Source organism: Biomphalaria glabrata, chromosome 6 (genome assembly GCF_947242115.1).
Source record: "Biomphalaria glabrata chromosome 6, xgBioGlab47.1, whole genome shotgun sequence".
NCBI lineage: Eukaryota > Metazoa > Mollusca > Gastropoda > Planorbidae > Biomphalaria > Biomphalaria glabrata.
Genome location: NC_074716.1, coordinates 16,472,588 through 16,534,931, shown reverse-complemented (window position 1 = coordinate 16,534,931; position 62,344 = coordinate 16,472,588). Strand labels below are relative to the sequence as shown.

General features: G+C 38.3%; 2 protein-coding genes across 2 annotated transcripts; one reads left to right on the top strand and one right to left on the bottom strand.

The window, feature by feature from the left end:
• Positions 1 to 6,846: 6,846 nt before the first annotated feature.
• On the bottom strand, positions 6,847 to 21,154 carry LOC129926570 (uncharacterized). Its single transcript, XM_056031401.1, has 2 exons — positions 21,057 to 21,154; positions 6,847 to 8,689 (listed from the first exon to the last, which is right to left on the bottom strand). The coding sequence occupies exon 2, from the start codon at positions 8,663 to 8,665 to the stop codon at positions 6,953 to 6,955; it is 1,713 nt and encodes a 570-aa protein (XP_055887376.1). The 5' UTR covers positions 8,666 to 8,689; positions 21,057 to 21,154; the 3' UTR covers positions 6,847 to 6,952.
• A 6,768-nt stretch (positions 21,155 to 27,922) lies between these two features.
• On the top strand, positions 27,923 to 40,351 carry LOC106079839 (uncharacterized). Its single transcript, XM_056033906.1, has 2 exons — positions 27,923 to 27,942; positions 38,423 to 40,351. Exon 2 carries the CDS (start codon positions 38,446 to 38,448, stop codon positions 40,156 to 40,158), a length of 1,713 nt encoding a protein of 570 aa, XP_055889881.1. The 5' UTR covers positions 27,923 to 27,942; positions 38,423 to 38,445; the 3' UTR covers positions 40,159 to 40,351.
• Positions 40,352 to 62,344: the final 21,993 nt, after the last annotated feature.

Sequence of the window (62,344 nt, the reverse complement as noted above, 5' to 3'; positions counted from 1 at the left end):
TACATAATATAATCAGATCAATGTCATATTACTTCTACCTAAGATTAAGGTGAAGGTCATTGAAGCAAAACTGAAACTGAAGGTTAAAGTTAGATACAATTATGTTGGTCTCGCGTGCAGCATAACTTATTACTACTGTTGTTGAAATATCTATTCCTTTTTTTAATGTTTCATTTTTGGTCAGACGATGGAACAACTGAAAGAAACAAAATGATTTCTTTGATTGCACACTTTGTACAAAGTTTCATGTTAGAGAGAACAAAAATTATCTAGACGTCTCTCTGCCTCTACTGTACACTAGAGAAGAGCAGCCACCCCGACAATTATTTGGAATGTTTCCCCATTCGGTTGTAAGCACTCATTTTGAGAACCACCGGAGTTTAAAGACTTTTTTATGTATTGAGATGTAAATGCGAATGTGTGTGTATGTGGGAGAGCAGCTATGTGTAAGTGGACGAGAGATGAGAGTAACTTTGTCAGCGGCGTATCCTGGCCAATCACCTTTCAAATCTTACCTTCTATTCTAACCTTCACGTCCCAAGCACAAGTTTGGCCATTTACTTTTTTTCTGATGTATTTTTTTTTATTTGGAAAAAGTGAGAGGAACGTAGGATGTTGGCGCCTTTTTTTTTTAACTTATCTTTTTTTTCCTGAAGGCGCGGTGGCTGAGCGGTAAAGCGCTTGGCTTCCGAAACGTTGTCGAATCCCGTTGAAGACTGGGATTTTAAGTTTTGAGATCTCTATGGCGTCTCCGAGTCCAGCCCAGCACTAATGGGTATCTGACATTAGTTAGGGAAAGTAAAGGCGGTTGGTTGTTGTGCTAGCCACATGACACTCTTGTTAACCGTGTGCAGTGGAAACCGATGACCTTTACATTATCTGCCCCATAGACTGCAATGTCTGAAAGAGAAGCTTCCCTTTTTAATTTACCCCAGTTTCTTTTAAATATTAAAAACATCTACGCCCATGTGTGCTGAAGTCGGTGGTGCATAAAATCTACTCACTGTAATTGAGAACAAATTTAGTCAATGAGTTAGCTGTCCAACGAAGTTCATTGTCTCGTAACAAGGTCAATAAGTTACGTAAACTTCACGCCATTAAGACCTGGGCCATATCATACTCCCCCCTCCCCAACGCCTGTAAGCTTAGACCTAACTTATTCATAGTGTCCGATCCTGCTTGCAGTCAGTCAGCGTTGTCGTTGTTTTTTTTTTGTTTGTTCTTGTTACATTCAACTCACAAGGGACTCAGGGGAAACAATTAACAACGGAACCCAGTTGAAGGTATTAAGTTTCCCTGCATCGGCCGACAACCGCAACTAGAGGCTCCCATCAATAATAGAATGACATTTGTGTTTAGTGATTCCTGGTGTTGGTATGTTAAAGTCTGTTCGATTCAATCAACATTTCCTATATACCCACTCCAGGATCTCCACGGTCCCAGCTCAGCATAGGAATCAAAAGTAAACTAACTGTTTCAGACCTTGTGATCTATTGGGCAGATGATGTTAAGCTTGCTCACCTGTTTCTTTGGCCAACGATTAATGAGCAGGGTGTCATGTGGCCAATACAACAAACCACCGCCTTTACTTTCCCCAACGAAAGTCAGGAACTATAAGAGGTGAGCGCCTTGAAAATACCGAAATTCAAAATCCAAGTCTTCATCGAGATTCAAGCCCAGGACCTCAGGCTCGAAAGCCAAGCACTTAACCGAACTCAGCCACCTTTATCCCCTTTCCAAGCTCCTCCACGGCCCTTTAAAATCTCCTCCAGTTGATTATCGCCCTTTATTAGCTAAATAATTACAAAGCTTATATTAACTTACTCTGAATGTCTGATAGACGTTTAGTAGACGTTATTTCTCTCACAATTCCCCTCGGACCAAGTCCAAATAATGCACACAGTTATTTTTTGAGCCTGACAAAACAAGAAACACATATTCACCCACTATTTGATTCATTATTGGAAACTAAATATTTGTTTGGTATTGAATAAGGGAAATAAATTGTACTTGACAGATGTGGCGGTATAAGTTGAAATAGGCTCATATATACTTTGTATAGAGAAATAGGTCGTCGCTTAAACGTTTGAAACTAACAAACGATAGCTATGGAACCTTCAATTTTTTAATAAGCTTTTCGCTGGTACAGTGGTTAGTGTATTGGCTTAAGGAGGTTTAAGCCATTGAGTTCGAATTTAAGTCGTTCATTTTTTAAATACATTACACTTAACAAGCCTTCACGGTAAACTTTACCAATATATGTCATTTTAAAAAAAAGATCCTTAAGTCAGAGAGTTATCCTTCAGTCTTCCAATTTTAGAATCAGTTTGTCTGAATTTATTTACACTAAGAGTCTGTTCGTTAAGAGCTGTCAAATCAGCCTTTGAAGTTACTTGATTTTAAAGACGATCTAATACTGATTAGTTTGATTTATTTTAAAATGACTGGGAGTTTGACTATAGACTTCAAATTAAACGAAAAGAAATATTTACACTACAATAGAAACTTAAAAATGTTTAAGCTTTTGAAATAAAGATTTAAAAAAAAAAAGAATGACCATAGGAAGAGAAATGGGGTAGAGTGGTTAAAGAGTCTGTTGGTTTGATACTACAATTAATGTTTGATATTTTTCACATCACGTAAAGTGCTGCACTCTTCATTAATATGTGGACCCGAAGACAAGCTTTTATATTATTATATTTCACATAAATGACTATTTTCAAGAATTTGAACAGGACTCTGAAAAAAATAAACCAAATCTAAAATACTTTGTTTTTAATTAATAAAAAGCCTATATTAGGGAAAGAAGACCACATTTGCTGTAATAGATCTCATTACAACAGGATTTATTTCCCTTCTATAAAAAACGAAGTACTTATAACTAGTAAATTAAATTATTGGTTAATGTTTGGAATGATTCTTATGTTATCATAAAAAAGATGAATAATTATGCAAAGTTTCAACTTAAATCGAGAATTGGAAATTCTAGAAAAAAAATAGGCAGTCGGAGTCAATATAAATTGTGTAAATGTTCTGTTGTCACAGAGAAAGAAATGAATTACTGCAAACATTAATAATAATAATTAATGAGGAGAGATTTTGTGTTGATATAAGTAGACATGGAAGACTATCATCTTTATTACGTCACATCCTTTTGAGTACTTTCTCACAAAAACATTCACAACAAACAATGACGCAATATAAACGTATTAGCACATCCTTCCTTGTAAAGCTGTAATCACATCCTTCCTTTTAAAGTTCATAAGAATGATATCTACTATACGAACTCTCATTATCTCTCCGATAGAGTAATCTTTAGGTAATCTTGCATAAGCATCGTATTTACCTTGTCGTTCTTTGAGTAATGTCTGTGCATTTTCAGCTACCGATGGTTTTAATAGCTTAGGATCAGTTGGAATGATGTCCATGCGTCTTTTACCCATCAGCAGTTGTGATGGTGAATAAGGCAGTCAGCTTATCGGAGTATAGCTGCTTTACGATACCAACATACACCTCACTTTGACCATTTGATTGAGAGTAACTGAGGCTAAATGTGGTTATCTTGAAACCCCATTCAGAAGCAAACTTTTTATATTGATAGCTGTTGAATGGCATATTGTCGCTCACTATTTGTTCTGATATGCCATGACTAGCTAAAATACCTTTCAGTGCCCTGATGACACATTCTGCTATTTCCTCTCAAACCGTTTTATTACATGGTATTTGGAGAAATAATCCACTACTAGCACTACTTCACTATTTCTTTTTTTTTGCACATGTTGAGCATTTTATTATTGTAAAAAAAATATCTTTGGACAATCCTGGCCAAAACACCCTCTGTCTTGCCTTCCATCTGATTTTCTTAAGACCAAAATGACCTGTGTGCAACTTGTCTAGAATGTCTTTTCATTTGTTTTTTATAGGTGTGATTTTAATACTAACCTATCACTTACGCCAGCACAGCCAAGGAGGTTTTGAGTTTAAAACTCCCTACCAGGTGTTATATCCCCCTTTTATGTAGAACAAAACAAATAAAATGCAAATTCCAAGAGCACAGCTATGGAAAATTTACGATAAAACCTCCTCTACAATATAAAAAAAAGCAAATTACACAATCAAAATTCTATGAGCGTAGCCAAAAGAGGTTTTAAGTTTAACACCCCAAACACCTTCAGCGGGGTTTGAAGCTAAAAAAAAACACCTCATAATAGTAAAAAAGCAAATTACAATCTCTAAAATCTATGAGCGTAACCAAAGGGGTATGAGTTTTACCCCCCCCCCCCGCCTTTGATGCTAAAAAAAAACCCACCTCTTTAATATAAAAAAAAAAGAAAATTACAAAATAAAATTCTTTGAGCTTAGCCAATCCATTGGGGGTATTAAGTATAGACCCTCCTCCTCCAAAAAAAACTAACTGTCGCCTTTTTTTTTTTTTGCTTCGTTATATCAATTTTGACAGATGTCTTCCATGTCTCACATGCATATGTAGCAGTTGGAATGACGATTGTGTTGAGAAAGTGTATTTTTGTCTCAAATCCAATTGCTTGGCTAGCCCAAAAAGGCTGCAGCCTTTGGAAAATGCTCCCTTCCTTTCCTATTCGGCACGCTACATCATGGTAGGCATCTCCATCATTTGTTATGAAGCTGCCAAGGTACGTGAAATTGTCCAACTCTTCAAGCTTTGACACGCCAAGTCTGACGGGGGCACCGTTTGCCTTATATCCAATTGGCAAAATTTAAGTCATATCCATGTTAATGCGCATGCCAATTTTGAGAAAATTGAGAAAAGACTAAATGTGGCTCAACAAAAATGGCTGAGACGGATTTTGAGAGTCAGTTACACAGATTGGGTCTCAATCAAGGAAATCCTATGCCGAACTGGGAGTCGAACACATAGTGAGGTTGTGACAGAGCGTCGCATGAGGTTTGCGGGACATGTTCTACGACAAAATGAATTACGCACACCAAGAGTTGCGATAACATGGAAGCCGATACGAGGAAAGCGCAAACAGGGACGTCCTCGTATTACATGGCGACACATATTCATGCAGGACCTCAGAACAGTGGAAACCAGGTGGGAGGAGGCTTCAGACATTGCCAATGAAAGATCTTTATGGAAACAGCTTGCGGCCCAATGCGCCGAACGGCGTTGGGGGACCTAAGTCTAAGTAAGTAAGTTATATCAATGTTTTCTAACTAAACTTCTCTCATCCCTCTTTTTCGGTAACATTGTCAATAGAACCATCAAAAGACGGGGGAGATAAGGAGTTAAAACAAATGGTAGTGCCATCAAACGCACATGCCGACCAGCAAAATGATCCAACCAAACACAACCTCGAAGACATCAAAGCAGTGTTGAAGCATGCTCGTACATAGCAAAAAGCACGTTCTAACGTTTTGCAAATAATAATAATTACATGTTGTATAGTGCATAGTGTAATGGTTTTGGTATTGTTGTTGAATTTCAAACCAACATAATTGTAATTAAAAAACAAGAAGAAATCGTGTTCGGGCATCAGTGTCTTGCTGCTGGAACTTTTTAAAATTGCCTACATAAAAAAAATAATTTTTAGTCGCGGACACACCAGCCCATTTCGTGCAGTTCCACCGGCCATTTGGTGAAGGTGGACCGGCCATTTTGTTCAGGTCCACCGGCCATTTGGTGCAGGTGGACCGGCCATTTGGTGCAGGTCCACCGGCCATTAGGTGCAGGTCCACCGGCCATTTGGTGCAGGTCCACCAGCACATTTGGTGCAGGTCCACCGGCCATTTGGTGCAGGTCAACCGGCCATTTGCCCATATAGCCAGCCTGTCCCTGTATATGTATATAGAGGTTACACATTTCTACAGTGGCTGGGCTCCATTTTCTAAAGCGCAATGAATAGTCATCTTCTAAATTTGAAAAAAAAAACTAAATGTGGCTCAAAAAAGATAGCTAAGACGAATTTTAGGAGTCAGTTACAGAGATCGGGTCTAAATAAAGTTGACCCTTAGTAACGTTGTGACAGAGCGTCGCATGAGATTTCCGAGACATGATCTCTGACAAAATGAATTACGCATAAGAGTTGCGATGATATTCTAGTACATTTTTTCGCCATATATATATTACTAAATCTGGGCTCTATTTATTCTTATTTACTGTTAAGGCCCCTAAAATGATGAAATGTCAAAACTGTGCGCTATAAAAGAAGGTTTTTTAAAACTTATTACTAAAACGAAGTCGTATCAAAATTCTTTTTATAAAAAACAACATTTGAATCAGTATTCTATTTAATGAGTCAGTAAAAAAATGGAAAATATAATTTTATAATGATCCAAAGTGACACATTTACCATTGTGACCTTAGATACAAAATGTGTGTACAAATGCGCTAATCTATGAATGAAGCTTGAGTTATTAATGAAAAAGACCATGACATTTCTTTTAAAGTTACCTCCCCTAAAGTTTTTCGTTGATAGTTGACTTTCGGAAAAGAAAAAGATGCCGTTGCATCAAAACTTTGAATGATGTAAAATATCATAATGTCTGATTTTCATTTTCTCTTCTAGTTTTTGATATGTAAACGGAACGGACTGACGGACAGAAAGGCCTCACAAAACTGATAGTGTCTTTTTCCCTTTCGAGGCCGATACAAATGAATTGCACTTTAACATGATAAATATGGTTGTGTAAAATAATCTAAAATATACAACACATACAAAAATATTTTAAAAGAAATTAATACTTTATTTCTAAATATAATAGTTTATTTAAGAGACTGTTTCTTATTTTAAAGACAATCAAATTAAAATGCACATGTTATGTTTTTTTTTTATTCTATAGACATATCACTAAAAAAAAAGATAATTTAGAAATTTCTTCTCACTAAATAAGGAAAACTATAAATATATGGATGAATTGTAATTGATCATAATGCATATCAATACAATACAGGTTCTGAATATTTAGAGTTCTAGACTTCTCCTGTGACAGGAATCTGAATAGGTATAAATGACTCCTGGTTATTTAAATTAACCTCGGGGTACTCAACCACAGCTGGTTTATCAGCAGGACCTGAAGTAGCAATGTAAGTTGTAATATTTTTTCCAGGTGCATCATTCACAGAGACGTCACGGCGATTTAGTTTAATTTTATCCCACTTTACATTAATATATGTGCCTTCAACTTTTTCAAGTTTCCCAGTTAAAGTAAATTGATATTGAGTTTCATCAGTAAGTCTGTTGATGACTCGACGTGCATCTGGAAACTTCTGAAATAACATTCCCCACATCCAGACTCCTTCGTTGTTATCACTTTGTTTCTTAAGATCTTTGTAAAATGGATTGTTGGCGTTTCCAAACCGATAATTGTAAGTGGGTCTGCCGCTGTTAGTTCTATGTTGTTGATGGAAGTTACCATTACCGTCTTCCCAGCGCAAGAATCCTCTCATTTCTGTAGAAAACTTGGTCATAATGATTGCAGTGTACGGTACAGTTGTTCTACTTTTACTCATGATTACCTCGTATTTAGCTCCTTCCATTGGTTCAAGCTTGATAGAAGATTGTTTAATAAAGCCATCAGTTTCAGAAACACTCTTTGAATTAGTAGTTGAAGTTGAATATTGGAATGTAGTCTTATAAGAAAACTTCCCCTTGATTGAGCTAGTTTCAAAGTTTAGTTCTATTCCAAGTTCGTGACTGTTGGAAAAAGTACTAGTGGTAGAATGTGTGATAGTTTCTTGAATTGTCTTTGATCTACTAATGGATTCAGTAACAGGGGACGATGCTCTATTGTAAAGTATTCCAGAGTCTACAGTTTCAGCTTGAAGATCCTCTATGACACTTTCTCCATAAATAATTTCATTGACAGCAAATCCCCAATCTCCAAAAACCAAGTTGAGTCTTTCACCATTTTTATCTCCCTCGCACCATGAGCCCCAGAAGGAACTTGTATCAGCTGCCCATGTGTCCCCATTTCTGTTAAAATCTTCACCAACAGCCATCCCGTGGCAGCCATAGCACCAGCCATAACCCAAGTAATGTGCTAAGGTAGCCATATTCCACAATGTCGTGTCCATGATGCGTATCTGTATTTTACTCTTCTCGTCCATGACTAACGCGTTGGATGCTACTGTACAGCATCGAATTTTTTTCAAAAAGTAAAGGTCATCTCCGTCAGCTCGGTATATTCCTGTCAGAAAAGATCCAGCTGGACAGAAACATTTACCCTGTTGAGTCATACAGTAACTTATGTCAATATCTTGACATGACCCATAATTCAATGGGTGAGTGGCTGGTTTGGTGCATCTTGCGTGCTCGATGTTGAAAAGATAGCCCTTATATGGTGGAAATGCCTGATTTGACCTGTACAAGCCTTGAAGGAAGTAGCCTACACGACAGAAAGCCCAGGAGTAATCATTGTCTAGTGCATAAGTCCAGTCATCGTAGACTACCTGCTGTTCAACGTTATTCCAAGGAGCGATTGGTTGACAACATTCAACACCTTCTAAGTGAGCGAGAGGATCGTCCCAATAGTGTTTCCATCTGTTCAGTCCAATGATGTAAGCGTTGATCTCATTACATTTGGATTGACCTTGCGAATCAAAGCTGATCCCCCACCAGGCATCGGTGCATTGAGATGTAACATACTGCATCAGACTGACGACCAAAAGGATTTGCAAAAACATGTTTATCTTGTTGAGTCGGTGTGTCTGCAAATATAAATATTTAAATAATTTACACTTTATAATTTTAAACAGCATTTTTTTTTTGCTGGAAAAATAACTAAGTAGATGAATTTTGTGACAATGTTTTTAGTAATGATATTTTTTTTTTAGTTTTTAGCCCATTAAAGTAGAGTTTGGGAATACACTTTTAAAGTATTGTTGTAACCCTGCCTTGCACCAGTGTTGAAGTGCGCACTAGCGCACTAGTGAACGTAAACAGGAAGACACTAGAAGAGAGAGAAGAACAGTGCATCAGGGGATTGTGAAGAGTCTGAATGTTTGGACACTAAGAAGCCAGCTTTTGTGCCGCCTGAAGGTTGTAGAAGGGACCTGGAGCGAAGCGGAGAAGGCTGTCGTTGATCCACATTCGGATTGCTAAAGGACTGGTAAATTAGTAGCAAGACTCTAAGGAAGCTGAAGGATGTTATGTGTTTGTCCAAGTTAATAAACACAACTTTTTATTTCCTGTTAAACTGTGTTGAGTTGTCTGCCTTACGTTGAGTGGCTTACCTAAAGAGCTACAACAATTGGTGTCGAAGTAGCTGGCTTATCACCTGGAACCCCGAATGACGGTCTCTGGCAATTTACTGTAATGCCTTTCTGGCTCTGCAATGCTCCGGCAACCTTTGAGCGATTGATGGAGCGTGTCTTAACTGGATCATCTGCCTTGTCTATCTGGATGACATTATCGTCTTAGGTAAGACGTTTGAAGAGCATCTTGCAAATTTGAAGGAGTTGTTTGAAAGGATAAGAGGCGCTGGGATGAAACTCAACCCAAAGAAGTGCTCTTTGTTTGGAAGGAGTGTAAAATATTTTGGACACCTCGTGTCAGTAGACTGAGTTAGCACTGATCCCGACAAATTTGAGGCTGTAAGGCAATGGCCTACCGCAACGAATATTCATGAATTGAGAAGCTTTCTGGGGGTTTTATACATATTAAAGACGTTTTGTGCCTAATTTCTCCAACATTAGTAGAGCTCTTTATTTACTGACAGAACAAAAGAAGCAATTTATTTGGACGAAGGAATGTCAACAAGCATTTGAAAGGCTGAAAAACTCACTTGCCTCATCCTCCATATTGGCCTACCCTACACCAGGCACGACATTCATACTGGAAACAGATGCGAGTGGTACCGAAATAGGCGCCGTCTTGTCTCAAAAAGTGAATGAACCCAAACGAGTCAATGCCTATTTCAGTCGTAGTTTGTCAAAGGCTTAAAGGAACTACTGCGTCACGAGACGTGAGCTTCTGGCCGTTGTGGACGCCATAAAACATTTCCACAAATACTTATATGGGCAAACGTTTACCCTTAGAAGTGGTCACGCCGCTCTACAATGGCTGCTCTCCTTTAAGAGTCCTGAAGGTCAAGTCGCCAGGTGGATTGAACGTCTGCAACCTATGACTTTGAGATTCAGCACCGAATAGGATAGAATCACCAGAATGCTGATGCGCTGTCCCGAAGACCTCGCAAAACTGAACGCAAGCACTTTAGAAAGGTCGAAGAAAAGGAGGCGGTTGACGATTGCCATTGTCTTGGGGTAGAAGCTTCCGACCGTGATCGGACGAAAAAATCCGAGAGGATCAGTTAAGAGACGAAGATCTGGCTCCCATTCTCCTGAATAAGGAAGATGGACCACGAACAGATTGGCAACACATCTCTGATAGGGGAACCGCTATCAAGGAATATTAGGCCCAATGGGACTCCCTAACAATTGTGAACGGTGTTCTCAAGAGAGTATGGGAAACGCCAGACGGGACAAGCAATCGCTTTTAGCTGATACTACCTAAGGTTTGGGTGTTGAAAGTACTGAAAGAGATACATAATGGCTTTAGTGGCTCCCATCTTGGTGTCAACAAAACTTTGGAGAAGGTGTGCCAGCGGTTTTACTGGTTCAGTTACCGGGATGATGTTGAAGAATAGTGCCGAAGATGCGATGTCTGTACAGCCGCCAATTGCCCGCAACGTAGAACAAGAGGACATATGCAACAATACAACGTTGGGAACCCCTTGTAGAGAACTGGATAAGTATGTACGGTGCTCCAATTGAGTTACATTCAGACCAGGGCCGAAACTTTGAATCGAGAGTTTTTCAGGAGATGTGCCGGACACTCTGCATCGAAAAGACTAGCATTACGCCTCTACACCCCAATCGGAAGGAATGGTGGAACGCTTTAACAGAACTCTAGAACAACACCTAACGATAGTCGCCAGTGAACGACAAGATGACTGGACACCTTTATCCCAATATTCCTCATGGCGTACATGGGATCCGTTCATGACACCACAAATTATACACCAGCGAAGATGTTGTTTGGCCGAGTACTGCGATTACCTTGTGACTTGTTATTCGGGGTTCCAGGTGATAAGCAAGCTGCTTCGACGGAATACATCACTAATCTCCGAAAACGAATGGAGGAAGCCCATGCTCTGGCCCGCAGAAATATCAAGATGACCTGTGACCAGATGAAGACAAGATACGACAAACCGGCCAATGCCTCCGGGTTCCACGAGGACGATCTGGTGTGGCTGTACAATCCGCAGAGACGAAAGGGCAGGTCCCCAAAGCTTCAGAGAGACTGGGAAGGTCCATACCACATCATTAAAAGAATCAACGACGTCGTGTACCGAATTAAGAAAAGTGCCCAGTCTAAGCTGAATGTCGTCCATGTAGATCGACTTCATCAGTACTGTGGCAGTACAGGTTCTGTTCGGGACGAACAGGTTTGAAAAGGGGGTGAGCTGTGTTGTAACTCTATTTCTGCACTGAGATACATGGTGCGCACAAGACACTGTTTCACACGAGCGTGGAACAAGAGGAAATGGAGACATGATAGTAAATGCCGGCTTATTTTGCTGAATCAAACTAGATCTAAAACAAACTGACATTCAGTGTTTTGTGTGTGTTATTTATTTAATCATTAAATCCTTATCTATGTTACCATTAACCTGTTGAGTTTTTGTCCTGGGAATTTATAGCAGTATATATCTATGTACTGCATTAATCTATTAATGCTACGTTGCTCAATTGATCGTTGATGCAACCATGTATATATTTGTACATCTTCTTTTATTCCCTTTTATCTCGGCTGACCGCCATGATAATTTTACTAGCGCACTAATACTGCGCTTAGAGAAGATAAATGAATTATCTCCCCTTTACTCATTTTATTCTAACGAGAGTTGCGCCCCTTGACTAGACACCCTATCCATTCAAGCGCACTCCATTGTTCTTGGCCGACGGCCACCTGTAAACAAACCGTCACCGTCCATTCCCTCCTCCCTTTTTTTTCTATTTCCACTTGTGTTGTTTTTTTTAGATTATTATTTCCCCTTTTATGTACATTTTACATTGCTGCTATCAGCCGTCTATTTTCCAAATCCCATTTGTCATCATCTCCCTATCGCGCTTGAAAGCAATTTTACCAATCTGACGAATGCACCTCAGTCGAGGGCATCAATAAGATGCACTTGTCTTTATTTATCCGCAGCTTCCCTCAGGTGTCTGCCTTTGTAATTAGTGCTATTCATCACTGCACTACTGCTTACTTGCTATTGAGTATCATCTCCTGCCTACTGGGATCTACTTCACTATTTATCGGATCACTTGCCTACTTATTCCATCAATCAACTACTTTATTTGGTGCTAGTCAGCAATGCAGATACTACTTGGCGCTTTCGGCTCTACTCGCCTGCCTATTCGACAGCCCACCTATCAATTTATTAGGTACGACGTCCATATAGACCCAGAGTCTGTGCGATACGTCATAGCTACGCCAAACCGGCGCCTTCGTCATAGAAAGCCTTAGCTCTGACCAGATCGCGGCCTACGTCATCACTCGTCAGAGGCCAAAGTTATGTGTTACTGATGATGCGTGTCTGCGAAACCACTGTGTTGCTGTGTAGTGTACATAGACAGAAAGATTTCTTTTGAAACAAATAGAATCTTCATCTAAATATGATTAGGACTTTTCAAAACATTCATTATGGATTAAAACTCTAGATCTACATGGTGAACAAATGTCTCGTTTTGTAAAGGAACTAGATCTAGCAGATCTATGCTTTCCGATTACCAAAAGATGATGAATGATGGCTTAGAAAGAAAAAATGGCCATCGGTAATACATTTGGCTCAGTAGAAGGATTAGATCTACGTACCATTAAAGGAGTACTCTAAACTCTAAGGTAAGTAAATATTTCTAGATCCAGCATATTAATATTATACATAATCAATTGACTTTCATGCTTTTGATGATTAACGTGATAATCATTATTATATAAAGTCAAAGTGGGTAGATCTAGGCATGAATACTTGATCTAGATCTAGAATCTAAATTTATTTCTTTACAAATTAGGCTAGGACGACCTAGATCTAATTGTAAATCTATTAATTTTATAACGATTCTGTCAATAATTATAGAGTCTAGATCTAGTATATATACAAATAGCATCTAGTCCATATATAGAAGTACAAATAGACAGGTAGTAACGTATAGATTTATAATATATATATATATATATATATATATATATATAAAAGAAGTACAGATCTATAATCTAGAGTAGTCTATTACTAGTATTATATAGTTACATAGTCTCATTCTATTAGACTGTTAGGCAGTTACTATTAGATCTGTCATATTTTATACCCCGGTGTTGGTATGTACCACATTATTCTAGTAAATGTTAGATGTTATATATAATATATATACATTTTATTTTATATTTTAGTCCGTTTGCATTTCATTTCGAAAATATTAATTGTAAACTTTATCAAACTTTCAAATCTGCCATTAACATTTTCAAGACGAAGTAAGTATCATGGACAGTATTGAAGCATTACGTACTATAAAGGAATACTCTAAACTAGACTAAAGTAAGTAATAATTATTACTAGCATCTAGTATATAATATTAGTATAATAAATAATTTAAATTTTTTATGCTTTTCATGATCAACAAGACTATAAAAAGAGCCTATTGCTAGGAAGTAACTACTTTTTTATGCAGGAACTATGTAAATCTATTAATTTAATAACGATTTTATCAATAATTATTCTAGTAAATGTTTGATATTATTATATTATATATTTATTTACAGTTTGCATTTCATTAAAAAAAAATATTAATAGTTTACTTTATTTAACTTTCAGATCTGCCTTTATTATTTTGAAGACGATGAAGTATTGTGGACTAGCTACTACACATATACGAGTAGAGAGTGCATTAAAAAAGGTGTAAAGTCTCAGGAAGTCGCAGGATAGCTGCCTGGTCTTGTGGTTTGCGCGCTGGACTGTCGTTTTGAATTTATCGATGTCTATGGTTCAAACCCTGCTTGCTCCCATCCCCTGTCGTCTTGCGGGATGTTTGGACTAGGAAGTAAACTATCTTAAACTCTAAAGGAACATCCGAAACATGTCAAACATATAAGGATATAATAGTAAAAAAAAACATATCAGTGATTTAAGTGAATTTCAAGATAGTGTAAGAAATATAAATGTGTCTTCGTTTCGGATGTTCTTTGTCAAGAGGAGTGTATGATTTATGTACATTGTACATTGTTCTGGTCCAGTTAAGGTAGTATATATATTTATTCTATTGTTCTTGGTACATCTCTTTGATGTTTTTTTTAAACAAACAGAAGTATTAGGTAAAGGGGATAAGCTACTTCTTAAAACTGTATCCTACATTTATGAAATTACTAATTTATTAGAACTCATATAACAATATTCTACAAAAAAATTTACCAACAATACTAACAGTTTAAATGCTATTAAAGAAAACACTAAGTACACAAATAAAAAAAAAAATGACAATGAAATAAATATATTAAATTGACTTAAACGAAACAGGACTAAATGTTATGTGTGTAATAAGGCCATCAATAAGAAGACCGTGTCACTTTTTATGGACTTTCTAAATTAAGTATTGTCTACCCACATCCTGCAGATTCCTGCTTTTAAGTTATTGACCATGTACACTACATATATTTAAATTTTTAAAATACAGTGGGATAAATCAAAAAGATGAAAATATTTTTTTATCTTTCCTAATTTTAATGATTCATTGAAACATCATTAAGGTTGTCTGTAAGTCTAACTGTTAGATGTTATGTTATGGGTAATTGTCTTGTTTTTTTTTAAGTAACTTGTGTAATCTATAAGATAAGATAATTGCTGGTTATTGTGTTCATGTGGTTCTAAAGAAATTTAATGACTGCATGACTGGGGATGGGATGGGAGAGGCCAGGGTTTGAACTTGGGACCATCGATAAATCTAAACGGCAGTCCGGAGCGCAAACTGCTCGGCTAGACAGCCATATATATATATATATATATATATATATATATATATATATATATAATTTAAATAACATTAACTATATATGAGCAAACCGCTCGATATATATACCGATATATATATATATTTATATATATATATTAAATAACATTAACATTATATGAAATCATTGTATTTTTAAAATGTGTATTGTAAATTATTGGAATATATTTTTTTTTCATATGTTCATTAAGCAATTGCAATAAAAACTTAACTCATTAAAGTGGTATCTTTTGTCTGCAAATAAAATTGCTATATAACACCACACATTTGTTTTCATGTTGTGTTATTTCTGTTGTGATGCTTGTTATCATTAGTTTGTACATTAAGTTGAAAAGCAACTTATCAATTTTATATTCTAATAACATATGTAAGTGTAATACTGTTTATAGAAAAGTCATAACATACATGACTACACGTTAATGAGTTACAGGCTGTCACGGATGAATATGTGTATGTATGTATAATCTATTTTTACACTCTACGCGAATGACCGGAAGTTTGTTTTGTTGTCGAAGAGTGGTTAGACAGAGACCAGCGTGTGTGATATACAGTAAAGCTTATTAAAGTTTATGTATTTGATCTAGTGTTTTAATTGTTTTATTTCGTTAACTAGAACTGAACCAGGGACACCTAGACGTATCGAAACTTAAGATAGTTTTTATCGAATTATAAGTAGATAGAGTTATATAATAGGAAAGCTGTGACACAGACTATACCATTTAGCCTAAGCACTAATGCAAACATGTTGGGAAACAGGTCATGTCCCACAGGACATGCGTGACGCAACTATAGTCACAATATACAAGAACAAAGGGGATCGGAGTGATTGCAACAACTATAGGGGTATCTCTCTCCTCAGTATAGTGGGCAAGATCTTTGCTAGAGTGGCACTATCCAGGCTGCAAGTGATAGCTTCTAGAGTCTACCCAGAGTCTCAGTGTGGATTCAGGAGTGGTAGGTCCACTATAGACATGATATCTTCTCTACGACTACTGCAGGAGAAATTCAGAGAGAGAGACAGACCCCTTTACATTGTTTTTGTCGATCTGACTAAAGCTTTTGACATGGTCAGCAGAAGTGGCCTTTTCAAACTCCTGAGGAAAATAGGCTGCCCTCCCAAACTACTGAAGTTAATTGAATGTTTTCACGAGGAAACTAAATGTACTGTCAAATTCAATGGAGCCCAATCAGCACCTTTTGAGGTTTGCAGTGGTGTCAAGCAGGGATGTGTGCTCGCACCTACTCTGTTTGGCATATTCTTCTCCTGTCTACTGCATTATGCGTACAGCGACATAAACGAAGGTGTGTTTCTCCATACAAGATCCTCTGGAAAACTATTTAATGTATCAAGGCTGCGGGCAAAAACCAAGGTTAGGAAGCTACTCGTCAGGGAACTCCTGTATGCTGATGATGCAGCTATTGTGGCTGATTCTGATATTCAGCTACAGTCCATGGTTGACAAACTATCTGCTGCTTGCCAGAAGTTCGGCTTAAACATCAGTCAAAGCAAGACTAAGATACTTGTCCAAAACACAAACACTGCACCTCAAGTAAGCATTAATGGCCAACCACTAGAAATTGTTGATCACTTTTGTTACCTTGGCTCCATCATATCCAACAACACTCTACTGGATAAAGACATAAACAACAGGATAGCCAAGGCAATGGCCACCATGTCACGGTTGCAGAAAAGAGTCTGGGACAACATATTGCTGACTAGCAGTACTAAAGCCCTAGTCTACCGGACCTGTGTGTTGAGCACCTTGCTGTACGGAAGTGAAACATGGTCAACCTACTCATGGCAGGAAAAAAAGCTGAATGTCTTCCACCTCCGATGCCTAAGGCGGATCTTTAAAATAAGGTGGCAAGATAAGATAACAAATGAGGAAGTGCTACATAGAGCAGGATGCCAGGACATCCGCTCTGTTATCAGCAGCAGACGCCTTGGCTGGCTTGGCCACGTTCGTAGAATGCCAGTAGGTCGACTTCCACAGGACATCCTGTATGGCGATCTAATTGAAGGCAGGAGAGCCGCTGGTCGCCCACTTTTACGTTATACGGATGTATGCAAACGCGACATGAAGCTCTTCAAAATCGACACTGGCAACTGGGAAGAGGTGGCACTGGACAGATCCACATGGAGAGAGAGCATAAAGGAAGGGTCACAGATTGCAGATGTCATACACAACAGAAGCAGAAAGAAGGGTGAAAATGCAATGGCGCCTGGTGATTTTATATGCCCAACCTGTGATCGCAGCTGTGTATCAAGTATTGGCCTCTTTAGTCACACAAGAAGTTGCAAAGGGAAAAGATCGTCTCACGAGACGTAAAATGCCACAGACAATGCAAACATTCAGTCAGGTGTGCTACAGTTCAGTTTACAACACACTACAGTTTGCAACACACACAAAGCAGTCTTAAATCACTTAGTGTGTATATTAAGTAAATACATAAAGTCTAGACCTAGTAATTTGTCTACTTTAATAATACGTCTGTTTATAGTAATGAGGACAACAACTACACGTTGGTTGTGTTACATTTTACAACACTTCGCCTAAGCGCTATTGCTAATATGGAGTCAGCCTCTGGTTATGATAAAAAACAATGGTCGCTGACCTACTACGTCACGAACCACTCCGTATTTCACTGGATTTATTTTGCTAACGACACTGCCCAAGGCAGATCAGTTCTGCCCGCAGTACCCTTGTGCCGACGGTAGCCGGCCACCCGGCCTACGGTGCCCTCTACAGATATCAAAACTTTGGATTGAGACTCCACAAGAACCGTAACACCGGCGTCCCACTTTCCATTCTAGAGCGCCACCTCCAGCTGCAGAACCTCTAGCTAGGACACAGCCATCTGCGACCCAAGCAGGAAGATCAGCTAAGTTCAGAAGACAAAGTGACATACACTCTTATTAAGTGCGAAAGTGATGAATAAATATAGTATTGATTAGAGATAGATGCAAACCATCCCCCTTTTTTTTCTTCTATGTAAATATTTATGTAAATAAATATTCTTCAATTTTTAACTTTGCATCTCTCTTTCATTGCTTGTTTCGTTGCGTGCTTTCTTCCAATTTATGTGCTGATAGGACGGCGTGTGATAGCTTCAAAAATAATCATCCCCTAGACATTAAACAAGCTAAACACACGTCACTTTCGCTAAGCTGTCACAAGTGCGACATCTACATTTTTTTTTATCTTCTGAAACCTTTATACAATTTATTTTTAATTGCATCTCTTTTAAAAGAACTCATGAATATCAGATGATATTAACATAAGTCATTGTCAGTCTTTGTGGTAATTAATAAGTACAGTTTTGCCAATTGTCAAAATAATAGTAAGAAAATAAAATGTATGTTACTTTAGTGTGGGTATTCTTGTGTATCAACTACTAAAAAAAATTATATGCTAATATCTGTATTAATTTTTAAGTTTGTGGCATTTTACTTCTCAAGAGATGATCTTTTCCTTTTGCAAATTTATTTAAGTATGGTAATAAATATTCCCCTCAAGGGCCAATGTCTTCCTTTATTAGACTAGACTGTTAAAAAAGGGGCCCTGACCTGTTCGATTTAGGTAAATACTCGGATAGCGTAAAATCCAGAACTATTTTCATTTCTTCGAGATATTATTTCATCAATGAAACAAAACAAAAACAGCTTTACACCATTTTAGAAGCTAAGAATTTAGACCTAGACAAGCTTATAAACATGGCAACTAACCGTGATAATAAAGAGGTTCCCGGTCATTTCATCCCCGGTCACTTCATCCCCGGTCACTTCATCCCCGGTCACTTCATACCCGGTCATTTCATCCCCTGGTCACTTCATCCTCTGGTCACTTCATCCCCGGTCATTTCATCCCCGGTCATTTCATCCCCGGTCACTTCATCCCCGGTCACTTCATACCCGGTCATTTCATCCCCTGGTCACTTCATCCTCTGGTCACTTCATCCCCGGTCATTTCATCCCCGGTCATTTCATCCCCGGTCACTTCATCCCCGGTCACTTCATCCCCGGTCACTTCATACCCGGTCATTTCATCCCCTGGTCACTTCATCCTCTGGTCACTTCATCCCCCGGTCACTTCATCCCCGGTCATTTCATCCCCTGGTCACTTCATCCCCGGTTATTTCATCCCCTGATATTTTCATCATCTGATAATTTTTATCTAACAAATTGTAATTTTAAAAATCATGACATGAGCAATATTTAATGTATTCATTTTTTATTTAAATGATAAAATTGTAACACGTTAATGTTTAAAAGGAATTAAAGCAAAACTTATACAGGCAACATGATATCACGAGTATAAGTGAACTCCGCCTTTATAAGAAAAAAATAAAACCTTATTTCAAGGCTAAAAATGAAAGTGAAACATATTCGTACTTTCACCACAGCTTGGCCTTTGATGATAAGTTATCAGCGGCACGGTCATAATTATTATAATCGCACTTCTATCTCTCAAATGATTTTTTACTACTTCCGCCAAACCTTGGCCTTCGATCAGGATAATATTATAATATTACAACCCCCACACCCAATAGAAGCGCTATAGCTAAGTACACACCCAGATTTGCAATATAATATAAGATTTCTCATTAAGAATACAAACTGGAAGAGCAAACACTGTAAACGCATTAGTAACAAGTCATAAAATGTCAAAAAGCATTCCACATAATCATATTTATTTATAAAATATTTAATTGGGGATGAAATGACCGGGGATGAAGTGACCGGGGATGAAGTGACCAGGGGATGAAGTGACCAGGGAATGAAATGACCGGGGATGAATTGACCGGGGATGAAGTGACCGGGGATGAAATGACCGGGGATGAAATGACCGGGGATGAAGTGACCGGGGATGAAATGACCGGTCACCTAATAAAGAGTACTTGGGTAGAAATGTTTACAACTCAAACAAGATCATAAAACTAAATTGCTGTTTAACTTTGGTTAGGTCAATATACAATATGAATCCTCGTTTTTAGGATTACTCAACAAAAGAAAACTTAAAACAAAAACTAGAACAGACGCAAAAGAGTATTGAAATTTATAATAAACGAATATTCCCATTTGATTATAGTAACAACCTTAGTCATTTTTGAGACGCTTCAGGAGAAAAGAATAAAAAGTAAGATAGTAAATAAAAGACTGAACCATAATTTACAAATATTTAAACAAAACCTAATAAGAAAAAAAAGATCAACACACATTTATTAATTCATATGCTAGGACAAATCCCTAGACTTTCTTCTTTCGTAGGTCTATAAGAGCGTAAAATATGTTGCCAGAGTCAGCCGGGAAAACCAACTATTCAGGAGAATTTAAGTCATTGATAAATAAGCATGGCTATATAGATTGAGAGATACGCGTAGCACGAAGTCATAATCTCTTTTAAAGTAACGTTTGTAATTTAAGGGATCTCCTGTGTGGATGGTCTGATTCAGTCCCTTAGAATACCTAACACAAATACTAGTCACAAAAACAATGTATGTATCCTATACTCTTAAGCGATAAACTCTTGTATGTATGTATGTATATATATTTATATTTATAATATCAGGTAACCGAGCCTCGCTCGGATGAATAATTTGTTTACCAGTTACAATGCAAAGACTTTCTTCCAAGCCTATAATAGCCCAATAGTTTTACGCGAAAGAAGCAATGTGAAACGTTTCCTTAACAAATTATTCATCCGAGCGAGACTCGGTCACCTGATATTAAGGGGAGGTATCCCTAGAGAAAATTGAGTTTAAGGTCCAGGATATCGATTTTTAAATAATAACATAATTAAGTAGATCAATCATTTTTCTTTACATTACAATCATTTTTATTGCTTAAATCTGTGTCTAAAACATGTTTTTTTAAACGTTTTTGTAACGGCTATGAGACAAAATCTTAATAAAATGTATACTTTAAACTCATTAAAACAAAAAAAAGTAAATCGATCTAGAATCGTATATGAACAATAGAAAGAAAACGTGTACAAACATTAAACAGACTCACATCAATAGGTAATGACAAAGAATAGAGCTGTTTGGTAGAGCACTCCCTTCCTGAGCGGCAGACAGTGAAAACACAATCTTCCCAGTCGACGTTAAATAGAAATATAGTACAATGGAACGTGTCAACTTATACGAGACTAAACACTATTTAATAGCTGAAAATTCTTATCTGACGGATAAGTAATAAGGAAAACCTGATCATTATTTACATTTGAGGTTAGTTGTGGAAGGCCCCATTTTATTTTTTTTCTACAAAATAGTCAAATAAAAAAACAACAACAGAAAATAGCTTAACCTAGCAGTAAAAAAAAACAACTAATAAAAACAACAAACATTTTAAAAAATAACGAATCGTATTGAACATTGAGACTGAAGACACATTTTTGAAGTATAATCAGATACGATAATTACTGGAGCATAGGCGTAGTTACAGGTGGGAGGGGGAGGGCAAGGGATGCATCATATCCAGGGCCCAACTCTCAGAAGAAGGACATACTTAGATGGTGCCAAAAGATTATGATGACAAAAATGATTATCTGAAAATTTTTATAAGAAAAAAATATATAAAGTCCTAGATAATATAATAATAACTTACAAACATTTAAAATTAAACCTAATAACTTATTTTGTTCTTTAATCTGTCTTATAAATGACTGTCATTCTAAATTTAATTGTACATGATTCTGCCACTCACGTTGTATCTGATGTAATTATCGTGTTGGATACAATGTTCTTTGTGAAGATTTGTCAATGGGCATTATATATTATCATAATTGTGATTTTAATTTTACAAGCTTATATAAACTTTGTCTGTCTTTCTGTCTGTCTGCCTGGTAAAAAAGTTTTAAACACGTTATTTAACCCACATCCCTTCTGGGATCAAGATAGAATTAAGCCCCATGATTTAATGTCAATAAAAGAAAATAACCAATTAGTTAATAAAATATTGGTAATTAGTTATTTTGCTATGTATAGAACAATGGAGAGAAATTATACTTGACTCATGTGGTGGTATAAGCCGAATGAGTCCACTTTATGCTTTTTGTATATTTAGTTTGAAACTAACAATAGATATGAAACCTATTTCCATAAACACGCAGCTGACACAATGGTAAGTTTTCTAGCTTGTGGTGATTTGCGCCCTGAGTCGGAATTCAAGTCGTTCGACTTTTTAAAAAATAAAAGCATTAAAAAAGCGATCACGGTAACCATTTCTAAGACACACCCTGCCTTCTCTCCCCCGACCCAGCCCTTTCTGAACTAGTGATAGACAACTGATAGGATCGTAGCGCATTAAGAAACTAAAAGCATTCAACGATTGGTAAAAATATTTTGAATCGCACTGATATGTTATTGTTTGTCTAGATCTATTAGAGATTTAAAATAACAAAACTGACCAAACTAATTAATAAAATAAAACTCAATATAAGCCTTTTTCTTGTTTTTTTATTAAGTATTATATAAATGGGAATAACTCCGCCCTACTATATGTACCAATCAGGTACAACTTTTTTCTTTTATTCGATATCAACACTCTGGCCCCAAACCCTTCTATGGAACAAAAACTATACACAGAACTGCATAATCTGAAAACCACTGCGCGGTTTATCTTAGATACAGGATAACCCTGAACTCTCCAACATGTCAAATGAGAACAAAGAAGAAGAATAAGATATTGTAGTAACTCCAGTGGCGAACCGAAAGGGTTAATGTGTGTGCGGCCTACTGATACACACGACTAAGGCCAATCACACAGGTCAACGGGTCAACGGCTGTCGATAGACAAGGGACAGTACTGCTAATAACCGCAAGTATGACCTGTGTTGTGGTCATGTGATCAAGAGCTTTCGCGGTCGAGAGACACGGTGTGTAACAAGGGACAGCTGAGTCCAGAACAGCAAGGCATAAGGACTGTGGTACCTTTGGTACCTTCGAAAATGTAGCTGTACAAGCTAGAGAGACTTGTTAAGTTAGGTAGTTCTATTGTGTTAAAGCATTTGAATTTGATGTAGTGTTGAATTGGATGTTGATGTAATTGTCATTAAACCGCCACTTTGTTACTAGAAGCTCTTGTTGTCAAGTTCTTGAGTTAGATGTGCTGTTGTGTTGTTGTTAAGTAGTGTTTGTAGAAGGCATGGTAGAGAAAATCTTAACAATATCAACATAATAATTACCGATAACTAATTGACTGATTGAGCATATATTTTTTATTATTGATTAGTGTTTTGTTAGGTAAAATTAATAAGTGTTTAAAGTATCAACTAGTTCGCTGCATGCGTACAGGAGAAAGAGCGTTAACATTATTGAAGGGAGCTTAACCCCCCCCCCCCAAAAAAAAAAAAAGTAGCCAAAATAGTGAATTACCAGTATTTAATTATCTGATTAGCTTCTTTTTTTTTCAATTACAAATGTATGTCTTGTCTATGTCAATGAGTAATTGTGCAAAGTTTCAGCTTGATCCAAGATAGGGCGTGGGAGAAACAACGCGTACACACTTTTGACCAGACAGAGTGAGTTGATATTAGCTTCGTCATAAAATACCTTTTTTTACGTTTTCATTCGCATTTGAAACCAGAAAACTATTTAGAATACCTTTTTAAAAAGACGATACCATCTTTATATAACTTATGCAGAGATTGGGTTGCCCTTACAGCCTAATAACTAATGGGAGTAATATAAAAAAATAACATCAATGGAACTTCCCCCCCCCCCTCCCAAGAAAGAATCCTAGTTAAGAGAATGTCAAGATCTACTACACTTTATAATATTTCAATGATAAGCATTTACATCTAGACTGAATTCTTATCTTATTTCATACAATATAGACGTTACTTCAAAAAGATGATTACGTCCTACGCGCAGGGCCGCCGCTACATATTGTGCAATGTGTGCATTGCACGCAGGCGGCCGACTTTAGTGAAAATATAAACGATATTCGTACATGAGAAATTATTTCGGATACTAGAAACAAAAAAAATAGAGCAGCGTACTAGGGATTCTCACGGGTTTTTCCATAGGCGTTTATTGTAATATTTGTTGTAAGTCGGATAGCCCGCACTGTAAGTAGATCTATTACTGGTAATTAAAAAGTCAATTTTAAAAATATATTCACGGTTGTGGTGGGGGAAGGGGGTGCAACGTTCTGACAAAATGGGTGTTATGGAATGTGTGTGTTTCCTAGGCGGCGTTAAGAAGAGTTTAAGCGATTGAAAGGCTAGGTGGTTATGAAAGAGTAAAGACTTTTTTTTTTACTGTCAGCTAGATTATGTTTAAATGTCAGTTTATTTCATTACTATTAGATCTATATTTTATCTCAAGTTAAATCGTAAATAATAAAAGTGTATTGAATTTTTGTTCACAAATAATTTGTTCAAGTTATTTAAAGTTTAGTTATTAAAAAATATAAAACGCCTACATTGATTTAGTTGACAAGCTGTCTTGAGCTACAAGCCAACAACAGGGGGGGCGGGCGAAAACATGTTCAGACCCTAGACTTGACCGGAAACCTGCCGTAACTTCAACTCTACCTCCAGGAAGAGCTTTTTTTTTACAACGCTTAAAAGTTACAGTGAACTTTCATGACTTTAATTTGGATTCTAATGATTCTATACACAGTGTTCAATTAATATAGGCTAAAAATAAAACCTAAAAATTGTGACTAAGTTTCTTTTCTTTTTAATTACATTCTAAAAAAGACACTCACGGACCTCACTGTGTAAGCTTACTATGCTCCTTTGGGTTCCAGCTTCTAAAGGGTCTCGAACAAAAATGTTATATAGGGAGTCGCCACCCGGGAATGTGAGGAATTTTTAGGCAATTCTGAATCTGTGCCTGTCAGATGATTGTGGACTCAATGCACATTTCTCTAAAATACAATCGTGATAATTATTATGGAACGTTGAAATAGTTCCACTGTCAATGGTTTTTGTATTTCGAGATTTTTGTGTGGATTGTTGTTGTGATTGTTGTGAACTCCTTACAGTGTTTATACTTGACACAGAACGTACTAGTAATAATTCTTTCAATAACTTAAGAGACGCCAGAGGTGAATTAACAACAAAATATATAACTTTAATAAAAGTAAATCAGGGTCTCTGTAGCTGAAGACAACGCATCAAACATTAACTAAAATGAATATATACATAATTATAAAACTGACTTCTATACTACTTATATCGGACGACTAGGCTCCATAACTCTGGCATCTAACAACAACAATAAACGTCAAGCGCTGTCACTCTGTCCCAACCAATGGTCCAATGAAATAATAGTACAATTAATACAAAAAACATAGAATTCTTTAAGCCTTACAACCCAGGTTCTATGAAGTAAAAATACAAAAACATAATCACCACAATAGTGCTTCAACGTACAATAACAAACAAGCTAACATATCCACGTCCAGACCATATAACACTGTTGATCAAAGTTATCGAGAAATTGTATAAAGATCATGAGCATTTACTCTGTTCATCAATTATAATTTTTGCAAATACAGGGGCAGAGGCAAGTAGTCAAAACTGTTTATCACAAAGAACCAAGATGTCAGATTTCTGTAGAAATGTATATCCGAAATTGTTCCTAGTGCATGATTCATAGTTGTACTTGAGTGGTACATCAACGGTGCGAATATGAAAGAAAAAAATGGAATGGTCTACAAAAAATGGATTTAAATCAAAGGGCACTTTTAGAACAGTGTCCAGCTGAGTCTTAATGGAATTTTTTTTTCTAGAGGAAAAAAAAAGGGGGGGGGGCGGCATTTTTAATTTCGCATACAGGCGGCCACAACGTTCGCGGCGGCCCTGCCTACGCTTCATGCATTTAGTCATGCATATTAACCAATGACCTTAATTCTGCCAAGTCACTGGTTTTCCAGGCTAGCTTAGGTAACCCATTCCATGTTCTAATAGCACTAGGGAAAAAGAAGCATTTCTACACATTTGTCCTATTATTAAATCAATAATGCTTTACATTTGAAAATTTTCCAATGTTACAGTACTGCTTTGACTCGTGCTCCATCTTGTCACACGACCTGATGAGATTGCCCTGGTACCTCTGTATAGTCATTGAAAAATTCTTAATTCATTTACATTTAGGCTATTCTGATGGTTGAAATACAAGAAGAACTCTACATGTATCGGTTCATCTGTTTCGGCCTTTCACCAAAACTCATTTTGCAGGGTTTTTTTTATCTGTGCACTGCATCGTGTTGGTCAATGTAAATTAACATACACGTTTAATGTGTTTTTTTCTTAGACGTGCAAGCATCCGGAGTCATAGAGATCTAGCAAAGGGGGATATAACGAGACTGCAAACAATTTTTGATTAGTGTTTTCATTAGGCTTATCTATATGATTAAAACTTGTTATTGGTATTTTTACCGATCTTTATATTATGTCGTTCCCCTGTTTGCCGATGGTGTGGGGAGCGAATACCTCTACTGTCCTTCCGATCTAAAACCTTTGAGTGGGGGGGAGGCGGTCCTACTTTTCGGAGAAATCATAGTTTGTGAACGAAATTAGTTGAATATGTATATAATGTAAAATACGTGAACCCATTGTATATTATGTCGCACCACGCTCTAATCTCAAATTTATCATTAGTAAATATAAAATGAAAAAGGGTTACATGCAATCACCTTCCCCCCATCGGACAAACCAATAATGTTTCTTTTGTTTTATAGTTAAGAAAATACAAAATAAAAAAATATCTGTCACTAATATAATTTATATATGCTATAAAATTAAATTCTTATATCGAGTCGCCCCAACCCTATTCTTTAATGCCAAATGCAATCATTAGCAGAAATTATAAAAAGGAATGAGGATTAATCGTTTTCATTTTACCGCCCTTCCTCTTTCCAGACAGAGTTTATGTAATTTCACATGAGTTTATCTTAATTATTTTAAGAAAGACTTCGCTTTGGAAAATTTAGAATTCAAACGAATTTTTTTCAGTATAAGAGTCACGATTGAGATGAAATCTAAACCCAAATATCTTTTCCTAGTCGCATTTTTACATCATTTACTCAATCTGATATTTTTCTAGTTAAATAAGTTTTGGACTATAACTCACAATTTATACTTGAATTTTATTGAATAATATTTATCGATTAATTTTTTTTTCGGCGACGATCCTCAAAGCCTTTATCTAAATATGTGGGATATCTAACCGTATCTTATCTTTTCAAGGAACAAATCGGTTTTATTTGCAATGTATTAAGGGCCTAAAAATTTATATTAGAATATTTTTCAACATTATTCAAAGGGTCCTTTAAAATAGGATGAATAATGAGCTTTAGGTCACAAGAATGCGTTTCTTCAGTGAAGAATTAAAAAAAACGCTTTTCGTGATTAGGCTTCGACCTGAACCCCAATGATGAATAATGAGCTATAGAGATCAGGAGAATGCGTTTCTGCAGTGAAGAATGCAAGAAAATGCTTTTTGCGTCGGAGCTTTGCCTCGAACCCCACTAATAAATAATGAGCTATAAATGTCAAGAGAATGCGTTTCTTCAGTGAAGAATGCAAGAAATCGCTTTCTCTTCCTTATATTATATTTTTATATATATATCTTTTTTTTTTGGGTTTATATGATTCTTGCTAGCATAGAATAGAAAATCTAGCAGAGTATTTACACGTATCTTCCAAACAGAGGAGTAGTTAGCAAATCTTGCAAGGCGCACTTAAGTCAGAACATTGGATTTTCCTATCTACGCCAATGTTAATTAGCAATTCAAATCTTGTAGGTTCACTTATCAGTTTTTAAAATGTATTTTGTGAGTGTAACACGTTGCTCCATCTTGTTAGTCTTAGTTTCTATATAATGCTAACAAGAAGACACTATTATCACCAGCTCTCATTCAGTGAGACTGACTAGACAGGGAGGTAAGATGTATTCACATTGTTATCGTAGTCTGTCGCGTAGTGTCTTTTGCTTTGTTTGTTTTTTTTCCTCTACTCGTATTACTTGTACGGGGCGAGAGTGTCTTGTATTTTTGTTTTTGAATTGTTTTTTGCTACGTCACAAAGTCCGGTGACATCTATTGGTCATTCTTTGTCATAAGGCAGTTCACCCTCTGAATTTGGTTGAAACGGACGGTGTGTTGGTCCGTAAATGGTTATTATATCTATAGTCTGTACTAGTTTCTCGTACTTATTATTCAGTAGGATTTTTGGACTCCTGTTTAGGGTGAGTTATTCTTTTGTGATATCTCTTAATGTATGTTGTATGAGGTTGTCACTATTTCTAGTTTTAGAGCAGAAGTTAAGTTTTGTGTTAATTTCGTTTATAGGGTGACAGTGTTGGAGTTGTATATACTGGCTTGAGTCTATGCAAGTGTAGGCGTCGCTTGCCGTCTTAGAAATATATATTACAGTTTTTAGTGTCATTGTCAAATTGGCGATCATCTGAGGTCTAACTTTACTATTACCGAGGTTGGCAGTTTTGTGACGCCAGTCGGTCAGAGTCTGGTGGACTATGAAACCAGGGTGACAAGTTGATAGCAGTAGCAAAGGTGCTTAAATTAATTATTGAATAATATCTCTATACATATAGGACGTCCCTGTTTGCGCTTTCCTTGTCATCGCAACTCTTGGTGTGCGTAATTCATTTTCTCGTAAAGCATATCCCGCAATCCTCATGCGAAGCTCTGTCACAGCCTCACTAAGTGTTCGACTCCCAGTTCAGCATAGGATTTCCTTGTTTGAGACCCGATATTCGATATAAAACGAAACAAGTCTTTGTGAATACTGAATACTGATTAATTTCCCTTGTTGGTTTATTATATATTATTTACCAGCAAATTATAGGCGAATTGTTTATTTTTAGCGGCCTGCAAAAAAAAAAAACTCTATTAGATATGTGTCTGTCTGTCCATTAGTCCGTCCGTCCGTTCCGTTTAGAAAACTAGAAACTAGAAAAGATAGTGAAAATCCGACATCATATTATTTTAGACCATTCAAAGTTCTGATGCAACGGCTACTTTTGTCTTTTCTGAAAGCGCAAAATCTAATTTTTAAAATGAATTATGCAATCAGTTTTTTCATAAAAATACACCACTTTTACAACTATTCACTATTAATAGTCACAAACAAGGAAGGCGTTTTAATAAGGGAGCAGAACCTAACCCTATTTTAACACATAGCAAATTGTTTTAGATTTTTTTGGTAAAAAAATATTTTTTTTTACATTCGTATTGCTAAGTTATGTAAGTTCTGTTATACTAACTACTACATTTACAAAAAAAAAAGTTTGCTTAGCAGATAAGTGGAACATAATAAAAAACAATTAAGAATTAGTTTTTCATATAATCACGTGAATCATAAATACCAGCACCTTATCTGACTTCGAATAAGAGATTGACTATTTACAAAACAATTATATCAATTAGATACACAAAATAAGACATCAGTTAGGCCAGGTTCACATCTATCTTCAAATTCACTTTGACCTATCCCTTAGTCTACTGGACAGTTGGGCCACCAAACAGGATCTGTCAACCTTCTTTCTTCTTTCTTCTCTGTCTTTTGTCATTGATAGAATATCATTCTAATATTCTTTCTGAAAATATTAAAACCTGCCCTTATTCATGCCTGGGTGAACCACTTCTGAGGCCGATATGGAGCTTGTGTTTCCAAACAAACTGTCTTTGTAATTTTTTTTTTTTTTTTATTGATTCATATTTGGTTATACCAAAATAAAATAATTTTGCAAAGTTTTAACTTGATCCGAGAACAGTTGTGGTATAAATAAAGTTTAAAACCTTTTTACTAAAAAAAAGAGACAGACTGAAACAGAGAGTTTGAATAAACTTTAGGATCTATAGAGAAACATCATAGTGCCTTTCTACAAGTTCGATAAAGAACTAAGAAGACAAAGAATACTTAGAGATTGAACTTTGGGCTATTTTCTAAATCATAAGGTTTGAGGTTGAGGGGCAATGCTGATAGCGGTAATCAAAATTTTAAATGTTTGGGAGAAAGGATGAAAGCTGGGTGTTCCATTTCGATTTATATTACTAGGAAAGGCCACGTAGAATGTGGTTAATGCTAGCTAATGAGTTTTATTTATTATTAGCTTTAAAATTATAATTGTACTGTCTATGTTAATTCATAAGATTATCAAATTATATTGTAGTTGGTTAATCAATTTAAAAAAAATACCGATTAATACACATATTTCAATTTAGCCTAATCTACGTAGCTACAAATTGAGAAAGACATTGTAAGTATAAAGAAAAATCTTCACTTTTTAATTTTCAACCCAGTATTTTTTAACCTCAATTATTATTATTATTATTATTATTATAGCTTTTATATAGCGCTACTTTCATGCTTATAGCAAGCTCAGAGCGCTTTTGTCCAATCTCATTTGTGGACCAGTGGTAGGAGGGGGTATCTAGGGGGTATCTGCCTTTAGGCGCTCAGTAAACACAACTCTGCCCGAGTCGGGTGTCGAACCTCGAGACCCCTTCTAGGTAGCCAAGTCAAGCCAAGTTCAAGCCCACTTAGCCTCTCGACCAGACCACCTCGTGATCTCATCAGAATCTAGTCAGCCTACACAACTAATTTATATGCCCAACTAATCTTATGTAAAGTCCCACTTCAAACCTTACAATTTGTAGGTGTAATATACTAAGTCAATTCATAACCTTAGAAACAAGGCTTTATTTCAATAAAACACGACTGATACACACAATAACACAGTACAGACTGGTCACGATTCACAGACTACGATAATGCGAACACGATTACAAATACTAGCACGATTACAAGCACGGGTAACACACAAGTTCATTTAACGATCACTCCATTCACCCCTCCTTTATTTCTTTCTGGGTCTTAGATTATAACCATGCGTATGAAGGGAAGGATCCGGAGGTATCTCTGGCGTAGACTTTTCTCCTTGCAAGTCGTAACTGTCCTGTACGGGACTCGAGTCAATATTGGCCTCTGGCATTGGGTGGCTCCCATGTGAGTCACTGATGACTTCTGGCTGGTTGTACATCATTGGGGTGGGACTCTGTGAATTACTGATAGTTTCAGGCACGTAGCGACTCCCTGGTGAGAGATCCAAAGAGTCACCGACCTGTTGAGGCAGAATACCGTTCTCTGGTTCGAAATAGTCGTTCGTGGAACTTTCCTTTGGCGCCAGGTGCCTAAGCGACACTGTCTCCTCCCGGCCGTTTGGAAATCGTATATGGGAGTACTGTGGGTTGCAGCTAATAAGTCCAACCTCTTGTACCAATGGGTCAAATTTTGAAGATCTTACAGGGGATTTTAGTAATACTTTGCCTGGGTTCTGTAGCCAAGTAGGCAAGGAGGTTCCCGTTGGCGATCTTCTGTTGAATTTGGAGATCCGTTCGTGTGGAGTTTCATTAGTAGAAGTACACAGTAATGATCGAATTGAGTGAAGTGCCTGGGGCAACACAGATTCCCACTGTGATAGTTCCAACTTCCCTGAGTCCAATGCTAATAAAATAGCCTGCCACAATGTTTTATTCAGCTTTTCAATTTGCCCATTTCCTTTGGCATTATAGGGCGTTGTCCTGCTAGTGGCTATGCCCTTAGAATGTAGATATTCTGTAGTTTCTGTGGACATAAATGATGTGCCACGATCAGAGTGGATGTAACTGGGTGTTCCAAAGAGGAAAAATAACTGGTCGAAGCACTTTATTACTGTCTTAGATGTCATATCAGGACAGGGAAAAGCGAATGGAAACCGCGAATATTCGTCAATCATTGTTAACAAATACTTGTTGCGAGTAGCTGATGCCAAAGGGCATTTAAAGTCAACACTTATTCTTTCAAACGGCTGTGTGGCCTTGATGAGCGTACCTGCAAATTCTTTATAGAATTGCGGTTTAATTCTATTGCAGGTTCTGCATTGTTGAATGGTCTGTCTGACCTCTTCAACCGAGAAGGGTAAGTTCTTTGACCTGACATAATGTAGAAGTCTAGTGACACCTGGATGACACAGGTAGTCATGGTACGTCTTCAGGCTACTTTGTTTCGTCATGGTTGCACAGTGCCCTCTAGACAAGGTGTCTGCTGCTGTGTTGGCGTTCCCAGGTCTATACTGTATATCAAACTTGAAGCTTGCCAGTTCCAATTTCCACCTTTGTATCTTATCGTTTTTAATTTTCTTGTCATGAGTGTCTTTAAATATGTATGAAATAGACCGCTGGTCCGTAATAAGGGTAAAATGATTGCCACACAAATAATGCTTCCATTTGCGTATGGCTTCAATTATTGCAGTGGCTTCTTTCTCTATGGCAGATTGATGCCTTTCAGTAGGTGAAAGAGTTCTAGAGAAGAATGCAATAGGTCTTCCCTCCTGATTTAAAGTGGCAGCTACTGCGATGTCAGAAGCGTCAGTTTCCACAATTAGAGGATGGTCATACTTTATGGTGAAAATTGCTGCTTTCTGCAATTCTTCTTTCAAGTCTTCCAACGCTGTTTTTACTTCTGTAGGTACAGGAAAAATTTGATTTTTCATTATAGGATACATTTTGTCGGAGAAATTTGGTATCCAGTGAGCATAATATGCCAAAAGTCCTACAATCCTTTTCTGAGACTTCAGATCTTTTGGAGGTGGCAAATCTCGCAGAGCTTGAAATCTATCAGGGTCCGGCTTCAAATGCCCTTTGGATATTTCATATCCAAGCAGCTTTACCTTCTTAGTAGCAAATACACTTTTACTTTCGTTGAAAGTTATTCCGTATTCCAGAGCTACTTTCTGAAAATGCAACAGATTTTTGTTATGGGAGTCTACATCTGTACCACATATTGTTACATTGTCGACATAGGCAAACGTGTCAGACAACTTTTCTTTTTCTATAATAGTGTCTATGGTTTTCTGGAAGCAAGCTACACCGTTAGTGACCCCAAAGGGTATTCTGCAAAACTGGTAGAGTTTACCACAAGCTTCGAAGGCTGTGTATTTCTTTTCGCTCTGTTGGATAGGTATTTGGTTATAAGCACTCTCCAGATCCAATGTGCTAAAGATTTCATACCTGGAAATTTTCTCCACCATTTCATCCACTCTAGGCATGGGGTAAGCGTCCAGGTAAGTAAATCTATTTATAGTTTGGCTATAATCAACGACCATTCGCTTTTTGTGCCGCTCATTGGTCGTGACAAGGACTTGAGCTCTCCAAGGTGATTTGGAAGGTTCAATGATACCGTTTCGTATCAATTTCTCAACTTCAGCTTTAATAAATTGTGTGTCTTGGAAGGAGTAACGACGAGATTTAGTAGCAATAGGTCTGCAATCAGGGGATAAATTTGCAAACAATTGTGGTGCCTCTACCTTAACAGCATTGAGCGAGCAGACATGAAATGCAGGTCGACCACCGTTGAATGGAATTATCAGTTCTTTGTGTAATGCGAGGAAATCTAACCCAAGCACTACATCAGTGCAAAGTTCATCTAGTAACGAAAGTTTGAATTGATTGTAAACTTCCCCTTTGTATTTTAGCGATGCAAACGTGTGGCCTCTTGTGACGCTTGACAGTTGAGATGACGCCATAGAAATTTTGTGCTTTGAACGTGTCACTGACCAATCGTACTCTCTTGGTATGTTTGAAGAAATGTAGCTTTCCCCGCTACCTGTATCAATTAGGGCTTTTAGATTCACGCCATTTACAGAGATGTGTACTGTTGATTTAGTTAAACCAGGTACAGACGAAGTAGCAATTAGTGATGTTAGATGTGTAGAGTCCTTAATGCAGCTACAATCTTTACAAGATTGTCTTTTAATCTCGTGGCTAGGAGATGTTTTGACTTTTGTTTTGGTTATAGGAGTGTTGCGAGACCTGCAAACCTTCGAAAAATGTCCATTTTTCCCGCACGAATGACACATGCAGTCTTTGGCAGGGCATTTCGCTCTGAGATGCCGACTACCTCCGCAAAAGAAACATTTAGTATTCACTGTTGCGATTGTTTCTGAGTCCACCATTTCTTCGGTTGAGATTGCCGATGACGAAAGAGATGACTCTACCAATTGAGACGGAGTACTAAACGAACTGGATTCTTTTTGGGCCATGTCGAGAGTCTTGGCAATATCTAAAGCCATTTTCAAGTCAAGGGATCTTTTCTCAAGTAGCCTCTGTCTAATTACACTCGAACGCATGCCGCTAACAAAGGCATCGCGAATGGCGTCCTCTTTATTTTTGTCAGCACTGACAGCTCGGAACTGACAATCTCTGGCCATCACTCTCAGCTTGTGTACAAATTGATCAAGACTTTGATCGACTTCTTGTTTGCAAGTTGCAAGCAAATGTCTGGCCAATGTTTCATTAGGGGCCTTCACAAATAAATTCTCAAGAATAGATTTTGCTTCTGAGTATTTAGAACAGGTAGAAATATACTGATATAAGGATGGAGACACAAAGTTGCATAGCAGGTCAAACTGTTCGCTTTCACTAGCCCCTACCTTCGTTGCGAATCTGTCAAAACAAGAAATCCAATGTTTCCATGTAACTGTAGCATTAGTTGAACTAGGATCAGCATCCAGTCTATTGGGACGCAAAAACTTGTCCATTTAAGAATGGTTTTATTGAAATAAATTGTAATATACTAAGTCAATTCATAACCTTAGAAACAAGGCTTTATTTCAATAAAACACGACTGATACACACAATAACACAGTACAGACTGGTCACGATTCACAGACTACGATAATGCGAACACGATTACAAATACTAGCACGATTACAAGCACGGGTAACACACAAGTTCATTTAACGATCACTCCAGTAGGGCAGATGCTACTTTAGCCTAGATGAACTAGCAGCCACCATGTAACCAGCACAATGACCAATCGCCTTTGCTTTCCCCAGCTATCAATTAGAGTTGGGTTGATTCAGGCGATACTCTAAAAATCCCGAAAATCCAAATTCCAATCTTCAGGACCACCCACACCCACTGACGAAATTTAGTATTGAATTCAAATAATCTGTATACGAATTTATTACTTATGTTAATAATATATACTAATTATTTATATTTCAACCTATTTTTAGATTATTTCGCCCCCCTCTCTAGTATGTTGGTCGATATGGTGAGGTCGGGAGGGGGCGATGGCATCAAATCCCCCCCCCATTATCTTTCGAGAGGGGGGGCGGTCAAATTTATATCTAGAAATAACAGCTTGCTAACAGAATCAATTGAATATCTATATGATTAAAACTTGTTATTGATATTTTTACCGATCTTTATATTATGTCGTTCCCCTGTTTGCCGATGGTGTGTGGAGCGAATACCTCTACTGCCCTTCCCACCTAAAACCTTTGAGTGGGGGGGGGGGCGGTCCTACTTTTCGGAGAAATCATAGTTTGTGAACAAAATTAGTTGAATATGTATATAATGTAAAATACGTGAACCCATTGTATATTATGTCGCACCACGCTCTAATCTCAAATTTATCATTAGTAAATATAAAATGAAAAAGGGTTACATTCAATCACCTTCCCCCATCGGACAAACCAATAATTTTTCTTTTTGTTTTATAGTTAAGAAAATACAAAATAAAAAAATATCACTAATATAATTTATACATGCTATAAAATTAAATTCTTATATCGAGTCGCCCCAACCCTATTCTTTAATGCCAAATGCAATCATTAGCAGAAATTATAAAAAGGAATGAGGATTAATCGTTTTCACTCTATCGCCCCCTCCCCTTTCCAGACAGAGTTTATGTAATTTCACATGAGTTTATCTTAATTATTTTAAGAAAGACTTTGCTTTGGAAAATTTAGAATTCAAACGAATTTTTTCAGTATAAGAGTCACGATTGAGATGAAATCTAAACCCAAATATCTTTTCCTAGTCGCCTTTTTACAACCTTTACTCAATCTGATATTTTTCTAGTTAAACAAGTTTTGGACTATAACTCACAATTTATACTTGAATTTTATTGAATATTATTTATCGATTCATTTTTTTTTCGGCGACGATCTTCAAAGCCTTAATCTAAAGATGTGGGGTATCTAACCGTATCTTATCTTTTCTAGGAACAAATCAGTTTTATTTGCAATGTATTAAGGGGCTAAAAATTTATATTAGAATATTTTTCAACATTATTCAAAGGGTCCTTTAAAATAGGATGAATAATGAGCTTTAAGTCACGAGAATGCGTTTCTTCAGTGAAGAATTAAAAAAAAACGCTTTTCGTGATTGGGCTTCGACCCGAACCCCACTGATGAATAATGAGCTATAGATGTCAGGAGAATGCGTTTATGCAGTGAAGAATGCAAGAAAATGCTTTTTGCATAGGGCTTCGCCCCGAACCCCACTGATGAATAATGAGCTCTAGATGTCAGGAGAATGCGTTTCTTCAGTTAAGAATGGAAGAAAACGCTTTTAGCGTCGGGGCCTCGCCCCGAACCCCACTGATAAATAAGGAGCTGTAGATGTAAGGAGATTGTGTTTATGCAATGAATAATGTAAGAAAATGCTTTTTGCGTCGGAGCTTTGTCCCGAACCCTACTAATAAATAATGAGCTATAAATGTCAACAGAATGCCTTTCTTCAGTGAAGAATGCAAGAAATCGCTTTTGGCGTCAGGGCTTCGCCCCGAACCCAACTGATAAATAATGAGCTGTAGATGTCAGGAGAATGCGTTTTCTTAGTGAAGAATACATGAAAACGCTTTTTACGTCGGGGCTTTGCCCCGAAACCCACTAATAAATAATGAGCTTTAAATGTCAGGAGAATCCGTTACTTCGCACCCAACCCCACTGATAAATAATGAGCTGTGGATGTAAGAAGGATGCGTTTCTGCAGTGAAAACGTCCCGAACCCCACTGGAGAATCTTACAGCGGTCTCCCAGACGACCAAGGCCTCAACATGACTTTTTTTTTTCGCCTAAGGTTGATAAACACTGCTTTATTTTATTCTCATATATATATATATATATATATATATATATATATATATATATATATATATATATATATATATATATATATGCTGTACGCACGTTTATGCACAGGGTTAGGGTTTACTCGGCGTTAGGGTAAGGGTTTGGAAAAAATCGCCCCCCCCCACTCCAAAGTTCTGGATCCGCTAGTGCCCACACCTTTATCATGGTTACATCGAGACCTGACTAGTGAGTGCTTGTCATAAAGCTGCAATACTGCCAAGATGTGTCTCTCTCAGACATTTCTTTAGTAGAGACCTGGCAAAAGAGTGCTTGTCTTGAGGCTGCACTATTCCCAAGATGTCAAGATAACATGGGACGTAAATTTTAAAAGTAAAAAAATAATAACAACAACTTTGTTTACATTAGCTCCTTTCAAGGTTGTTCAGTTGAATTGTATCAAGACAACTTAAGATATAGAAAACTATACTACATCATTTATAAAACATTTCAAGAATATTATCATTATTTTAAGATATATATTTTAATTGTAAGATTAAAGACTAAACAAAACAAATTTTTATAATTACTAAAATCATTGTCACAAAATTCATCTACAGTATGAATGTCGTGCCTGGTATAGGGTAGGCTAATATGGAGGATGAGGCTAGTGAGTTTTTCAGCCTTTCAAATGCTTTTTGACATTCTGTCGTCCAAATAAATAGCTTCTTTTGTTCTGTCAGTAAATGAAGAGCCCTACTAATGTTGGAGAAATTAGGCACACAACGTCTGTAATATGTACAAAACCCCAGAAAGCTTCTCAATTCATGAATATTCGTTGGGGTAGGCCTTTGCCTTACTGTCTCAACCTTGTCGGGATCAGTGCTAACTCCATCTCCTGACACGATGTGCCCAAGATATTTTACACTCCTTCCAAACAAAGAGCACTTCTTTGGGTTGAGTTTCATTCCAGCGCCTCTTATCCTTTCAAACAACTCTTTCAAATTTGCAAGATGCTCTTCAAACGTCTTACCTAAGACGATAATGTCATCATGATAGACAAGGCCGATGTTCCAGTTAAGACCTCTTAAGACACGCACCATCAGTCGTTCAAAGGTTGCCGGAGCATTGCAGAGCCAAAAAGGCATTACAGTAAATTGCCAGAGACCGTTATTCGGGGTTCCAGGTGATAAGCCAGCTACTTCGACACCAATTGTTGTAGGTCTCTAGGTTAGGCACTCAACGTAAGGCAGAATACTCAACACAGTTTAACAGGAAATAAATAGTTGTGTTTATTCACTAGGACAAACACATAACATCCTTCAGCTTCCTTAGAGTCTTGCTACTCATTTACCAGTCCTTTAATGGGCTAAAAACTAAAAAAAAATATAATTACTAAAAACATTGTCACAAAATTCATCTACTTAAATATTTTTCCAGCAACAAAAAATGCTGTTTAAAATTATAAAGTGTAAATTATTTAAATATTTATATTTGCAGACAAACCGACTCAACAAGACAAAATGTTTTTGCAAATCCTTTTGGTCGTCAGTCTGATGCAGTATGTCACATCTCAATGCACCGATGCCTGGTGGGGGATCAGCTTTGATTCGCAAGGTCAATCCAAATGTAATGAGATCAACGCTTACATCATTGGACTGAACAGATGGAAACACTATTGGGACGATCCTCTCGCTCACTTAGAAGGTGTTGAATGTTGTCAACCAATCGCTCCTTGGAATAACGTTGAACAGCAGGTAGTCTACGATGACTGGACTTATGCACTAGACAATGATTACTCCTGGGCTTTCTGTCGTGTAGGCTACTTCCTTCAAGGCTTGTACAGGTCAAATCAGGCATTTCCACCATATAAGGGCTATCTTTTCAACATCGAGCACGCACGATGCACCAAACCAGCCACTCACCCATTGAATTATGGGTCATGTCAAGATATTGACATAAGTTATTGTATGACTCAACAGGGTAAATGTTTCTGTCCGGCTGGATCTTTTCTGACAGGAATATACCGAGCTGACGGAGATGACCTTTACTTTTTGAAAAAAATTCGATGCTGTACAGTAGCATCCAACGCGTTGGTCATGGACGAGAAGAGTAAAATACAGACACGCATCATGGACACGACATTGTGGAATATGGCTACCTTAGCACATTACTTGGGTTATGGCTGGTGCTATGGCTGCCACGGGATGGCCGTTGGTGAAGATTTTAACAGAAATGGGGACACATGGGCAGCTGATACAAGTTCCTTCTGGGGCTCATGGTGCGAGGGAGATAAAAATGGTGAAAGACTCAACTTGGTTTTTGGAGATTGGGGATTTGCTGTCAAGGAAATTATTTATGGAGAAAGTGTCATAGAGGATCTTCAAGCTGAAACTGTAGACTCTGGAGTACTTTACAATAGAGCATCGTCCCCTGTTACTGAATCCATTAGTAGATCAAAGACAATTCAAGAAACTATTACACATTCTACCACTAGTACTTTTTCCAACAGTCACGAACTTGGAATAGAACTTGAATTTGATGCTAAGACTGTCAAGGGGAAGTTTTCTTATAAGACGAAATTTGAATATTCAACTTCAACTACTAATTCAAAGAGTGTCTCTGAAACTGAAGGCTTTATTAAACAATCTTCTATCACGCTTGGACCAATGGAAGGAGCTAAATACGAGGTAATCTTGAGTAAAAGTAGAACAACTGTACCGTACACTGCAATCATTGTGACCAAGTTTTCTACAGAAATGAGAGGATTCTTGCGCTGGGAAGACGGTAATGGTAACTTCCATCAACAACATAGAACTAACAGCGGCAGACCCACCTACAATTATCGGTTTGGAAACGCCAACAATCCATTTTACAAAGATCTTAAGAAACAAAGTGATAACAACGAAGGAGTCTGGATGTGGGGAATGTTATTTCAGAAGTTTCCAGATGCACGTCGAGTCATCAACAGACTTACTGATGAAACTCAATATCAATTTACTTTAACTGGGAAACTTGAAAAAGTTGAAGGCACAAATATTAATGTAAAGTGGGATAAAATTAAACTCAATCGCCGTGATGTCTCTGTGAATGATACACCTGGAAGAAATATTACAACTTACATTGCTGCTTCAGGTCCTGCTGATAAACCAGCTGTCGTTGAGTACCCCGAGGTTAATTTAAATAACCAGGAGTCATTTATACCTATTCAGATTCCTGTCACAGGAGAAGTCTAGAACTCTAAATATTCTGAACCTGTATTGTATTTGTATGCATTATGATCAATTTTAATTTGCGAATAAAACTTGATTAATTGCAAACTTATATAGAAATTTCTAAATTACCTTTTTTTAGTGATATCCCTTTAGAATAAAAAACCCATAACATGTGCATTTTCATTTGATTGTCTTTGAAATAAGAAACAGTCTCTTAAATAAAGTATTATATTTAGAAATATAGTATTAATTTTTTTTAAATATTTTTTTATGTGTTGTATATTTTAGATTATTTTACACAAACATATTTATCATGTTAAAGTGCAATTCATTATTATCGGCCTCGAAAGGGAAAAAGACACTATTAGTTTTGTGAGGCCTTTCTATCCGTCCATCCGTTCCGTTTACATATCAAAAACTAGAAGAGAAAATGAAAATCAGACATTATGATATTTTAGATCATTAAAAGTTCTGATGCAACTGCATCTTTTTTCTTTTCCGAAAGTCAACCATCAACGAAAAACTTCAGGCGAGGTAACTTTAAAAGAAATGTCATGGACTTTTTCATTAATAACTCAAGCTTCATTCATAGATTAGCGCATTTGTACACACATTTTGTATCTAAGGTCACAATGGTAAATGTGTCACTTTGGATCATTATAAAATTATATTTTCCATTTTTTTACTGACTCATTAAATAGAATACTGATTTAAATGTTGTTTTTCATAAAAAGAATTTTGATACGACTTTTTTTTGTAATAAGTTTTTAAAAAACCTGCTTTGACAGTTTTGACATATCATCATTCTAGGGGCCTTAATAGTAAATAAGAATAAATAGAGCCCAGATTTAGTAATATATATATGGCGCAAAAATGTACTAGAATGTCATCGCAACTCTTATGCGTAATTCATTTTGTCAAAGAACATGTCCCGGAAATCTCATGCGACGCTCTGTCACAACGTTACTAAGGGTCAACTTTATTTAGACACGATCCCTGTAACTGACTCCTAAAATTCGTCTTAGCAATCTTTGTTGACACACATTTAGTGTTTTTCAAATTTAGAAGATGACTATTCATTGTGCTTTAGAAAATGGAGCCCAGCCACTGGTAGAAATGTGTAACCTCTATATACATATACAGGGACGGGCTGGCTATATGGGCTAACGGGCAAATGACCGGTGGACCTGCACCAAATGGCGTGTGGACCTGCACCAAATGGTCGGTGGACCTGCACCAAATGGCCGGTGGAACTGCACGAAATGGACTGGTGTCATGGATTAAAAATTATTTTTTTTTAAGAAGGCAATTTAAAAAAGTTCCAGCAGCAAGAAACAGATGCCCGAACACGATTTCTTGTTGTTTTTAAAAACAATTATTTTGGTTAGAAATTCAACAACAATACCAAAACCTTTACACTATACACTATACAACATGTAATTATTATTATTTGCAAAACGTTAGACCGTGCTTTTTGCTATGTATTAGCATGCTTCAACACTGCTTTGATGTCTTCGAGGTTGTGTTTGGTTGGATCATTTTGCTGGTCGGCATGTGCGTTTAATGGCACTACCATTTGTTTTAACTCCTTATTTTCCCCGTCTTTTGATGGTTCTATTGACAATGTTACCGAAAAAGAGGGATGAGAGAAGTTTAGTTAGAAAACATTGATATAACTTACTTACTTAGACTTTGTTCCCCCAACGCCGTTGGGCCGCAATCTGTCTCCATAAAGATCTGTCATTGGCAATGTCTGAAGGCTCCTCCCACCTGGTGTCCACTGTTTTGAGGTCCTCCATGAATATATTTCGCCAAGTAATACGAGGACGTTCCTGTTTTGCGCTTTCCTTGTATCGGCTTACTGATGAAACTCAATATCAATTTACTTTAACAGGGAAACTGGAAAAGTTGAAGGCACATATTATAATGTAAAGTGGGATTAAATTAATCTAAATCGCCGACATGTCTCTTTGAATGATGCACCTGGAAGAAATATTACAACTTACATTGCTGCTTCAGGTCCTTCTGATAAACCAGCTGTGGTTGAGTACCCGAGGTTAATTTAAATAACCAGGAGGCATTTATACCTATTCAGATTCCTCTCACAGGAGTGAAAGACTAGAACTCTTGATAATACAAACATGTTTGTATGTTTTCTTAACAATAATAAATTGCTAATAAACCTTGGTTAGCTCACAAACCAGTCTAAATCAGTATATGACCAACTTTCCAAAAATATTTTTATTATCTACTTCTTTAATAATAATAATAATTTTCATTTGATTCACTTTGAAAAAGAAACAGTCTCTTAAAAAAATATGTATTTCAAAAGTAATATTAATTTCTTTAAAAATATTTTGTTTATGTTGTAAATTTTATACAATTGAATGTATCATGTTAAGCAATACTTTATGTGCTATTTATTTTTATTGTCTGAACTATTGATCATCATCATCATCATCAAACTCCATTAGAGTGAGGGCTTGAGAGGCTCAAATCCTCTCTTGCAAAAGCCCTGGACAGAAACCCTGCTGTCTTGCGTAGTGCATAAATGTCGCCATACAGGTCGAGAATTTTGGGTTTGCCAGACCTGTCGAAACGGAGATCAGCAAGTCTGGGGCAGTCAAACAGAATATGAGGCACGGTTTCCTCTTCTTCCCCGCAGCGGGGGCACCGTAAATCAAAATTCGGCCATAGCCGCGAGAAATATGAGCCAACAGGACAGTGGCCTGTCCTGCACTGTGCTATAATAGCTTGCTCAGGCCTAAACAGCCTCCACCACGGGGAAGTGCGGTCAGGGCGCCTCATGCGCTCCCAGACTCTACGGGCTTTTTGGGACTTGTCCCAGCACTCTTTACCTTTACCTTTACCTATCCCTTAGTCTGTTGGACCGTTGGGGCACCAGGCAAGATTTGTCGACCGTCTTTCTCCATTCCTCCCTTTTTTTTTGCCTTGTTCAGAACCTCTCTCAATGGCAGGCCTGTCCATTCTTTAATGCACTCAAACCACTTTTTATTTCTGTTTTTTGTATTATAGCCAGGGCATGATGAAAGCTTACAGCCTGATCAGTGGGTAGAATTTGCCCTCCTTGGTGGGCCAAAGAGTCTGCTATTGTGTTGCCAGTCACATCTATGTGACTCGGTACCCACTGCATTATTACAGGGATGCCATAGCGTTGTTTAATGTTATGTGAAGCCATGATGACAGTGTTGATATTGGGGGGCCATGGTCCGAGGCTTTGCAAAGCCTGTAGTACAGATATTGAGTTAGTGACCACAACAATCTGTGTTGCCCTCAAATGTTCCTCGCCGAGTTGAGAGTCAATGACTTTTAAGGCTTCACAGACTGCCATGGTCTCCGCATCAAAACTGCAAACAGTACCAGATGGTCCAAAGATTTTGACTGTGTAAGAGCCAAGAAAGTCGATGTAGGCTCCATAGCCTGCTCTTCCAGAATCTATTGATGCCGACCCATCAGTGTATGCAAAAATAGCACTGGGCTTGAAGGTATTAATGGTCTCCAGAGCTAGGATTTGAAGGTCGTTAGATGAACGGCTTTGCTTAGTGGCATTAGGGTCTACTAATTTCAAGTCTGTGGTCATTGGGCGACACCAAGGTGGAAGGGGATGAAAGCGTTGAATGTTTTGTCGGTTGGTGGAGATAGATAGTCTAGTGGCAGGATGCATAAAATACTGCATCTGGATACGTCTTTTGCATCTCCAACCATACACTAGTTTTCTAGCTGGGAGGTATTCATCCAGCCTTTTATATCGCTCATAGCAAGTCAGTACTGACCTTTCCCTCCTAAGGTTTAGTGGATCTATATTAGCCAACATTTCAGCCGCATTTACTGGACGTCCTAAAGGTTCCACAGACAAATCTTAGTGCTTAGGACTGTATTTTATCAAGTTGTTCAAGAGCAGTCCTAGAGCCATAAATTTGCACAGGTAGGCTGTAGTCTATCTGTGATCGGACTGCTCCTAATTACAGTGATCGGAGCATGTCTGTTCGGGCTCCCCACTTCGTGGATGCCAGCTTCCGCACAATGCAAAGTTTCCCTGAGGCCTTTCTTGCAACAAACTGGATGTGCTCACACATTTTTAGTCTGCGATCTAAAGTTACACCAAGGTACTTTGGTAGCTTTTTCATGCTGAGAGCCACTCCGTTGAGGGAGAGCTGGAAAGGTTGCCCGAGAATGCCAGTCCTGAGCGTGAACAGAGAATAGACCGTCTTAGAGGTGTTTATTTCTAGCCTCCATTTTTGTGTGTATTAGCAGAGCGTATGGAGATCTTCTTTTAGCACTTTTTGTATGAAGGTTGCGCTCCTTCCGGATTTACAAAGGACAATATCATCAGCATATAGCAGCTTTTGGCATTTTAGCTGAGCCGGTAGGTCATTTATGAAGGCCGTGAAAAGGGCGCATGACAGGATGGAGCCCTGAGGGAGGCCGTGCTAAAGGGTCATTTCCCCTGAGACTTCTCCGTACATCCTTGTTCTTATTGTACGCTCTTGTAGGAAGTCTCTAATCCAGTAATATATCCGTCCCCGCACCCCCACGGCTCTTATCTTATGAAGCAAACCAGGCCGACATACTTTATCATATGCCTGTTTTAAGTCAATGAAGACTGCGTATGTGCTTTCGGTTCTTTGGAATCCATCTGCTACGCTCTGCACAAAGATGTTGACTTGGTCTATAGCGGACATTCCAGCCCTGAAACCAGCCTGTTCTGGAGCTATAAGACGGGCACTCTCAAGGTACCAAACCAGACGCTCATTTACCATTTTTCAGCCATCTTTCCCACACAAGATGTGAGTGAGATGGGTCTATAGCCCTCAGCAGTGGAAGCATCTTTTCCCTTTTTTGGTATAGGAATAATGGTGGCACGTTTCCAGGCCTTGGGCAGATGACTATCTGCCCAGGTTCTTCCTACAAATGCCAAGAGCACGGCTCTTCCTTTCCCCCCTACATGCTTAAGCATTTCGGGGGTGATACCATCCGGCCCTGGAGCCTTTTTAAGCTGGCATTTCCTTATGGCAGCATTAAGCTCGCCTATCGAGAAGGGGGAGTTCATCGTTCCCTCAGCACTTTCGGTCTGTGGTTCCTTTCGGTCTTTTTTTTCATCAGCTTTTCGAGCTTTATCAATGGCTTTGGACATTAGGGACTTCTTGGCAGCCTTGTTGATCTTGGCAAAATATTTGTTCAATAAGGTGGCAATTTTCTTCTTCGATGAAATGGTTACCCCCCTGGGTGAAGATAATGGGGTTGCTGTTTTCGTACGCCCAGCATTTTCGAGATTTCTCAGAAGACTCCAAGCCTTAGAGCTATCCTTTAGGTTTAACCTTGCACAGGTGTTGGTCCAACGTTCTCGTTTTTCCCTGTTAACAGACGTTTTGACTAGTAGGCTGAGTCTGTTGTATTTCTGCCTAAGTGTTGGATTGTTCGGGTTCTTTTGGGCCTTTTTGTATGCCCTTCTCCGAGCCATAACAAGTTTGTTGATTTCAGCCGTCCAAAAGTTTTTGAATTTTTTTACAAGGGTAAGTTCGAGGAATAAACTTTTTAGCCATGTCCAGGATAGCTGTTTTTGTTTGACGGTACACAAGGTCGACAGAGCTAGACTCTACATGGATTTTTTCAAGGGCAATTTCGACAGCTGTCTCGTATCCTTTCCAATTAGCCTTACTATAGCACCACTTTTGTGGTTCTTTAGTGGTCTTGGTGTTCATTTTAGAAAAAGTGGCAGTCAGTAATATTGGAAGGTGGTCACTACCAATATCGCCTAGTTATTGATAAGTTATGACAGATTTCAAGTTAGCAGATACTAAAGAAAGATCTGGTCGTGATAGTGAACCATTGCTAGCATGCAGAAGAGTAGGAGGAGAGTGTTTATTTTGCAAAAGAAAAAGGTTAGTAGAATTGCACAGGTCATGAACTTTTTTATTAGACTGATCAGTGTCATCATAGCCTCAGGATGGTGAATGGGCATTTAGAACTCCAGCTATGATAGTGTCTACAGTTATTGTTTCTCTGATATCTAAAGCAAGTTCTTGTTTTGGTGGATTATAAACATTGATGCACTTAAAGCGTCTATTATTTTTCCAAATTTCTAATACCAAAGTGTCTGTCCTCCCCTTACTCAAGTCTGTGGACACTTTCTTGGTGACCAGAGCATTAGCCACCAATGTAACCAGGCCTCGGCAATCCCCACAGGAGCAGCGGAAAACTGAGTACCCGGGTATTGAGACACTTCTTTTTTCACCTATCAGACATTCTTGTAGTAAGGCAACATCCACACACTCTTTCTGGAGCAGGTTAGTTATTTCAAGTGTCTTTGGAATAAGTCCTCGTACGTTGCATTGAAGGACTTTGAAAGTTTTAGCATTAGATTTTGAAATTTGGGGATCATGTTGCTTTATCTTTCCACCTACATTAGTGTGGGGGGTACTTACTTTTCCAGTATGAGGTGGTTTTTTAATTGAAGTGTTTGTTTGGGGGAAAAAGGTTGTTATCAGCGTTTGTGTGTTGGGAAGAACGGTAGCTCTTTTTTCACAACGTGGCCCGTTCTCCCTATGTACCAACTTTGCGAGGCGATTAGTAGCACATTTTTCGATGCCAGGCCTATTGCCCTTTACTTGGCCAGAGGAGCCTTTTAGGGTCTGCTCAGACCCGCTTTTCTTTGTAATTTTACTCGACATTGGTATGGGTTCCTCCAGGGGGAGGAGATTTGGGTTGCCCCTTAGAGCGAGCAGTGAAAAACAGTCCAGACATGAACATTGAACTATGAATCGATCGAAAGATCAGTTAATTCAACCACTCGCTCGTATGGGCAGGGTTTAATCCACGAAAGTGGAGTGAGGCAGGAGACCTTTTTTTTAAAGCCACCAGTTTAGGGCCCGCAAATTTTGATGGCTTGACCCTCCACTAGTCTCCAGGGCGGCGGCTGATCAGTTCAGCGTTAGCTAAAGCCCCGGCAGACACAAATCCCTACACCAGACGAGCGTGCAGGGATTATGTAGATCAGAGCTTAGCATTACCCAGACCTCACCAGCAGAACTCTGCACCAGGATAGCATGAGAGCCTGCTAGGAAAGTTGGGGCTCCCGCAACGTTAGCCTTTTTCAGACCACCCTGAGAGCAAAGGGTGGACTTACTCCAGTTACCAGGGGACACCACGAGGAGGTCGGCGGTAGAGTGAAACGATTAATCCTCGCTCCTTTTTATAACTTCTGCTAATGCATTTTGCATTAAAGAATAGGGGTCGGGCGACTCGTTATAAGAATTTAATTTTATTTCATATTTTTACGGCGCGACTATACAAAATCTGCTAACATACGAAATAAATTGTTGGCAAGGCAACGCCTCATCTAAACTGTTGTGACGTCTAGAAAACATCATGAAAAGGGCATCAATAATTACACTCACAGAACTACCACATTTAAAGGAACTTTTTGAACAAAAGTGCATAAGAAAAATCGAAAAAATCCTAGAAGAGAACGGCTAACCGTTCCATCAGAACTACGTCAGAACGTCGCGAAGTAGGCGACTGCTTGGGCACCACACAAGATCTGTCAACCTTTTTTCTCCATTCTTCTCTGTTATTTGCGTCTGATAGAATTTCATTCTGATATTATTTCTGAAATATTTAAACCTGCCCGTTTTCCTTTCTGGGTGAACAACCCCTTACATAATTTTATTATGATACTAGTCACCCACGTCTTAGCATATGCCGCTATTTTGCTATGCGACTGCAGCACTTTCATACGACCCGCGCTAGTTCTAGGTGTAACGTATAACATTTTGGAAAATGCTTCCTGCCTGTCTATTCGGCACGCTACGTCACAGCACTACCACATTTAAAGGAACTTTTTGAACAAAAGTGCCTATGAAAAATCGAAAAAATCCTAGAAGACAACGGCCAATCGCTCCATCAGAACTACGTCAGGACGTCGCGAAATGGGCGACTGCTGTCAATCAATACAAGAACGGAGCGGTACAAAAATTCGTTCGTACCTCACTCGGTCAGACTCTATTACCGTGACTCATTGATCAGGGAACATGAAAAGCACCAAGATGCCTGTGTGTAGTTGCTTAATGAACTCTTTATGTTGTGTCTGTTGTATTTATGTGTATGTTTCTGTTGTGTTGTCTTTATATGAGAATAGAGTCCTTGTAATCACAAAATTTTTTGTAAGGATTAATAAAGCAGTCTTACTCTAGTCTTAGTCTTATAGCATATTTAAATTATATTAGTGACAGATTTTTCTTTTAATTTGTAATTTCTTAACTATAGTTCAAACAGAAGAAGTATTAGTATGTCCGATGGGTGGAAGGCCATTGCATGTATCGCCCCTCCTACCTGATACAACCCTTTTTCAATTTATATTTACTGATGATTAATTTGAAGTTAGAGTGTTTGTGCGAAATAATATACAAATGGGTTTACATATCAATTTGTAGCTTATATTATATAGATATTTAACTAAATTTGTTCTCAAACTATGATTTCTCAATAAATATAGGACCGCCTCTTCCACTAAGAGGGCTAGAGTGGGGAGAGCAGTAGATGTAATCGCCCTCCCCCTTACCCCACCGAATCGCCAAGATACCAGAAGGGGAATGACAATCTAAAAATTATATTTTAATTCTAATTTTCTATATTTGTTTACAAACTATGATTTCCCAATAAAAGTAGGGTAGGACCGCCGCCCCCCCACTCAAAAGGGTTTAGGTGGGAAGGGCAGTAGAGGCTTTGCACAGCCCCTCCCCCATCGGCCAACAGGGTAACGAGATAAACAATAAATTCGTATACAAATTGTTTGAGTTCTATACTAAAATTCGTCCGCCTCCCCTTTATGAGGGGAGTCGTCCTAACACGGGGGGGGGGGGGGTGAGAGGGGACGATCGTCCCTTCCTGGATCCGCCAGTGGTCTTTATACAATTTATATATCTCATGATTAGTGCGTGTCTTGTATAAAATCAATAATATAATTTCAATAAATATATAAGGGGCGGTTTCTGAGCGATAAAGCGTATAGCTTCCAAACCGAGCTCCCGGGTTCGAATCCAGGTAAAGACTGTGATTTTAAACTTTGGGATAATTGGGCGCATGTGAGTCCAGCCATCTCTAATGGGTACCTGACGTTAGTTCGTTAGTTGGGGAAAAGTAAAGGCGGTTGGTCGTTGTGATAACCACATGACAATTTTTAACCGAACACCACAGAAACAGATGACCTTTACATAATCACCTACCCTATAGATCGCAAGGTCTGAATGGGAACTTTAATAAATATACAAATTGTTGAGAGAAGCTAAAAAAGTATAAAGGCATTTAAAATTATACATTTTTTATAGATTTAATCTGTGCATGCAGGTAATGTTCGCAGTTATCGGCATGTGACCCGTGAGACTTTATTTGCCCACCCCATATATCTTATTAATGCATTAGGAGTAGACTTTGGGAAAAATATAAAATGGTTTAAAATTACGGAATTGATTACATATTTCTATTTATACTTCATAATTAGACTGCGAAATTTTGGGGAAATATCGGAAAAAAAATACAAAGGTTTGAAAGAAAGTTTGCGTTTTTCGTGAATATCGGTCCTCAGATTGGGAATCTGTCCAAAACTGTTTTTTGTGAGCGTCTAGGAGGTAAAAGGAACCTGTGTAACGACTTAGAAGATGTCTTGATCAAACAGTCAGTGTTAAGTTACAAATATATAGTTCGTCCCGAGACATGACGTTAAACTGCGCTCCTTTTTCCATAGCACTTTTGGAGCTCAAAAGTGCCCTACTTCTTTTCTATCATTGTGTCTGCCTCCTCTTTTCCTCAGTCTGCCTTCATTGATCATCACTCTGTCTCCTTATCTCTAAATATCTCACTACGTCCTAGACCAGTCCGTTTGCCGTGGACTGCGACGGGTAAGGGGGGATAAAGAGATCCTGGTGTTTGAGTGGTGGCTATCTGAGGATAAACCACCGCAACACAATACTTTGGCTCCAAGTTCCCCTAGACCTGAGGCCCAGATGGCCCGCTCTGGGTCAATCGGCTGGTCATGCCGAGCTACCAGCATAGGTCTTCGACCTATGCTGGAGGGCGGTGGATGGAGGGTCAATCAGGGAGCTGGTGTATCGGACACATGTCCGATGCAGCAGCTGACTGAGTATAGCACCTGTGTAGCCCTGGCGGGCTCATTCTGGACTTCCGAATGGCCCGTCCCCTTGTTGGACTCGATGCAAAATCATGGAAAGAATGATTAACAGTAGGCTGGTCTGGCACCTGGAAAGGAATAAAGTGATCTCAAAGTGATTTTTTAAATGAGAAAGTTTCTGACTGACCTATTTCCTACCCAGGAAAAATTCTCATCTTTACTTTAAATCACTCAACACTGTGTTTTTTGATATAGTTTTAATGCTGAACATTCTATACTACTACTCTCGAATTTTTATTTATAAATCTTTATTTTTGTTACTTCGTTATATTATATGCAGATGAATGCAATCATGGGGCCTCAAATCAGTCTTTGTAAAGAAACTATCTAATTTTGTTAAATTGTTAATTTCTTCTTCAGTTCTCTGCTTCTTTTTGCTTTTAAAAGCTCAAATTTACCTTCTAGTTGACATTTTGCAAACATTAAATAAACAAAAATTGTAAATAAATATACGACATTTTACGATAAACTTTAATTTAATATTATATTGACTAAAGAAAGTTTAATTATATGCTGTAATGACAGATACAGGTATCTGCGATAAATCGACCTATTTTTTTTTCAAAGTTAATAATCTATCTAATTATCTATCAATTAAACCTTTTTCGGAGATAACGCTTATATCATTAATTTTCTTTTTTTTTTTTTCGAAAATCGGCTACATGTTGTTTATACTGCAGAGTCTATTGTTATATTAATTGAAAGATATAGGGAAAAAGTGGGTTTTCTCTTTTGCATAGAAAAAAATAGAAAAAAATTATCGGCATTTTTTTAAAACAAATATCGTTACTAAATGTACTAAATGTGACGTTTGATCATTCGGACAATTTTTACGTTGCCTTTAATATTTCTGGGGTGCTAAACTTAGCTTGTTTTTCTTTTTAGATAAATTGAACACTGAGAACAGGACCAACAAAACACAGGCTATACTCTGACTGTACACACTACCTAGACAAGAGTTCTCCACTACTCAGTCTTCAGAGAGTAAGAGCCGGGAGAAATAGTGTTTTATTTTTGTATTTTTTGCTGGTGTTTACCTGAATATAAATATGGAGACATATAAAACATATCAAAGTTCTACAATGATGTAATGTTATTGAAGAGCTATAGTGAGCTCTATCAACTTTTTTTTACCAGATTATGTATATTTTATCCGTAACAAGTACGATATGTACAGATTCATTAAAAAAACAAAGCTTATATTAAGCAAATTTCTATGAATTAGTTTGTATCAGTCATGTAATTGAATTTGTAAAAAAAAAATATTGACTAAAATAATATACCGGTGTGATTAGTAATTTAATTAGTAGTTTCAATACTACACAATTATGATATCATTTGTATAGACCAGTTGGGAAGGGGTGGAGAAAAAAAAACTTTTCTGTCTGCAAATTAAAAGGAAATAATTCAACTTATACCACTACATCAGTCAAGTTCAATTTTCTTTACCTTGCCTGAGATACCAAACAAAATAATTAATTCATTATTTAATTTGCTAATTTTTGTTAGTTGATGAAAGAGGAAGGCCCAGGCCAGACTTGAAATAATACTTTTTAACTTTTATATACAAAGAAGTGGCTAAGCAATAAAGCCCTTGGCTTCTAAAATGATAAAGACTGGGATTCTTAATTTCGGGATCTTTGGGCGCCTCTGATTTCACCCAGCTCTAATGGGTACCTGACATTAGTTGGAGAAATGTAAAGGTGGTTGGTCGTTGTGGTGGTCACATGACACACTCGTTAATCATAGGCCAAAGAAACAGATGGTATTTACATCATCTGCCCTATAGATGACAAGGTCTGAAATGGGAATAGTACTTTACTTACTTACATCTATTATGGTCGAAACCTAATGTGTAAAGAGAAGACTAAATTGTGAATAGTGGTTTACTCTCCAACTGCTCCACGGGAGAACATTGGTTACATAAAAATTCAAGGATTTAAAGAGGGGGCGCGGTATCTGAGAGTTTAAGCTGGCCCTGAGTTCAAATCTCGGTGTAGACTGGGATTTTAAATTTTTGAGTGATGGGTACCTGACTTAAGTTGTGGATAGTAACGTCGGTTGGTCGTTGTGCTGGCCACATGACACTCTGCTCGTTAACCTTAGTCCAAAGAAACGAATGACCTGAACATCATCTGCCCAATAGATGGTTAAGTCTAAAAGGAGTACTTCACATCTTCTTTAACAAGGATTTAAAAGAATGTTTGGGATAGCGTAAGGATCGGTTCTTCATTCCACTTTTAGCATGATTCTGAGTTTCAAAAATGCATTTTGTTAGGTGTGTACAAACAATATCCTGCTATTCTTTAAATTTAAAACAATCGGCTCCTTTAACATCATACTTCATTTTATTGATTGACAGGCAGATCAATGCTTGAAATCTTAGAGAAGGATTGAACCTTACACACGCCCCGGACCCAACAGCTTCGGTTACAGCATTAGTCATTGTAGTTCGCTTTAATTTTCTCAAACAGTTGCTTAAATTTTCTCAAACAGTTTCTTGAATTTCCTCAAACAATTTCTTGAATTTTCTCAAAAAGGTTTTTGAATTTTCGTAGACTTTTATTGAGCTTCACACACCCCCAAGTCCTCTTGCTTACTTACTTAAACTTAGATCTCACTTTTGCTACTCTTAAAAAATAAGATCAGTTTTTATTGGGGGAGGGGGAGGTTCAAACCTAAACCCAACCGCTACGTTTTTTATTTTCTTTTTAATAGTAGTTGGCTGTGTTTATAAACAACTTTTTATATGATTGGCTGGGTTTATAAATTCACTTTAACACAAAAAAACAAGGTTTTTTCTTTTGTTCCTTTTCATGTTTGGATAATTTTAATTTTCCAGTTTTCAAACATGACTTTGGGGTTTTTCAATGTACTTTATGCACAATAAAAATGTTTTTTTGAATCCCACAACTGAACCATTACTTTGTACGACGATAAAGTTTCGCTACAGCATCTAAGTTTGATACAACAAAGGTCTTAAGTTGCTCTTGTATTTTCTTTTTTAGCGGCCCCCGCAAGGGAAAAATGCCGCTATTAGGTTTGTGCAAAATGTCCGTCTCTCACACTCAGATCTCAAAAACTAGAAGAAATATGAAAAATATTATTTAGGTGCAACGGCTACTTTTGGTTTTCTAAAAGCAAACCTTTTAATTTATAAAATTAATTATGCAAGCGATTTTTTCATAAAAATAAACCAATTCTGAAACAATTGCGTAAATGTAAGGGAGGCAATGTTACAATATGCTAACAAAGATGACCAACTCTTAAGTATTTTCAGTATCACTAAGTCAAATATATTTATAAATGTACAAGAAATGTTTACAACAAATAGAAATATTAGTTAAAGGTGTTTTTTTCTGGTCAACTAGCTGCTATAATTAAAAGAAAACATTTCTGTTTGTTTATAAAGGCTAATAATGCACATTTTATGTAAATATCAGGCACATTTTTTTAAATGGACTTCTTATGCAGCGACTTTCGTGCAGTAGCGTAACGTCGCAACATACAGGGGAGCTATACAAATTCCTTAAACTTTTTAAAAAAAAAAACCAGATATTATTAATTTTTTGTTTAGTGCCCCCATTCGAATAAAAGAAGCTTATTTTTGTGCGTTTTGTCTGTTGGTAGGTCTGTCCGTCACGATTAGATTAACAAATAACACTAAAGGCTATTGTAAATCTGATTTAACGTTTAATTTTTCACTCAGGAATATTGCCATAGTTTCAATGATCTATAATAGATTGTTTCGGATGTTTTGTGAAAAACAAATCAATGCCAGCGAATATTTGTTTGCGCTACTAACTTATATTAGATTTTATTTCCTTGCTTTCACGTTGCAATAAACACATGATCTTTAATACTTTGTTCCGGTTTTTTAATGTAAATAGCATAAAAATGCTAAATAAAAATATCTATACTGATTTATATAAAGTTGTTCCGGATATTGTTTTATAAAAAATAAATTATGTCAAATGATTGTTTAAAATTGCATAATTGACTAATATTACTTTTATATTCTTTGACACTACGTCACTATAGTTTATTTATCAATATCAATTGTTCCGAATTTTTAACTTAAAAAAAATTAATGTCAAATATTTTTTTAAATATCGACAATAGGTTGTTCAGGATTTTAAAATAAGACAGTAATTTACTAGAAACGATTATTGAAAATCACTTTTTAGACTTATTTTACAGTTAATTTTCTTGCCGAAACATAATAAAATTTGTTTAATCGGTAAAGAATGTTCCGGATTTTGTTTCAAAAAAAGCAATCGACCTACATTACTTTAATTTTCTTACAAATCGTCGCCAAAAATGATCCGAATTTTATATGAAAAATTTAATAACGCTAATAAATGTTTGAAATCCCTTTTCTAATAAATAAAACAAATAATTTTCTCATTTACGAAAATTGGTTGTTCCGGATTTTTAATGAAAAATATTTTAACAATATTTATGTAAAATCGTATTTCTCTCTTACACTACATTAAACTTTCTAGCTAAAACGTTAGAAAATCTAATTATCGTTAATATTATGTTCCGATTTTTAAGGAAAAAATCTTCCTAACATCAAACTATGTTTTGAAAATCTCTCCATAAGGCTATGGTACATCTAATTTTCATAACAAACCATCCCTCAAATTTAATTAATGGTATTTGATTAATCTGGATTTCTTATTTTCTCTCACTATAAATATATAAACATCCGGAACAATCTATTATAGAAACTTAAAACTTACGCAATGTTTCGGAAGGGAAATTAAATTTTAATCAGATTTTCAATAGCTTTTAGTCTTTTTTTCTCGCTATTAACACGAAGGACAGAAGGGTTAACAGATAAAACAAAAAAAGCGTCTTTAATCCTTTTAAATATATGTTATTGTGACAAGTCAAAAACTCGCTGTCAGAGTCACTCAAATTTATCACAGCATTAATTATTATTTTTCATTATTTATTTATTTTATTTTAATTATTTCCCCATCCTACCCCCAAAATTCTCCAACGGCACCACCTTTTCCTCTCCAGGCTAGACTTAGTTGACCACATTGGAGATAGCTAGGCCGCGTCTTTCGACTTATCTTCCCTTGACCGGGGCAAAGATAGACACATTCTCTTGGATCGTACCGGCCGGATGTCTGACGGGCTCAGATGACACCACCTTGTGTGGAATGCAAGTCACTCTCCCCCCCCCCTTCTCCCGCGTCTCTCTTTGATCTTGGAGATTACTCGAGTCAACACACCGCGTGATACTCCAAGGTGCGGCTCTTGTCGGACATCACCCACGTGTAAGATAATTCTTAGCCTAGGACATTTCCTGTTTCCGCCCACATTTTCCAGGCCTTTATATAAAGTAAGTTAAATCAAGCCAGACTCTCTTTCATTTCTCATTCTATTTGAGCAATCGAGTCTGGACTACTTCATTTATTCTCACTCCTAGAGGAATACCTGGTGGTAAGCCGAACTTAATCACAAGTTCCATCTTAATACTTTTGTGCTATTCCCATTGGATATTATCATGTGTATTTTGCTTAGTTCATTTATATTTAATTAGTGCATTGTGTATTTCTCACTGGCGTAAGTAAGAGAACATAAATATGTCCTATGTATTTATTTGTGTACTGCATTACTCTATTAATGCTACGTTGCTCAATTGATCGTTGATGCAACCATGTATATATTTGTACATCTTATTTTATTTCCTTTATCTCGGTTGCCGCCTTGATAATTTTACTAGCGCACTAACACTGCGTCTAGAAAAGAGATATGAGTTATCTCCCCTGTATTGAATTATCTCCCCCTGTAGTCGTTTTACTTTAACGAGAGTTGCGCCGCTTGAACGGACACCCTCTCCATTCAAGCGCGCTCCATTGTTCTCGACCGACGGTCGTATGTAAACAAACCGTCTTGGTCGCTGACCACCGCCCATTGCACCCCCCCTCTTTCTCCATCCACCTGTGTTGTTTATTTGAGATTATTATTTCCCCTTCTATGTACATTTTTATATTATTATTTCCCCTTTTATGTACATTTCTATATTGCTACTATCAGCCATCTGTTTTCCAAATCCCATTTGTCATCATCTCCTCATTGTGCTCTAAAGCAATTTTACCAATCTGACGAATGCACCTCAGTCGAGGGCATCGATAAGATGCATGAGAGACATGTCCTAACTTGTCTTTATTTATCCGCAGCCTCCCTCAGGTGTCTGCCTATTTACCTGCCCATTTATCTATTGGATTAATCACCTATTGGCTATTGAGAATTACTTACCTGCCTATTTATGTGCTGAGTGCTATTCAGCACTGCACTTTCCTACTGAGATCTGCCTATTTGCCATTTGATGTTCAGTGTCTACTCGACACTACTCAACTCTACTACTTGGCGCTATCGGCATTGCCCGCCTATTCGACAGCCCACCTGTCGACTTATTAGGTGCGACGTCCCTATAGACCCAGATCTGTGTGAGACATCATAGCTACGCCAACCCCCTGCAACTCACTGGACATATCCTGCTCATTACTCTGCCCACGGCAGATCAGCTCTGCCCGCAGTAACCTTGTGCCCACGGTAGCCGGCCACCCGCCCTACTGTGCCCACTACAGATATCAGAACTTTGGATTGAGACTCCACAAGAACTGAATCACCGGCGTCCCTCTATCCGCTAGAGCGCCACCTCCAGCTGCAGAACCTCAAGCCAGGACACAGCCAGCTGTGACATCAACAGGACAACCAGCTAAGACAGAGGACAAAGTGACATACTCTCTTATTAGATGCAAGAGTGATGATTAAATCTAGTATTATTTAGAGATAGAAGCAAACCCTCCCTTTTTTATTCTTATATGTATATTTATGTAAATAAATATTCTTCATTTTTAACTTTTGTATCTATCTTTCATTGCTTGTCTCGTTGCGTGTCTGCTCCCGATTCATATGCTGATAGGTTGGTGTGTGATAGCTTTAAAAATAATCATCCCCTAGACATTAAACGCGCCAAACACACATCACATTTCCCCCACCTGTCACAGTTTTATACATATTTAGTCTAACTAGCCCATCAAATGAAATGCTAAAAGAACTTACTCTGTGCACAAATGTCTATGAACCCTGGAGAAGCTGCTCGTATAGAAGATATTTGTTAGTCTAACTAGGACGTGTGACGTAATGGAATTTTTTTCCTTTGACGTCATATGGAGTTAATTCTTTAAATGAAATGCTTAAAGATCTCACTCGGTGCACCAATGTCTATGAACACTCGACTAGCTGCTCGAATAGATGATATTTTTTATTCTAACTGTGTGACGTAGTGGATTTTTTTCCTTTGACATCATATTGAATAAATTCTTTAAATGCTAAAACAACTCGGTATAGTAATGTTTATTAAACCTCGTAACGTGACTAGCATTTTAAAAAGACATAATAGCCAGAGAAAAATCTAATTTAGATTTTTTACACTAGATCTAGATTTTTTTTTTTTACACTAGAGCTAGATTTTTAAAACTAGATCTAGATTTTTTTCTTACACTAGAGCTAGATTTTTAAAACTAGATTTAGATTTAAGTTCTAATTAAAATCATTATAGAATCTAGATTTAGAATTTCTTGGGTCTAGTTTAGAATGTTTGATGTTTTTAATGTTTCGGATGTTCCTTCAGAGTTGTAGTCCAAACCTCCCGTATGACGACGGGGGATGTGAGCGGGCAGGGTTTGAACCTGGAACTATCGATGAATCCAAACGACAGTCCAGCGCGCAAACCGCAATACCAGACAGCCATGATTTAGACTAGATCAAGATCTATAATTTTAATTTCTAGGCTTAAAGTGTAGATTGTTATTTCTAAAGTCTAGATTGTCAATATGTCAATATTGCAATGTTATAAAATACTAAAACTAATTTTTCATATTGCAATTAGTCTATTAATTGATTATCTAGTGTGTTATTTTTTTAATATGAATCTTCTAAATTACATCTACATTTTCCCAAGTATATATTTTAGATCTAGATCTAGTAGATATAGATATTGAGGGTGCTAAATTAGTAGTTTAGTTTAGGTAGATCTATATTCTCATTCTAGTCATCCTCATTCTAGTTCCATTTAAATGAAAATGCTCAATACCAAAAGATTATCTAAAATCTCTCTTCTGACATATTGTACATCTCCGGTAGTTGTCTTTCCGTAATGTGTAGGTATGTTATCAATTGTAGGCTATTTTTTTATAACTAGTTTGTCATTAGATTAAGAGCAATGTCTGGACTGGTTATCTCTACCTCGGCGTTCCAGTACCACCTCATCGTGGTCGCCGGGTGAACACTCCTGCTCTTAAAAGAGTGGCCAAGGGTACTGGTTGCTTGCCGCTGATGAATGAGCAGCCGGCAAGTGTAAAAGGAACTCAAAGGGGTTATGTCCAGCCTTTTCCCTGTGGGGCCCCGGGGCAATGGTGAGTAAGAGACCTAACGGGATAGCGGATAGCGCTGGACACCAACTCGAGGGTTGTTCGGGTTCTCCTGGGACTCGGCTGATTCACAGGTCTCTCTTTGGGCAAAGACTGGACTGACTGGCGCGGCCTTAGCGGGCTGCGTCGGGCGGACTGGTCGGCGCCAACGAGCTAGGCTCTATCTAGCCCGTCCCCTGTGAGGTAGTAGAGGAACGCGATTCCCAATAAGACGTTTCGATACTGGGAATATCGAGAAATCCTTACACAACCACTCCTCCTGTAAGCGAGCTCTTGCCATACGGAGGTGGTGACCAGTGGTGCGGACTTCCCGCACCCTAGAATCCCAGAACCTCTTGCAGGCCCTGTTTACACTACTTTCTAATCGACAATAACTAAGGCCGCCAACGGTCTTCGACTTCTATGCAAGCATGAATAATACACATCAAACCAGAAAACCCGGGTACGAGCAGACCCGAACAGGCTCCGTCGCGCGGGTAGTGGGAGGCAGGCCCGACAACGAAAAATCCTCTACTACTCGCCCCGTGGTTCCGATCCGGCGGAACTTGTCGAACCACGAGAAATTAGCGAAGGTTCCCCTTCCCAGGACAAAGCCCTCTTCCCAGAATACACTGCATTCGTTCTTCCCTCGGAAGAACGGTAGCCAAGGTGTGGCTAGCCAACCACACCAACCTGGTGGTCATGTCCCGCACCAGGCCCAACCAACTATTACCATCCAAAAGGCTTAACCGACTACGACCAACGAAGCGAGGACCATCAGTCCTCCAAAACACCAACCATTACAACGGTTTGTCGCTTCCAGTCCAAAACCCTTAGGGAGCGATAAACTTAGCCAGATAAAAGTACTTCAGCTCCATGTCTGTGGATTAATACCCAAGATATTAGAGCTTACAAAACTCCTCCATGAGAGGGCAATAGACATCGCGCTCTTGCAGGAGACTCTGGTAGGCAAGAAACGAAGTAGCAACATCAGTGGCTATACGGCTTATAAATGTAAATGTGAAGAGTGCCGTGGAATTATCACATATGTAGGAAACGGCATGACAGTTTCACAAAATCCTAGCCCTCAAAGCGGGCGTACCGACGCCATCTCGCTTGATATATTCAAAGCTGGTAGAAAACTTACGGTCATTATGTGTTACAACCCGCCAAAACATGAACTTGCCATTAACCTCGGCAATAAGAATATTCTCACTAAAACTCTATTAGCAGGGGACCTAAATGCCAAGTCTCCTGCATGGGGCTATGACACAACCGACTCCTCGGGCCAAAAAGTCCAAGAAATTCTCAACACTACGAACCTATTCTGCCTACAGAATAAACATAGCCCTCCAACCCTCCTACACACTGGCAACGGGTCTCTCTCAAGACCTGACCTAACACTTTTCTCCTCAGACCTAGAGTGGAAAACCACAATTAATGTTCTTGAGGATGTTGGAAGTGATCATAGGCCCTTTGAAATTACTATTGCTCTCTCAGAGGCCAGGGGTGTAGCCACTAAATGGCCCAAAAAATGGAGCTACACTAAGGCTGACTGGCCAGCGTACGGGGCGGCTGTCGACTCCGCCCTGTCGGGTATCGCGGTGGAGGAAGGGACAGTCGACACTAAATACGGAGAAATCACTGCAGCGATTTTGGGTGCGGCTAGGAAGCATATCCCGCGGACCTATCCCGGCATTCGGCATAGACCCTCCTGGTCCCAAGAATTAGATCGAATAGTCAGGGCCAGGTAACGGGTGAGACGCAGAGCACAAAGAAAGTGGACCCCCGAATGCCGCAGGGAGTTCAATGCATTATGCCGGAAGGCAAGCGAGGTGGCCCAATGTGTACGGGCGGACCACTGGAGGGATTCCTGTGCCGGGCTGGATCTTCGGGATACTTCCAAAGCCTGGCGTCTTATTCGTAATCTTGAGGCCAAAGATTCGGTGCGTACAGCCACCCCATTTTTGTCACCCAGTGGGGATAGAGTGGCAAAAGATAAAAAAATGGCCGACTTGCTTAACAAATATTTTGCTTCGATAAGCAAGTCCGAAAAGAAGTCAGCCACGTCTATAGCCCTCAACAAGGAGCGTAAAAGACTCGAGAGGGAGCCGGATGGGTCGGAAGACTTGGTTACGTGCAATGCGCCCTTCTGCCGTGCTGAGCTGGACAGAGCGATAGCTAAGTGCAAAAACAGAAAGGCTCCGGGGCCAGACAAGGTTACTCCTGAGATGGTAAAACACCTCGGGGGTATTGCGAAAGACAAACTCCTTGAGTTTGCGAATCGGACCTGGGTAGAATCCAGACTACCCAGGGCCTGGCGCTGTGCTACCATTGTTCCAATACTAAAAAAGGGCAAAGACGCGACTAACGTGGAGTCCTACAAACCCATATCCCTGACCTCCACTATCGGAAAGATAGTACAATGGATGGTCAGCGAGCGACTCGTGTGGAGCTTTGAGAGTGCCGGTATCCTAGCGCCAGAGCAGGCTGGCTTTAGGGCAGGCTTGAGCCCGATCGACCAGGTCACAGTTTTCATGCAGGAGGTGGCCAATGGGTTCCAGAGGTCCGAGAGCACATATGCAGTTTTTATAGACCTAAAACAGGCTTATGACCGGGTGTGGAAGCAAGGCCTCTATCTTAAGCTTAGAGCCTTGGGCGTACGCGGGCGGACCTACAACTGGATAAAACAGTTCCTAACGAAGAGGAAAATACGAACACAGTTCCATTACTCTCTAAGTGGGGAAAATACCCCAATAAGAGGGTTACCACAGGGATCCTCCCTCTCATGTATCCTTTTCATGGCCTATCTTAATGATTTGCCAAGCTCACTTCGGTGTCGCCAACTGCTATATGCTGATGATATTTTCCTCTGGTCAACCGGGAAGAAAGCTGACCAACTACAGGCAGCATTACAAGCCGACCTCCATAGATCTCCTCGTATTGTTCAAAATGGCAGATTCAGATAAACGTTGCCAAAACGACCTGGAGCCTGTTCAGCCTGGGAATCGACATTCTTGGGGCCTCATTCGAGCTCCAACTCGGTGGGCTGCGACTCCAACGTGTAAAACACGCCAAAATATCTAGGAGTCACCCTAGATAGGAAGCTCTCAATGCACTTGCACATCCAGGATGTTGAACGAAAGGCCTCGGAGAAGTTAGGGTTACTCAGAAAGCTAACCAGTACCACACTGTACACAGGGGCTGTCAGATCCCAAATCAAGTACAGCCTGCCCGTGCAGGTGTACGCAAGCAAGACGGCCCTCGAATCACTCGACCGTGTACAGGCCCAGGCTCTCAGATTCATTTGCGGCACCTATAGAACGAGCCCAATTTCCGCTGCAGAAATTATGTCCAACGTGGCTCCTCTCAGCCTGAGAAGAGAGAGCGCGCCGTGCTAACGGCCCTGGAACGCTACAAAGGGGCGAACCAGGGCTACCGACCCATACATTAGTCACTCAGTGGAGAGTAAAAAACAGGATAAAACGGACATCATTCATGCACTGCGCGTCAAATTTGAGTGCTCAAGCTGGCCTCTCCACTGACCGGGTCCCAATCCGACGGA

What these genes read in the sequence shown, in the direction of transcription:
- LOC129926570 (XM_056031401.1), bottom strand. Translation starts at nt 8,665, where the DNA reads ATGTTTTTGCAAATCCTTTTGGTCGTCAGTCTGATGCAGTATGTTACA.
- LOC106079839 (XM_056033906.1), top strand. Translation starts at nt 38,446, where the DNA reads ATGTTTTTGCAAATCCTTTTGGTCGTCAGTCTGATGCAGTATGTCACA.